General features: G+C 41.1%; 3 protein-coding genes and 3 pseudogenes across 3 annotated transcripts; 4 read left to right on the top strand and 2 right to left on the bottom strand.

Moving 5' to 3' along the window:
* The first annotated feature begins 9,688 nt into the window (after positions 1-9,688).
* LOC122486381 lies at positions 9,689-10,764 on the top strand (annotated as a pseudogene).
* An 8,617-nt stretch (positions 10,765-19,381) lies between these two features.
* LOC122487014 (olfactory receptor-like protein OLF4) lies at positions 19,382-20,363 on the bottom strand. The gene has a single exon (XM_043586861.1). The coding sequence runs from the start codon at positions 20,333-20,335 to the stop codon at positions 19,382-19,384; it is 954 nt and encodes a 317-aa protein (XP_043442796.1). The 5' UTR covers positions 20,336-20,363.
* Positions 20,364-30,546: 10,183 nt separating this feature from the next.
* On the top strand, positions 30,547-30,825 carry LOC122486380 (annotated as a pseudogene).
* Positions 30,826-32,132: 1,307 nt separating this feature from the next.
* LOC122486580 lies at positions 32,133-32,995 on the bottom strand (annotated as a pseudogene).
* A 15,116-nt stretch (positions 32,996-48,111) lies between these two features.
* Positions 48,112-49,044, top strand: LOC122487012 (olfactory receptor 7A17-like). The gene has a single exon (XM_043586860.1). It carries the CDS (start codon positions 48,112-48,114, stop codon positions 49,042-49,044), a length of 933 nt encoding a protein of 310 aa, XP_043442795.1.
* A 19,394-nt stretch (positions 49,045-68,438) lies between these two features.
* Positions 68,439-69,434, top strand: LOC122487011 (olfactory receptor-like protein OLF4). Its single transcript, XM_043586859.1, has one exon. It carries the CDS (start codon positions 68,439-68,441, stop codon positions 69,432-69,434), a length of 996 nt encoding a protein of 331 aa, XP_043442794.1.
* Positions 69,435-72,089: the final 2,655 nt, after the last annotated feature.

Genomic DNA, 72,089 nt, shown 5'->3' with positions numbered 1-72,089 from the left:
CAACTGAGGGGGCTTATTCATTGAGGTGCAGGATTGCTTAATGTCTTCTATGTTTTATCACTGAATTCTCTTCCTATTCCTACTTGAGAACTTCCAATGTTACCTGCTAATGTGACTCTTTATGGTGTTACATGAAATAACTTCTTTTCTTAATATTTGTCATAAATGCTAAGGGATCCAAATGAACACCATCAACATCATCCATTTCGTACCTCCATCTTGCCCTGAAATCTCTCCCACCTGCATGACCAGAGGATGCTTCACATGAGAGCTGGATGTCCTGCTGGCGTGTGGCTCAGGGTCCCCAGTTCTTCTGCACAAACGTGCGTGTCCTTCAAACTCTCCCAGTAACCCTGAGAGGAGCCCACATGTAGTCACTTGTTCATAAAGTCATGGGAAGTAAACTTGCATCTCAGGATGATCATGACTGCTCTCCTTGATTGTCAAATCATATGTCACAAATAAAAAGCAGCACATGTTCTGATCGCCTCAGTCTGTTCACTTGGATTATTGTGTCAGTCAGCTATTGCTGTATAACAGGCTGTCCTCGTCAAACAGGATATCATGATGATGCCAGGTCACCCAGCACAATGGTGAAAAAAGAATTCTTGAGACATTTTATGGTGCACAATTATGCTTTTATTATGACTTACGGACAGAATCTGTGGGCAGAAAGAGCTACACTTGGATTGTGAAGAGTGACTGATGATATACTTTTAAGTTTGTGGAGAGGGGGAGTAGAGATAAGGAAGTTTCTAAGGAATTTCTGTAAGCTGAAAGTGAGGTTGACAGGACCTTGGTGGTCTGGCTCTTTTCAAGATAAGGTTGCTATCAATCTCTAATAAAACATAAACATGAAGGCAGCCATGAGTTCCTGTAGAAGTGTCACACTTTACATGTCTTATGGATTTATCAGTGGGCTGCAAGTTGACATTGACTTTTAGCTACACTTCTCTTGCTTTTGTTCTTCTCATCAATAATAGCTTTGCAGTCAAACGGCATTATATTCTTGGAAGCATTTCTGAACTCTGCTGGGCTCCTTATAAGTCTAGAGTCGGGTGTGAATCTCTCTGTTGTGTTTCTAAGGCTCATCCATGATGCTATGTGTGGTTGTAGTGCTCTTCTGTCTTCAACCAATTTATAATCTTATTACTAATTTTTTTTTTATTTTTATTTTTTTAAATGTGAAATTTATTGTCAAATTGGTTTCCATACAACACCCAGTGCTCATCCCAAAAGGTGCCCTTCTCAATGCCCACCCCCACCCACCCTCCCTCCTACCCCCCATCAACCCTCAGTTTATTCTCAGTTTTTAAGAGTCTCTTATGGTTTGCCTCCCTCCTGCTCTAACTTTTTTTCCCCTTCCCCTCTCCCATAGTCTTCTGTTAAGTTTCTCAGGATCCACATAAGAGTGAAAACATATGGTATCTGTCTTTCTCTGTATGACTTATTTCACTTAGCATCACACTCTCCAGTTCCATCCATGTTGCTACAAAAGACCATATTTCATTCTTTCTCATTGCCATGTAGTATTCCATTGTGTGTATAAATTTACTACATTTTTATATGTAAGCTATTCTTCTATTTATAAATTAAGTGAAATTATCATGTGTATTCTTTTTTTTAATTTTATTTTTAATTTTTTAAAAATTTACATCCAAATTAGTTAGCATATAGTGCAAAAATGATTTCAGGAGTAGATTCCTTAGTGCCCCTTACCCATTTAGTCCATCCCCCCTCCCATGACTCCTCCATTAACCCTCAGATTGTTCTCCACATTTATGAGTCTCTTCTGTTTTGTCCCCCTCCCTGTTTTTATATTATTTTTGTTTCCCTTCCCTTATGTTCACCTGTTTTGTCCCTTAAAGTCCTCATATGAGTGAAGTCATATGATTTTTGTCTTTCTCTGACTAATTTCACTTAGCATAATACCCTTCAGTTCCATCCACGTAGTTGCAAATGGCAAGATTTTGTTCTTTTTGATTGCCAAGTAATACTCCATTGTATATATATATACACCACATCTTCTTTATCCATTTATCCATCAATGGACATTTGGGCTCTTTCCATACTTTGGCTGTTGTTGATAGTGTTGCTACAAACCTGGGGGTTCATGTGCCCCTTCGAAACAGCACACCTGTATCCCTTGGATAAATGCCTGGTAGTGCAATTGCTGGGTTGTAGGGTAGTTCTATTTGGTTTTTTGAGGAGCCTCCAGACTGTTTTCCAGAGTGGCTGCACCAGCTTGCATTCCCAATCATGTGTATTCTTTGAATTTAATTCCACTGCCTTAACACTTGTTTTCCTTCCCTGTTAGAAGCTATCTCCCAAACCTGTAATGGACAGCTTCTGTGCTCTCAATCCTACCCATAGCCCTGCACCATAGAGATTTTCCCTATTAATTAAATTATTAGCATATAATGATGCTCAATAATCTGTATTAAAGTATATAGCTAAACATAACTTCCTATGAATCTTGTAAGGCAAGAATGAAATGCATGGAAATTAATTTTTTACTCCAAAGAAAACATCCAAGTGTAGTGGTTGTGTCTTATGTGTTTGTGTGCATATACTTTTTTTTTCAAGTAAGCTCAATCAGATGTGTACACCCACATATGATTTATAATTTTATCTTTGAAGTTGAAAGAAGACTTGAGAGAAAGTTAGAGAGGATAGAGAAAAGAATGGATGCTTGAATAAACATAAGATAAAAGGATGCAGAAATAAAGGCAAAAGTTTCCATTGCAATGGGCGACCTCAATTTTTGTTTTTAAATGTGTTTAATTCAAGCTAGTTAACATGCAGTGTAGTCTTGGTTTCAGGAGTAGAACCCAGTGATTCATCACTTATATATAACACCCAGTGCTCATCCCCAAAAGTGCCCTCCTTGATACATATCACCCATCTAACCCACCCCCCATCCACCTCCCCTCTAGCAACTTCCAGTTTGTTCTCTGTCTTTAAGTCTCTTATGGTTTGCCTCCTTCCCTATTTTTATGCTATTTTTCCTTCCCTTCCCCTATGATCATATTTTTTAAAATAATTTATTGTCAAATTGGTTTCCATACAACACCCAGTGCTCATCCCAACAGGTGCCCTCCTCAATGCCCATCACCCACTTTCCCCTCTCCCCACCCCCCATCGGCCTTCAGTTTGTTCTCAGTATTTAAGAGTCTCTTAGAGTTTTCCTCCCCCCAGATGGCTATCCAGGGGAATTCTACCAAACATTAAAAAAGGGTTAACACCTATTCTTTTGAAGCTGTTCCAAAAAATAGAAATGGAAGGAAAACTTCCAAACTCATTCTATGAGGCCAGCATTACCTTGGTTCCAAAACCAGATGAAGAACCCACTAAAAAGGAGATTTACATACCAATCTCCCTGATGAACATGGATACAAAAATTCCCGATAAAATACTAACAAACCAAATCCAACAACACATTAAAAGAATTATTCATCAGTATCAAGTGGGATTTATCCCGGGAGGCAGGGCTGGTTCAATATCCACAAATCAATCAGTGTAATGCATCACCTTAATAAAAGAAAGGATAAGAACCACAGGATCCTCTCAATAGATGCCAAAACAGCATTTGACAAAATAACTCATCCTTTTTCCTACGGATGGGTAATTCCCCAACCAAGGCCATTACCCCTTTGGAATGCATTATGGTTCATTTTCTTTTGCACAAAGGCTTGGCCCCAATACAAATTGGAAGAGGGAACCTGGCCACCAGAGGGAAATATCAATGACAATACTATCCTACCAGTGGACATGTTTTGCAAATGTGAAGGGAAATGGGGAGAATTCCCCTATGTTCATTGTTCCTGGGCCTAAAGGAAAAATGAGATATATGTAAGCAACGTAAGGTGGATCATCATTTAATGGCAATCCTTTCTCGAGCCCAGCAATCAGGAGGGGACACAATTAAGGGCCCCTCACCTGTACCCAAAACAGACCTAGAGAAGGAAGAAGGGAACTCTCCCTCCTCCTCCTCCTCCTTGGGTCCTCAATCTACATTTAAAAAAAATGCAATTCTGTTCCCTGCTCCCCACCTTATCCAGGCCCTCCCCGTAAAGGGCATGTTTCCCTTACAAGAAGCTAGAATGCCAGAAGAAAAAACCTTTACATTACAAGGTTTAAGACAGATAAAAGGAGATCTAGGTACATTTTCTGACTGAATAAGTATATAAAGGCTTTTCAGAATATTATGTATGTTTTTGAGTTGACCTGGAAAGACATAATGCTTTTGTTAAACCAGACTCTTAGTGAGACAGATGCTTTATTAAAAAAAAAAAAAAAACAACTAAGGAAATCTAAGATTTGGCCCTTAAATTATGCTAAATTAGCCACTATTTTACAAACAAAAAATGAGAGCCGGAGGGCCTTCCTGGAAAGGTTGAGGGAGGCTCTCATTAAATACATGGCTATCTCCCCTGACACCCCTAAGGCTGAGATGATTAAAAGGACAAATTTGTCACTCACTGAGCCCTAGTATTCAGAGAAAATGCAAAAGTTGGCTGTTGGCCTTGAAGGGACTCTGGAGGAGCTCTTATGAGCTGCCAATTGGGTATATTACAACCAAGATCAAGAGGAGAATAAAAAAAAAAAACACAACAGAAAGGGAGGCTTAAAAAAATCTGAGGCCTTAGTTGTGGCCTTAGGTACTATGTGAGATCGGGCTTCCCGAGGTCCTGACACCAAGTACCATTTATCTGGCCGCTGAGAGCACTAAAATAAGAATGTCCTCAGAGGGGACAACCAAAATGAAAATCCCAAAAGCCATGCCCCTTATGTGGAGACAATCACTGGAGATCTGAATACCCTGGGGGACCTCTGTCTGTGAGGGCTCAGATAACAATGTCCCTGGAAGCGATTAACCAGGGCCTGGGGCTCTTCACGGTGGCCCCCCCTAACCCAACTGTCTATCAGAAACCCAGAACCTCGAGTAACTCTAAATATAGAAGGGAAGGAAAACTAGTTGATTTCCTTCTCGACACCAGAGTGACCTTTTCTGTCCTCCTTTCCATTCCAGGCCAACTATCCAAATGCAGCAGGACGATTAGAGGCATCTTCGGGAAACTTCTAACTAAAATTTTCTCTTAGCCCTTGGGATATATATGAAAAAATGTAATTTTTTCTCATTCTTTCCTTATAATGCCAGAGAGCCTTACTCCCTTGCTAGAAGGGGACATTAGAAGTAAATTAGAGACTATGGTGCTACCAACTCCAGGACCGATAAACAATTATGTGAGTTTTTGAAAATTACTGGATATTGTAGGCTGTAGATACCAGGGTTCAGGAAAATAGTTTGCCTGCTATATCAATTATTAAAGGAGACTCAAGCCGACCTACTGTCCCCCCAAAAATAATAAACTGGGGTCTAACTCCTAGACACTGTCTCCAGCTGTTGGAATGGTTACAAACAGAGCAGGACAATTACTCTTACGAAGCTCTCAGAGCTAAAAGAGCATTAAAACACAGCATCAAGCCTTTCATTTAGGGAGGGACAAAACATCTCAAATGGCCCAAAGGATGTTTACCCTAATGATGTCTCCTCCCCAAAATTTGTCAAGGACGGTTCTGCAAGCAGGATCATCCTGTGAAGTATGTCTTAGAAACACTCCTGTCAACCACAAACTTGTTATTCCAGGCAATCAAGAAACTGGAGGCTGTCCAGGAAAGACTGACAACTAAGTTTCACTCATATGCCAAGGTCAAAAAAAAATTCCAACATCTGTTGGTATGAGTTAATACTTTTACTAATAGGGCAAAGGCTTTCCCCTATGAGACAGAAAAGGCACAAAAAGTAATAAAACTTCTGCTTTATCAAATGATGCCTAGGTTTGACTTACCTAAATATTTACAAATTAATAATGGTCAATGGCTGCCTTGACTCTTTCTCTGGTAGCACTCCTGGCTCTTGGAAAAGTTTTACATCTCAAAATAAAGCAGACTGTCTGTTTACACTCAGAAAAACTCTAAATAACACCTCACAAGCATTAGATGCTTTAAAAATTGTTTTTAAATTAAGTTAAGGCCAAACTCTTGGAAATAGAGCCACCGTTGATTACTTACCGCTCCTGCTTCTCCATCACCTGCGTCATGAGAGATTCCCTGACATGTGTTGTTTACAAAGTCAGGGTCCCCCCCAGGTTGTTTGACAGGTTTGGACACCGTAGACATGATCTTAAGATGCCATCTTGTTGGTCGGTATAACTTTTACTTTGTGTTTTTCTCTGTGTCTGCTAATGCCTGCCAGCCTTCCTGCAGAACCATACTATGGGCCACTCGACCCACCCCTTGGGTAGACTCCAACTGCTGTCCCCCCACACCGTCCCTTATCAGCCTGAAGAAGCCAGAACAGTCGTTGTCCCTGTTCCCTAACAGCGGTTCCAGGCCCTGTTCCAGCGGAGAAATAAATAGGGAAAGGGTTAACATTAGGCAGGGAGAGAGAAGGGACCTTCAGGGGGGCAGACGGCAGCTGCAGGTGGGAGGCTGAAGAAGCGCATGGGGTTCTCCCCTTATGAAATCCTTTATGGGCGCCCCTCCCCCATTATCAAGGGCATAGGGGGAGGGATCTAAATGAGATAGACCATCTAACCCTGAGACAACAGATGCGAGCCCTTGGCTCTACCCTAACCACCTTACACCCCTGGGTCAGGGAGCGATTATCTGAATCTGACCACAGACGCTCATCCCTTTAAACCAGGAGATGCAATATGGATAAAGGAGTGAAATGTCCAACCGCTAAAACCCCTCGGGAGGGGCCCGTTCACTGTCATTTTGTCCACCCTACCGCAGTAAAGGTGGCCAACGTGGGTCCCTGGATTCACTACAGCAGAGTGAAGCCGGCATCTCAAAACTGGGAGTGCATTCGTGACCCATCAACGCTGTGCAAACTGACCATACAGAAGATTCTGGACTCCGGAGTCTCCAGAAGACTGCAGCCCTGCTTTAGTCACTCCAGAAGCTGACTGATCTACACATGGCAGAAGCTTGAGGAATCGGCAGTCTGGAGAAACAAAAGACCGTCGTTATTTTCTGTATGTTTCCTTGCTGTGATGCACTGGCACGCCTCGTTTCTCACTATTATCATGATTCTTGCTCTACTCTTTGCCATAGGATTGGCCGAGGCCACCCCGGCCAGCTGGAAATGTGGTGAGAGGTTTCTGTGAACACTCACCCTCCCTTTGTGGATCGGATACTTCGCTGGTACCAACACGGGGAAACAATGGCCATGAGAGACTAGAAAATTAGATCCCCACAAACCTTATAGTACAACAAAATACCCCAGTCCTACTACCAGGGTTTGGCTTCTCAGAAGCTCAATTATTGGGAAAAATTTTCTTGCCTGTTGGGGAAAAAGTTCATTTTCGTCTCTGTTAAAAACTTAACATGCATAAGCCAAAGGGTTTATAACTCAACTGCCCGGAAAACCCAATGGTGGGGGACCCCAGATCACCTTGATCCAGATCCCCACCCCTTGTCTAACTTCTCTCATCTCCAAGAGGCCTGGGACAAGGTCAACATAGCCGTCAAATGGCGGGTCCCAGGTGGACTAGCCTGGATATGTGGAAGGACAGCCTATATAGTACTTCCCTCAGTCTGGTCAGGGTCATACACGCTGGGAACTCTTCATCCATCTTTCTTCATGCTCCCACTTGCCAGAAGGAAACATTTGGGAGTCCGGGTGTATGGGGACAGGGAGATTCAAAGAAAGCGGTATGCTTTACAAACTGGCAACTAAAAAGATGATGAATGGCCTCCTGAGCATATAATCCAATATTATGGCCCTGCCACCTGGACAGAGGACGGGTCCTGGGGCCATCGTGCTCCCATTTACATGCTAAACCGCATAATCAGACTACAAGCAGTTATTCAAAGTTATAACCAATGAAACTTCCAGAGCTCTTAACTTACTAGCTAAGCAACAAACCAAAATGCACAATGCCCTTATCAAAATCACATGGCCTTAGATTACCTGCTTGCTTCTGAGAGATATGTTTGTGGAAGATTTAACCTTAGCAACTGCTGCCTACAGATAGATGAGGGAAAAGTCGTAGAGGAGATCACAGATCAAACAAAAACGTTGCTAATGTCCCTGTCCAGACCCCGGAAAAGTTGGGACCCCAGGGAGTTATTTGGAGGATGTTTTTCAACTCTCAGGGTATTCAAAACCCTCATGGGAATTATCCTCCTAATTTTGGGAGAATGCTTAATCTTACCCCTGGTTGTACGATGCTTATCCTTGGATGCTTAGCTCCCCTGGTTGTACGGTCTGCCTCCAGTCTCATTGAGGCCATGATTTAGAAAGGACGGCCACTCATGTAATACTGTTATAAAAATATTAACCTCTAAACCAAGATGATGCTCTTTGTCCCAAAATAGGGGGGGGTCTGAGCATCAAAGGTGGGGATGTGGTAGGGTCCCCTCCCTAAGGAGAGAAGAAAAAAGAGAGAAAGGGAAAAAAGATAGCCTGGCCATGTGCCTACGTGACAATATCCCTCATGACCTTGTGAACTGAGACTACTTAATCAGACTACATGTTTTTGTATGTTACCATATACAGGAGACAAAGAAATAAAAATATATTAAAAAAAAACTATGCCACGGGACATTGGGGGCTCAGTTCTTTGGGTACAAACCCAACTGAGCAGTGCCGGCTGGAATCGAGTTGCCTCCTGGAAAGAAAAGCCTCGGAGTTACGACTCTCTGTGCGAGAATCCTGCTACGTTATTTCACTCAGTATAGCACCCTATACTCTCCATCCATGTTGTTGCAAATGGCAAGGTCTCATTCCTTTTTAAGGATGAGTAATATTCAATTTTTTGTATATAAATATATAAATATGTTTGCCAATCTACTTTACACATTTATCTGTCACTGGACGCTTCTAAAGAGTGGCTACTGTAAACAGTGGTGTAATAAACATGGGGTGCGTATATATTTTCGAATTAGTGTTTTTGTTGTCTTTGGGTAAATATCCAGCAACAGAATTACCTGATCATGTAATTGCTTTGAGGAGCCTCCATACTGTTTTCCACAGTGGCCGCACCAGTTAGCATTCCCACCAACGTGGATGAGTGTTCCCTCTTCTCCACATCCTCACCAACATTTGTGTCTTGTCTTGTTATACTAGCCATTCTGACTGGTGTGAGGCGATAGTCTTCTTCTTTGGGGTGTCACATAAAGGGAATTGCTTTATTTCCTTTTCAGATCATTCATTCTTTGTATGTAAATATGCAATTGATTTTTTGAGGGTTGGCTGTGTACCCAGTTTCTTGGCTGAATTAATTTATTGGAGGTACTAGTTTTTTGGTGTTATCTTCAGGATTTTCTACATACAAGATCACATCATCTACACGCATAACTTTATTTCTTTCTAACCATTTTGGATACCTTTTCTTTCCTTTTCTTTCTTTAATTGCTCTGGCTAGAACTTCCAGTGTTGAGTAGAAGTTGTGAACGTGGGCATCCTTTCCTTGCTTCTGATCATACAGGAAAATGCTCACTATATCACCCTTGAGCACGTGTTTGCTGTGGGGTTTTCATACAGGGCTTTATGTTGAGATAGTTTCCTTCTATTCCTAGATTTTAGTGTTTTTAACATGCTCTATTTACAAATGTAAAAATTAATTTCCTGACTGCAAAATATAAACAATGATGTATCTGCCAGATTAGTAATGCATGATCGTGTCGTGCTTTTTTCCTCTTATTTTGATAGTCACATCGACTACATGGAACTAGGCAATGATACACGAAGTTCAAAATTTCTTCTTCTGGGATCTTTGGAGGAACCAGAATTGCAACCCTTCCTCTTTGGGCTGTTCCTGTCCATGTACCTGGTCACCATACTTGGGAATCTGCTCATCATCCTGGCTGTAAAGTCTGACTCCCACCTCCACATGCCCACGTACTTCTTCCTTGACCACCTGTCCTTCGTAAACATCTATGTCGCCTTCACCACGGTCCCCCAGATGGGAATGTACAAACACAGAAAAGTCGTAAAAGTCATAACTTATGAAAGCTGTGTCATGCAGATGTACTTTTTCATACTCTTTGTAGGTTTAGACAACTTCCTCCTGACTGACGACTTATGACAGCTTTGTGGTCATCTGTCACCCACTACACTACCCAGTCACCATGAACCCCTGGCTCTGTGGACTGCTGGTTCTGGTGTCCTGGATGATGAACATCCTGCATTCCTTGATACAAACCTTAATGGTGTTGCAGCTGTCCTTCTGGACAGGCATGCAAATCCCTCGCTTTTTCTGTGAGCTCAATCAGATGATCCAACTTGCCTGCTCTGACACCTTTCTTCATGACACGGTGATATATCTTGCAGCTGTGCTGTTGGGTGGTGCTCCCCTGGCTGGGGTCCTGTACTCTTATTCTAAGATAGTTTCCTCCATACGTGGGATCTCATCAGCTCTGGACAAGTATAAGGCATTTTCCACCTGTGCATCTCACCTCTTGGTTGTCTCCTTATTTTATTGTATGGGCTTGGGAGTGTACCTCAGCTCTGCTGCTACCCAGAGCTCCCACTCAAGTGCAATATCCTAAGTGATGTACATAGTGGTCACGCCCATGCTGAACCCCTTCATCTACAGCCTGAGGAACAGAGACAGAAAGGAGGCTCTAAATGTATTTTTCAGAGGGAAGCCATAAAAGGGCCATTTTCCCAGAAGTACCTGTGATTGCTGGCTCAAAGTTTAACAGCCAGAGATTGTGATCCTTTAATCGGATCATGGAAGAACTTAATCCCTCTATTCATATCCTGGAATTTCAATTTTTCCAAAGTTCGACTGCTTTATTAAATTTAAATAAGTCCCTTTGTTTAACTTTATGCTCCTTCTGGTACCCAACAGTTTTTCCTTTTTTTTTTTGTTTTCTTGCTTTCCAAAGTTAGTCCAACCTTGAATCAGAAACAGTTTGGAGAGTCCCGTTTGCCTCACATAGTGATGAACTGTACCAGTTTTATGGAATAAACTATATTTGGCAACTGAGGCCATTTATATAATTTTACTGTAGAGGAAATTCTGTGACTGCCCATTCCTTTCTACATGACTACCTTGAATGCTTTTCCTGATAATGTAGACTTTAACATTTTGGTTTGTTTTGTAGTTAGTCATGGGGTTTTAGGATCCTCATTAGGATCCTGTTCTCTCTCTTATCAGCTCAGCATCCACAGTATCCCTGGCACAGAATAGTAAGGCAAAAATTCCTTATGAAAAACATGCTCTGCTCCAAGTGTAAAGTACAGAAAGACAAATTTGCATAAACCAAGTGATTAATATGGGGTTACTATCTGAGAAGACCTGAAAAAATGATGACATAAAATTTTCAATCATGCCGTATTTTATTGCAGAAAATATGTTTTTCATGATGCATATCTACTTATTGAGGTGTGAGATATTTGGTGTCCATGTTTAAAGGGTTTTATTAATTGGAGTGAAGAATTTAGTGGCAGATTTTATATTATTTAATTGGATGATTTTGTTGTTTCTACTTGAAAATTTCCAGTGTTGCCTACAAGTATTGTTTCCTCCATTGTCCTAAACTTAATATCTCATCTTTAAAAATGCTGTCATAAAAATTACAGTGTGAGTGAGTGAACCATATGTGTATTCTCTCTGGGATTAGTTTCTTTACCTTTTTATGCTCTAAACTCTCTTCAATCCTCATGATCAGAGGATGACGTGGACAGGAGCTTGAATTCCTGCCCAGTAATGCTCTGGGTATGGAGTCTTGTGACCAAGAGTCCCACAAATTATCCACACAAAAAACATAATAGGTCTTTCCAATCTCTACCAGTTACCTAGAAGAGAACCTGAATGGTAGTCACTTTTTAGTACATTGATCTGAAATAAATGTGGATAACCAGGTCATTATAATGCCGTCTTCAAATATCAGAACAAATGCCAAAAATAAAAAGCAGTAGATTATTCTTAATTGTCTCAGATTTTTTCATATTGGTTATTGTATCAGTAAGCTATTGGTGCGTAAAAAGCCTTGCCAAAGGTAAATGATTTAAGATAATGCTTTCTAAATTTTTAAAATTTATATTTTAATTAGTTAATATGTAGTGTGCTATTGGTTTTAGAAGAAGAATTTAGTGATTCATCACTTACACACAACACCCAGTGCTCATCACAACAAGTGTACTCCTTAGTACCCATCACCCATCTAGCCCATCACCCACCTACCTCCCTCCATCAACCTACACTTTCTTCTCTATCATTAGAAGCATCTTGTGGCTTTTTTCCCACTCTTCTCTCCCCCTATATGTTCATCTATTTGGATTTTTACATTCCACGTATGAGTGAACTCATATGATATTTCTCTCTCTCTGATCGACTCATTTCGGTTAGCATAACACATTCTATCTCCAACGATCACATGAGAATCTATGTTTGGGAAGTCTTCCCCTCTCTGTTGGTCTCCTCATGAGGTTGTGGTCAGCTGTGGGTCTGCTGGAAGTGCTCTGTTAATCCTGGCTGCATTCTCACATCTGGGAACTTGCTGGTGATAGGCTAGGCTAGGTTGACCATCCTTAGAGCAACTGGGCTCTGCTCCACATGGTTTCTCCTCCTACAGTAGGCTTGCTTGGACTTGTTTCAATGGCAGAGGCAGGGTTCCAAGAGAGCAGCAGAAACACGCCAAAGACCCTTGAGGCACGTTGTCATTTTTACCAGATAGTATTAGCCAAGGCAAATAAAACACTAAATTCAACCCAGATTCAAAGGTGGAGAAATGGGAGGAGCTTCCCAGTCACATTGCAAAGTACATGGATACAGGGATAAGTGGTATTTGGGGCCATGTCTGCAAAAGGTGTACCACATGTGTAATTTTCAATTCAATAAAGTTGTATTGGTGCAGGGCAGAAAATCAACACACAGAACAATGTAGTTCAGTACAACATAGTGATTCAACAATTCTACATGTTACTTGGTGCTCATCATGGTGAGTGTGTTCTTAAGGGTTGAATCTAAAGGGTTTTCTTTTTTTTTTTTTAATTTTTTTTTTCAACGTTTATTTATTTTTTGGGACAGAGAGAGACAGAGCATGAACGGGGGAGGGGCATAGAGAGAGGGAGACACAGAATCGGAAACAGGCTCCAGGCTCTGAGCCATCATCAGCCCAGAGCCCGACGCGGGGCCCGGACCACGAGATCGTGACCTGGCTGAAGTCGGACGCTTAACTGACTGCGCCACCCAGGCGCCCCGTAAAGGGTTTTCTATATTCAGTTCATATCATCTATAAATCAAGAGAATTTTACTTCTTTCTTTCCGATTTAGAATCCAATGAAGAAATGAGCAGAAGACATGAATAGACACTTTTCTAAGGAAAACATCAGGATGCATTTTTTTTTTTATCTTGCCTGAATGCTTTAGCTAGGTGGACACTGTTGTGTTGCTGATGATCTCGGAAGAGAAGTTTTTTAACCTTTCCATGATTGAGTACAGTGTTATTGTGGGTTTGTCATATACAGCCTTTTTCTTTCATGTTGAGGTATGTTCCCCCTATACCCAGTTTGTTGAAGATTTTTTTTTTATAATCATGAAAGGATGTTGTATTTTGTCAAAAGCTTTTTGCATGTATTGAGATGATATGATCGTTATATTTCATTCTATCAATGCGGCGTATCACCTTTATTGATTTGCTTGTGCTGAACCATCCTTGTATGCCAGGGATAAATCCCACTTGATCATGGTGTGTAATTCCTTTAATGTGTTGTTTGATTCAGTTTCCTGATATTTTTGAAAAATTTTGTGTGTGTGTTCAGCAGGGATACTGGTCTATATTTTTCTTTTTTTGTACTGACCTTTCTACCTTTGGTATAGGGTAATGCCAGCCTTGGGAAATGAGTTTGAAAATGTGTCTTCCTCTCTAAGTTTCTGGAAGAGTTTGAGAAGACTTATCATTAATTCTTCTTTATATGATTAGTAGAACTCACCTGTGACACTCTCTGATTCTGGGATTTTTTTTGCTGGAAGATTTTTGATTACCAATTTAATATCCCTACTTATTATTGGTCTCTTCACATTTACTATTTATTCCTGATTCTGTTGTTACATTGTACATTTCTAGGGATTTATCTATTTCTTGTAGGTTGCCCAATTTGTTGCTGTGAGATAGTTCATAGTGGTCTTCCATGATTCTTTCTATTTCTGTGGTTTTGGTTGTAAAGCATCACCGTTTGCTATTGATTTTATTTATTTGGGTCTTCTCCCTGCCCCCCCCCCCTTTTTGGTCAAACTAAAGGCTTGTCAATTTTGCCTAGCTTTTCAAAAAATTGGCTCCTCATTTTATTAATGTTTTCTACTGGTTTTCTGGTCTATATATCATCTATGTCTGCTCTGGTATCTATTATTTCTTTTCCTCTGCTGCTTTGGACTTAGTTGGTGCTTCTTTTCCTGGGTCTTTCAAAGATAAAGTTAGGTTATTTTCTTAAGGTCGTTTTTTTCTTAACGTAGGCACTTATTACTATAAACTTCCCTCTGAGAACTGCTTTTGTAACATCCCATAAGTTGTGATATGCTATGTTAACATTTTCATTTGATTTAAGATTTTAAATTTGCTTTTTGATTTTTTTTCTTTCACACATCAGTCATTCACGAGTGCATGGTTTAATTCCCACGTATTTGTCAGCATCTCAGATATCTGTACTCTCACATCCACTGCAGCATGATTCACAATAGCCAAGACATGGAAACATCCCAGCATCCATTGACAGATGAATTAATAATGATGACATCTATACAGTGGAATTCACCAATTCAAAAGGAAGACATGCTTTCCTTTGCTCAAAGATGGATGCACCCTGGGGGCATTACGCTAAGTAAAAGTATCAGGCAGAGAAAGACAAATACTTTATGATCTCATTTATATGTGAGATATAAAAATCTGAACCATAGAAACAGAGAGTAGGTTGATGTTTGCCAGTGGCTAGTGTTTGGGGAAATGAGAAGGTGCTAGTGGAAGCCTAAAAACTGTCTGTTATAAGATGAATAAGTTCTGGGAACTTAATGTACGACGTGGTCATTATACTTAACTATATTGTGTTGTATATTTGAATGTTGCTGACAGAGTACATAGTAAATGTTCTTCCAACAAAAAGAAATGGTAACTATGTGAAGTGATGGATGTATTCACTAACCTATTGTGATGATTATTTCACAACATATAAATATGTGAAATCACCAAGTTGTATGCTTAAACTTCCATAATTTTATTTGTCAGTGAAATTTCAATAGAGCTGGATAAACGAAGAAAATATGTTCCAATGTCTCTGTCTTTTATTTGCATTTCCAATGTAACCTCCTCCCAATGGAACCCTCCCAATAAACAAACAAACAAACAAACAAACAGTACCAGGATGAAAACTTTTATGAGTATGTCAATGGGAAGGTCAATCAATAGAAAAACAGTATCTACAGAAGGATGCCATAAAAATAGCATCAGTGATACAATAGTTGCTAACTCCATTAATCAATGAGTTAGATACAGGGTCCCCAGTCTGTCTGAGGCAACTGGAAAGAAAATCTTAGTTTCTTTGTCCTTTTCTTTTACTAAGAATGTTGATCTATAGGCAAGTGGTGAAGAGGAAACTTACATTTGGAGGAAACCTTGACCATCTGGAGTAGAATTTCCATAACTGATCATTAGACACCTAATTAATTCTCACTCTCTTGTCAGATCATTGCATTGCTGAAGGTGGAAGTGGAAATGAAACCTACTGAATTGAAATTAACAGCCATGGTAGAATGTTTGCAGAGATGGCCCCAAATGCCGGTCTTTCTTGGTAGCCATATCTTTGGCAATGTGCACAGTACCTTACATCAGGAGGTGGAGACTATTCTTCCACCTTTGATTCTGGATGAATTAGGATTTTTCATTTACTGCAGCCAGCATAATATGATAGAAGTGACAGTGGAACTTAAAGGCCTTGTGCATTTCTGCTTCTCTCTCTTGGAACTATGGCTCTGCAAAGTGAATAAAATGAGATGGCCTGCAGAGGAATTGGGGACATATGGAGCACAGCCCAGTTGTCCAAGTCAAGGCCATCCTGGATCAGCCACAGATAGCTAGCCTAGCCCCAATTATATTAGAATGCCCTGGAAAGATCAGCAGAGCCTCCCCAGCTGACACACAGCTGACTCAAGACCCTTGAGGAGATCAACAGAGATTAGAACAACTCAGCACCATACGATTCCACTGAATTCTAAAGACATTCTACCAAGCCGTTTGCTTTCAGGATGGTTTGCTATGCAGCAACATTCATGATCATTCTGTTATTCAAGTTTATTTTGGATAATTATTAAAAAAATGATTCCTTTTCAGTTATCAGTAGAGGTTGGAAGGATTTGTATTTGTGTGGAAAAAATATGGTGTCCTGGAATCACATAACTGAGCAGGAATTCAATCTCTCTTGTGCCCTGCAAAGACATCTTGGTTTTAGCCCAATGAGACTCACTTTTGGCATTGACCTCCAGACCTGAAAGAGTGGAAATTTGTTTCTTTTAAACCTTTAATGTGATAGTTGTATAAAGCAGCAGTTGGAAATGACAAAGACATTCATCCAATACAATTTTCTTTGAAGAAATAGAACCCAAGACTCTCAACTCATTTACGTAGCTTCCTTGAGTAAGGGCGTTTTGTGTTGAAACCCTACTTGAGTAGAAGAAACAAAACCTGAAGTCAATTTGGAGATACTCAGCCTTATGAGCCAGTACACAGGATTTCTCCTTGCACAAATGCAAATATGATACTGTTTCTGAGACCTCTGGGCATTAAGATAAGGAACATGATTCATTGTTAAAAATAAGGCCACCTGTCCTACTCTAATTTTTTTTGTCTAAATTTCTACATTCCTAGAACTCCAAGTTAAGGCAAACCTTCATTCTCTTCCTTTCTTTACCCTCAAGTTTCTCTCAAGCTTTCTTTCAACACAACATGTAAGTTATAATGTGTTACAATAAGGGTCATGAATTTCATGCATGTACATCTATGTATGTGAGTGAATTTGTTTGAAAGAAAAATATACAAGTTAGAGATGGAGGGAGGCAAACCATAAGAGACTCTTAAAAACTGAGAATAAACTGAGGGTTGATGGGGGGTGGGAGGGAGGGGAAAGTGGGTGATGGGCATTGAGGAGGGCACCTGTTGGGATGAGCACTGGGTGTTGTATGGAAACCAATTTGACAATAAAGTTCAGATTTTTAAAAAGAAAAATATACATAAATACACATACATTTGCATGTACATTTGCATACACAACCCTTATTCTTGAATAGTCTTTGGACTGAACAGTATTTCTACACGTCATCTTTCCTCACCACATCTCTTGAAGTTATGTTTATCTTCCACGTTGCCTTCAGAAGAAAGCAATGGGTAGAGGGATCATAGCCTAAAAATTGCATAACAAAGCAGTTAAAACTTACTGTGAGCCTTCTTGAGTTCTAGATAAATGGAATCATGCAGTATGTACCCATGATTTTTCAATGACTCTTTCAATTTAAAGTTGTATACTTTAAATATGTGCAGTTTGTCGCATGTAATAATGCTCCAATAAGTTAATTAGAAATTAAAAATTCTACTGGTGCATGACTCAGGGTCAGATCTGGAGCACAGTGAGCTGAGTCACACCTAACGGGGTGGGAGATCTCTCTGCGAGCTGTGAAAAAGCAAAGGTTCACATGTAAATATTAAAATAGTGGAACTAAATTAAGACAAATCACATTCAATAAACTCACGTTTTGTAGACTAGAAGATTAGCCCACATATAGAAAAGGAGTAAACTGACATAAGTCAGTTCAAGCAGAAGGACACTAGAACCACACACCTCATGGACGAGCCTTCGAAACACAATGTAGAGATTCACACCTGACTATGGACTCATGAGGAGCCCAGCAGAGATCCGAACAACTTCCTACCCTACAATCCCATTCAATAATAAATATATGTAGTAAGCTATTTTATTTGAGGATGCTTTGGACACAGCAATAGCTACCTGATATAATAATCAAATTGGGCAGAAATGAGGCCATTTGTCATAATCTGATTCTTTTTATTCTAGGCGTTTGTAGGTAGCATAATTGAAGCATCAGGATTACTCCATTCTTCAAGTTTATTTCAGATAAACGTATTAAAAAATGACTCCACTGAGCCCCTCTCAGGTAACACGGAAATTTTGGAAGGTCATGTATGTTTGCACAAAGCTTGTGACTCCGATTCACATACCTGGACAGGAATCCACACTTGCTGGGGAGTCATCCAGCGATTAAGAAGGAGGAAGATGTAAAACAGACAATACAGATATTATTCATTTGCTGCCTCCTCAGTGGTTTTGGCAAAATTTCGAATAGTGGGAGATATTTCATTTAGAGAAATGGAAGGGCTCACATTTATAAGTAGCACTGGATATTTTCAGAAACCAGAAAATAATTTAATAAAACCCAAAACATGCCACCAGCCTTTCATCTTAACGAATACACTTTACACACGAACCCTGATATTCCGTAATTCAATGAGCAGATAAAGTGCCTGAGAAGGAAATGTTTTGCATAGTGATAAATGCATGACTTAATATTTTGCGCCATCATACTTAAAGTCAAGTTTGACTTAAAAGGCCATATTATATCAATCTATTTTTTCCATGTTTCTCTTTCTTTGTAGATTCCACTTGGAGACATGCATTTTATTATCATTTTTTTTTTGCCAGTGACTATGGTAAGCATGATGGACACAAGCTGTGTGACAGAGCAGGTACCTAATGTGTAGGAAAAACACCCCATGATCAGCGATAACAACCAGTACATAAAAGTCTGCCTTATCAGGAAGAGCAGTCAATGTAGTGATATAGAAAAGAATGATGTTCACAAGAGTGAAGTCTGGTGGTCTCAGATCTTTCTCTGTTTTAAACTTATATCAATAGCTGTGATAGCCAAGACTAGACTTTCCATAGGACTAGTATAAGTCATGAATGGTTGTTTTGTTGTTGTTATTGTCATTGTTTTTGTTGTTGTTTTTGGTCAAACAAAATAAAAAGTACTCCCTATGATACATTTCACATGAGAAGAAATTATTCTTAATATATCCATGTTGTCCTTTGAAAAATATGTAAGAATTTCCAAATATTTTAATCCAAAGTAAGGAATAACCTTGGGAGAGGAAGAAAATAACAATGGGAAAATCTCTTGGATGTAAGAGCTATCAGAAAGCTTAATAAAGTGAGTTAAATAAATTGTGCAGAGAGGGTGAAAGAAAAAAAATAGAAATTCCAGGAAAAAAGAGAAGAGGCTTCTTTCACCTCCACAATCTAATGAAACAATCTCAACCTTTGGCTCAGACTTTGGGCCCTGCAATCACAGGAACTTCTTCAGCCCAGGACAATTGTCCCTTTTGTAGCTACCATCCCAGAGAATCTCATCAGAGCCTCCTTTATGTCTCTGTTCCTCAAGCTGTAGATGAAGGGGTTCAGCATGGGTGTGACCGCCACATACATCACTGAGGATATTGCACTTGAGTGGGAGCTCTGGGTGACAGCAGAGCTGAGGTACACTCCTAGGCTTGTGCAATAAAATAAGGAGACAACCAAGAGGTGAGACGCACAGGTGGAAAATGCTTTGTATTTGCCTTGAGCTGATGAGATTCCACAGATGGAGGAAACTATTTTAGAGTAAGAGTAAAGTATTCCAATGAAGGGACCACCAGCCAGCAACATAGCTCCAAAATACAACACCATGTTATTGAGAAAGGTGTCAGAACAGGCAAGTTGGATCATCTGATTGAGTTCACAAAAAAAGTGGGGGATTTCCACCTCTGTACAGAAGGACAGCCGAAACGCCATTAAGGTTTGTAACAAGGAATACAGAATACTCATGATCCAGGACACCAGAACCAGGAGTCCACAGAGCCGGGGGTTCATGATGACTGTGTACTGTAGGGGGTGGCAGATGGCCACAAACCTGTCATAGGCCATCACACTCAGGAGAAAGTCGTCCATCCCTGCAAAGGTTATGAAAAAGTATATCTGTGTGATGCAGCCTGCATAGGTTATGACTTTGGTCTGGGTCTGGATGTTCCAGAGCATCTTCGGGACAGTGGTGGAGGTGAAGCAGATGTCTACAAAGGACAGGTTGGCCAGGAAGAAGTACATGGGGGTGTGGAGGTGGGAGTCAGAGCTGACAGCCAGGATGATGAGCAGGTTGCCAAACACAGTGATCAGGTACATGGAGAGGAAAAGCCCAAATATGAGGGGCTGCAGTTCTGGTTCCTCTGAAAATCCCATAAGAAGAAATTCTGAAATTCCTGTATCATTTCCTGGGTCCATGTTGTGGAGGTGACTACCAGCAAAGGGGAAAATAACATGACTAATTCTCACATAAATCGCTTGGCTCACATGGTTCAAATGCTACAATTTATATTCCCCAGTCAAGAAAGTAATTTCAATATTTTGTGAATGGATCTGAGTCCTTTGAGGGGATCCCTATTTCCTCTCTTACTAGGAATTTTCATCCCAACGTCAGATGTTTTCCAATAGGGTAGGTTTTGTACATTTAAGTTTTTTTTTCAGTTTATTTATTTACTTTTAAGAGAGAGAGACAATGTGCGCATGTTAAGAAGGGGCAGAGAGAAGGAGAGACGGAACTCCAAGCAGCCTCCATGCTGTCAGCGCAGAGCCAGACGTGAGGCCACAACCCACAAACCGCGAGCTCATGATCTGAGCCGAGATCAAGAGTCAGAGGCCTAACTGACTGAGCCACCCAGGCGCCCTTGTACATTTTTAATAAGAAATTATTTAATGCATTTGAGGAGTATATAGGGCGTCAATCGTGTTTTCAGCATTTCCAAGTCATAAAGTAGAGGGTGCTAAACAGAAAAATTACCTAATATTCAGTGATGTGCATAAGATATATGCATACATAAAAATTAAATAATCTTGGGATGGAAATAGAGGTCATGAGGAAAATGAAGCAGGTACAGGAAGAGAGTGGTTGGGGTGTGATGTTGGGTGTTTAGTCAAGATTGGTTAAGAAGGTGACATTTGAACAGAGACCTGAAAGACTAGAGAAAACTGCCTGGAAACTGCCAGAGCATCGGCTAAGGCAAAGGCCTTGAGGAAGCGCTTTTTTCCCCCCAGAAAATCAAGGCTCAGAAGGAAGCCAGTGTGTTAAGGACTAAAGGCAATGGCTGTGAATTTTGTAGAACCATGTTGCCTCACAGCTGCCTAAGTTCAAGACACAGGGAGCTCCTCGTCCATACTATGTACCTCTTTCACTTTATTCATCTGGTTACTGTAGTGTCCTGTCCGTGGAACATCTCTTCTCAGTATCATCTATTGATTGAGTCTGGTCTGTGTATTATAGGGTCACCTTGGAATAGAGGAGCCCATGTACCCCTGCTTGGAGACCTGCTTTCACTGCACACACACACACACACACACACACACACACACTTTCACATACACACAACACAATGCATCATATCCTCCTGGTGTGTGTTACTTCTCTGTCCTTCTCACGTCCCCCTGCCTGCCTCAACACACTGTTTAGGATATGAACGCAAACACATCGCAATACCTTTCCCAGAAAGAAGGTAGAAATCATACCCCGAAAGTCCTATTCATAGCTTCCCAAGGACAAATAATCCCAGGGCTCCATTTTGGAATGGTCACTTTCTGGACTGTATGTAATGAAACATAAAAAATTATGTGCAATGAGTAGAGAGAGAGAAAATGATGCTGGTGGCACCCAATCCTGGTCGTATCCCATTTGTCTCCAGCAAAAATGATGAAAGGACAAAAATAGGTTTGTCCAAAGGACAGAAGTAATGCTATCTTTATGGTGTGAAACATCTTACATATTGAACATCACAAGAGAATAGAACACTTCTCACAGTTTGGGCATTTTTATGCCCAGAATGCAGAGAGAAGAAGACTTGATTTTCCTGTGTCTATTATATCTTCATGTGACTGATCAGTTTTTATATGGCCCAATAGAGGATGAGGCAAGCCTGTTTAGCATTTTTCTTATGTGACATCTTGTTTCGTGTATTTGTTATTCTTACACTTTGGGTTTAATCACTTTCTTCACAAGTCTGATGACCACAACTAGGGATGGTTTTGTTCCTTGTCCAACATCCCAACAAACAAACAACATTTGTTCCTTGTCCAAGACATCCCCAGACTCTATAAAACCCTACACACCCCATGACAATCTCTTCTCTTACTCTGAATAATCTGCATGTGACTTATCTGAGGACACTATTTTGCACTCACATTTATTGGACTGCACTCTTGTCTGTCATTGTGATGTAATTATCAAAGGAGCAGGAACTTCTCTTCATCTTCTTCTTTACAAAAGTATGTGCATGTATATGCACTTACATGGAAACAAAGTCAAGAACATGAGACATTATGAAATACAAAGAGTGATAGAGGAAATAAAACCAGGTTAAAGAGAGCGGTTTCAGTACAACTGTATTAAACAAAATTCAATGGAGTTTTGAGAACTAACTGAAACATGATCTACAGGACCAGTAAGTCAACAAAATCAACCCAGATGAATCATAAAATTCCCCAAGACCTGGAAATAAAAGAGCATAACATATAAAGTTCTGAGACATTTCTGGTACTAGCAGATGCACTTTTCGTATTGGTTGAATGAATCAGGAATTAGGTCTTATTATATATGCACTTTTAACGTGACAAAGCTGAATTTAAATGTGGTTAAAAGACCGGACTGTTGAGTGAAAGCTGGCACAAATGGCTTTCTACGTGGAAGGAAGTGTGGTGCTTCCTTATTTCACACATCTCACAAAAAAATCCAAAAGAGTAAACCCTCAGTGTAAGAGTAACCACTGCATTTTAGATGCACATCTAGGAAACTACATGTAAAAAAAATCTACAGGTGGAAAAACCATCATAATTAAGGCAAAAAAACAAACAAACTCAGAAACAAGAAGATAAATACATTTCAATAAATAAAATTTAAAACTATTTTATGGCCCAAAATACCTAACTAAAAATCAATAGAGAAGTGTGATTTACAACAGGTATTTGAAAAGCTGATAATTATAGATAAATAGGCATATAATATGTGGACATATAATAATGACAGACAAATGAACATAGTGATCAAATATATGAATCTTTACTGGAGCTCACTAATAGTTTAAAAAATCAACAAGAAATCTCTTTCACACCCATTTCCCTGAGAAATCACTCAAAGTGTTGTCACATTGAGTGGGGTTGGAAATTTTAACCAATTAACAAAGGGGCACTTTCTAATTTTGCTGTCATAATTGTGAAGCGTTATAACATTTTCAGAGGCTGTGAAGACAATTACAAATATTAAAAATACAGATCCTCTTGGGGCGCACGGATGGCTCAGTTGGTAGAGCACACAACTCTTGAGCTTGGGGTTTGAAGTTCAAGTCCCATGTTGGGTGTAGAGATTTTGAAAAAAAAAATGTTTAAACAAAAATACAGATATTTTTTAACTCAGGATTTCTCAGTCTCTACTGTATGGACATTCCCAGCCAGATCCTTCCCTGTGGGGTGTGTCCTATATATTGTAGGATTAGAACATCCCTGGCCTCCACGCACCCCTCTCCAGTGTGACAGCCAAAAATGTCTCTGAACATTGCTTAATATCCTCTGGGGGACAAAATCACTTTTGGGTGAGAAACATAGTATTAAGTATTTAAAAATATTTTGAAGCATTGGTATAATAGTAATTTAATGAGAAAAATATGAAAGACTATGAAAGGTGTAAATGGCACAGCCACACCATGATGAAATAATAAATCAGGGGCACCTGGCTGGCTCAGTAGGTAGAGAGTGAGACTCTTGATCTTGAAGTTGTGAGTTCACGCCCCATATTGGGTGTAGATATTGCTTAAAAATAAAATCTTTAAAAGAAAAAGAACTAATGAATCAGCATTATACTACTTGACTAGAGGGACATAGGTAAGGTACTACTGAGTTAGAAGGATGGGCAGAGAAAAGCTAGAAAGAACGATGGTGTCAGAACATAAAGAGTGCTTCCAATATGCATTGCTGTCTTTCTATACATTTGAATTGAAAGTGTGTGAATATGTATGTGTGCATAACAGAAAAATTTTAAAAGCAATGAAGACTTTTAAGAAAGAGAAACAGCGAAAATGCACTTGGGTTAGGCAGAGTGGATCAAAAACCCCCACATGAAACAAAATTGAAGGAAGAACCAAAGCAACTTCTGAATAAAAAGATTTAAAAGAATAATAATTTAATGATAGTTTCATGGGTCCAAATCTAATTTAGATTGCTAGGGATTCCGGAATAAAAGAATATGAAAAAGTCTTTTCATGTGGAGAGAAAGTGATATCTAAGGTTTTAATTTCACGTCACATAAAGATAGATGGACCAGCTATGCTTAGGGAAGATAACGGTTGATTCTTTTTTTTTTTTTTTAATTTTTTTTAACATTTATTTATTTATTTTTGAGAGACAGAGAGACAGAGCACAAGCCAGGGATGGGCAGAGAGGAAAGGAGACACACAATCTGAAGCAGGCTCCAGGCTCTGAGCCATCAGCACAGAGCCCAACATGGGGCTCGAACTCACAAACAGCGAGATCATAACCTGAGCCAAAGTCGGAAGCTTAACCGACTGAGCCCCCCAGGCACCCCAAAGATAAAGGTGATTCTTAGGGAAACATAAAAAAGAATGCCTTACAAGTGTTGGAATTCTGATTGTAGAAATAGATCCAATAATAAAAGGCCAAAAGGAAAAACGAGGAATACAGAGAAGTGAAAATTAGTTGGAAATATGTAGAAAGGGTGATTTATGAGCACTAAGTAGCAGAAGGACATTGAATTTAATTTTGTGGACAGTAGGGTCTTCACGAGGGAAGAATATTAAGGTGACAGATCAATTCTTTCAGATCAATTCTTTCAGGAAAATATAAATAAATAAAAATAGAAAAAGCTGTGGAGGGAGTATGACTATGTCATAGACTACCACACAAAATTTACACACTCTCATACATTGTGCACAAATACACCTATACGTGCATTAAAAAATAAACAAAATGGCAAGTAGTTCACGAAATAAATGCCAATTCTTTTTCTGAAAAAAAAAAAGGAGTAAAAAAACCAGAAATAAAACCATTCCAACCCCATTATGCAAACACCAAGGACTCCCACAGACAACTTTCAATAGAGAAAGTGGGTGGCTAGCTAACCCAGAATACATTCAGACTCACAGGTTGTGAGCTGATTGTGAAGGGAGCTCATTAGCATACCCCATTTCACATAGTACACTTAAAATTTTTATTTTTTTTAATGTTTATTTATTTATTTTGACAGAGAGAGAGCATGAGCGGGAGCGGGGCAGACAGAGAATGAGAGAATCCGCAGCAGGCCCCGTGCTGTCAGAGCAGAGCCCAAAGTCGGGCTCAATCTCATGACCCCTGATATGAATGGAGCTGAAATCAAGATTCGGACCCTCAACTGGCTGATTCAGCTGGGTGCCCCTAAAAAATTTCATTTGAATACTCAAGGAGTGAAGGTGCTGTGAAATGTATGTTTCAAGTACTGCTCTTGCAAGGATGCACTTGCAAGCAATCTTTCATCCGGGTTTTTCTCATCAGTATGGAATTGTAGTGTAATATGTACCATCTTAAAAATGAAAAGACATGTCCTCACTTCAATGCACATCCCTCAACAGCCAGTACTAGACTTTTCTACTCTGGTTAATTGCAAAGATCCTCGGTCTCAGGTTCTACTTTTGTGCTTCCCATCCCCCCTCTAAACGAGTTTCCATTATTATCACTTAGTTGTTAATGTTGACCCTTGCATTTCTAACTTCAATATTTACTTCTATTTATAGCATCATAAATACATTAATCAATCAATCAATGAATCAATCAACTTGCTAATCAAGCCAGCAAACAACTACAGCAAACTCTCAGCTCTGGCTAGGCTAGACTGGCTCTCAGGTGACCTCAGGTAAATGTTCTTGACTTTCATTCTCTTGACCTTCTCTGGTAGTACTTACTGCGATGTAAAACTCATCTAGATGGGGTCTCTGGGAGGAAGGTCTCTACATGCAAATCAAAATACCCATCTCGTTGGTAGATGGTGGAGGATGAAGCTCTGTCCCAGACACGACAGCCGGGATGGGTCAAACTTCAGTGTCCCATCCAGACTTAGGACTGCAAAAGAAACGACCATGTCTTGTCCAGCCCGAGGTTGTACACACTGTGGGGCTGCAACAGAGGAGGTATTTGCAGCCTCTTAATTCTGCTCATTAGGCACACTTCCCTCTTGTCTCTCCCACCTTTAGGCACGTGATTGCCCTACGGGACACCAGGGTGGACAGAAAGGAAATTTTCCCTGTTGAATTTCTGTTGCTAGGAGACCAGGTGATAAGGCAACTGAAGTCCGTTTTTCTTACTCTTTTTCTATTACTTCTGTCTTTCAGAGATCTAAACTCCCAGCATGTTATCCCAATCCTGAATGAGCATTTTCTCCTGTTTAAGACTGAGAAATCAGTTTTGACTAGGTCCCTTGGACTCTTCAAAGCATTGACTTGGGTTAAAGACATAGCCCCTAATATCTTTGGAAAGTAACTTTTCTCTTTTTCAACAAAGATGTGAGGTTTGCTCCTTTGATATAAAACCTGGGGGACTACACTCGTGGGCTTCATGATAGTTTTGCCAAAACAATTAGGGATTTCATATTTACATCACAAGTTTAGAGGCATTACTTAAAATGCCATTATAAAATGTTAATTGTCAGAGATATATTTACATCTTTTTATGCACTATAACCTGAGTTCAGCAGCTCTAGGAATAGCCTGATTTTTATAAAAGTATATTCTGTAAGAAAGTACCAGTGTGAGCTCTGTTCCCCATGGAGAAATGGGGCTTGAAGAAGTTAGTGATCTTCTCAAAGTTATCATTGCGGAAATAGATGGGTGTTCATTGGATCCTGTCAAGATGTTCCCAGTTTTCGAACTCTGTGCCCGTGGTTCCCTCCCAGAGATGAGTCTTTCCCCCTGGGGGTATTTGACAATGTCTGAGGGATGCTGCTAAACACCTGTGGTGAGCAGGACAGCTCCCAACACAAATAATCATCCTGCCTCAAAGGCCAAATTGAAAATGAGAGAAAACCTACTCTACCCCAGCACATCTTCAACTTCAAGGTGCATACGAATCACCTAGAATTCTAGTTTAAATGCAAATTATGACATTGCATGTGCTGGTGGGCCAGGAGTTTGGTGTGTCTAACGAGCCCCTGAATGATGTTGATACTGTAGGTCCTGGTCCATGGACCACTCTTTGAGTAGCAAGGTTGTGGTCCTGGGATAGAGCAAGGTGCAGGTGGTCGTAGGTCTTCTTCACAAAATAAATTGTGTTTGCATAAATTTTGGAATGCCAAGCGTATCCAGTCACTCTAGGGGCTGTGATAAATTCTGTGTTTGTTTCTTTTACATAAGGGCCTTTGAGTGACATGAAATAAAATACTGTTGGTAAAGGGCTTTCCAGTAGGCAGAATAAGAGCCTTCTGATGTCATCCACATTCTAAACCCTAGAAACTTTCAATGTGTTTATTTTTATATTAAGGGGGGGGAGATTAAAGTAGCAAGTGGAACAAGGCTGGTAATGAGCTGACCTTAAACTAAGGTTGGCCAAGATTGTGCAGGTGGCACTAATGTAATCACCATGGTCCTCCAAATGTAGGAGAGGAAGGCAGAGTAGTTGGATCAGAGAGAGATGTGAGGACACCACATTGCTGGCTTTCAAGATGCAGAAAGGGCAATGAGCCAAAGGATGCTTGTTGTCCCTAGAAACCACAATAGGAAAGAAGACGGTCTCTCCTGGAGCATCCATGAAAGAACCAGGCCCTGCAGACATCTTGATTTTAGCCTATGGAGACTTTCTTCAGGCTTCTGACCTCTAAATAGTAATAGCATAAATGTGTTTCTTTTGAGCTTCTAGTGTGGTAATCTGTTAATCAGAAATAGCAATGTAATATAGAAATTCATCCAACAAAATGGTTTTGGAGGAAAAGGCATTTTAGTCTCTCAGTTAATTCATTTCTCTTCTCTTGGTAAGGGCATTCCATGTTGAAATCCAACCTCAACTGGAAGAAAAAAAATAAAGTCATTTTGGAGCTTCTGCTCCATTTCTTAAAAGGAATGGAAAAAGTGAACTCCCCATTGATAAAATATAAATGTGACTCTATCTATCTATCTATCTATCTATTATCTATCTATTTTATATAAATACGCCTAACATAGGGATTGAACTCATGACCCTGAGATCAAGTGTCACATGCGTGCAGCTCTTGGTTCGCTAGGTCCATGGAGGGTGGGAATCTTGATCTCAGGTTTGTGGGTTTAAGCCCAATGTTGGGTGCAGAGATTACCTAAAAATAATATCTTTCCCCCAAAAAATTTGCATGCTGTACCAACTGAGCCAACCAGGCACTCTGTGACTTTAGATTTAAACATAAGTTCTGGTTTTGAGGCCTTTATGCATTGATATAAAAAGAGTAATCTGGGGTGCTTCAGTACCTCAGTCGGTTAAACAACTGGTTCTTGATTTTGGCTAATATCATGATCTCATGGTTGTGGGATCAGCCCCACATCGGGCTCTGGTCTGACAGTGTGAAGCCTGCTTGGGATTCTCTCTCCCTCTCTCTCTCCCCCATTCCCCATCCACCTTCTCTTTCTCTCCCTCTCTCTGTGTCTCAAAGTAAATAAATAAACATTGAAAAGAAGAGCAAAAACGTCATTTATTACGAAAATTAAGTTCACCCATTATACTTTAAGTATTTGAGTCTAAATTCCTACACTTTTAAAACTCCATATTAATTCAAACATTCATTGGTTTGATTTCTATCCTCTCCAAATATCCTTTCAACATCAAAGATGGGATTCTCGTGTCTGTGTCATACATACATCAATAAGAGCGTATTTGTATGAAACAATATACAAATGCGTGGATATGTGCACGTACATACACTCCCTACTTATGAAAGACTTCTTGGACTCACCCAGTATTTCCAAACACTGTACTTATTCCTAAACACATCTGCCTGAATTAGACGTATTAACCCACATCACCATCAGAACTAAGGAAACAGAGGTTTCGGGTGGATCACAATGTTTATGATGATGTAACAAAGCTTTAAAGCTTTTGTGCACTTTCTTGAATTACGTTTAAATGGATTTAGGCAGTATGAACTCGGTTTTTGTATGATTCCTTTAATTCAGCATATTTTGCATTTTACTATTTTTTAAAATTAATTAATAATTAATTTATTGAGTGCAAGAGCAGGGGAAGGGCAGAGAGAGAGAAATAGAGAGGATCCGAAGCATGTTCCATGCTGTCAGTGTAGAGCTCAGTGTGGGGCATGACCCCACAACTGTGAGATCGTGATGCGAGCCGAAATCAAGAGTCAGTCGCATAACCGACTATGTGGCATTTTAAATATGTTTAGCTTATTGTGTGCCATGTACTTCAATGGATTATTTAAAAGAAAAAAATCCCTTATAACTGAAAAATGAATTCAGCAGGCTATAAAGTCAATATACAAAAATTGGCTGCATTTCTGCACACTAATCACAAACTATCAGAAAGAAAAATGAAGAAAACGATCTCATTTACAACTGCATAAACAAGAATAAAATACCTGAGAACAAGGTTAATCAAGGCAGTGAAACACTTGTATCCTGAAAACTATAAGACAATTGCTGAAAGAAATGAAGAAGTCACAAACAAATGAAAAAATAGGCCACACTCATTGACTGGAAGAATGAATACTGTTGAAACGTCCATATACCCAAAGCAATCAGTGGATTCAGAGCACTCCCTGTCAAAATTCCAATGGCACTTTTTTTTTAATAGAAACAGAACAAGCACTTCTACGATATGTCTGGAACCACAAAAGAACCGAATAGCGAAGCAATCGAGAAAGAAGAGAAAAGCTGGAGGCATCAAACTATGTTACAAAGCTATGGTAACCAACACGGCATGTTATTGGCATAAAAAACACACAGATCAATGCAACAGAATCGACAGCCCAGGAACAAATCCACTGTATATATGGTTAATTAGTTTATGACAAAGGAGGCAAACATATACTGTAAGGTAAGAACAGTCTCTTCAGCAAATGGTGTTGGGTAAACTGGAGAGCCACACGCCAAAGAATAAAACTGTACCACTGTCTTACACCACAGGCAAAAATAACTCAAAGTGGATTAAAGACTTGAACATAAAACCTGAAGCCATAAAACTCCTGGGGAAAAAAATTTTGATTTTGGCAATGATTTTGGGATCTGACATCAAAAACAAGGGGACAAAAGCAAGAATAAGCAGGGTCTACATCAAAGTAAATCTTCTGCATGGCAAGGAAACCATCAACAAAATGAAAAGGCAACCTCTCGAGTGGCAGAGAATATTTGCAAATCATACATATCATAAGAGGTAAATATCCCAAAGTATATAAAAAACTCAATAGCAAAGACAGAAAAGGACCCCAGCCCAGGAAGATGGCTCTGACTTCATTGTTGCAACCCTTCTTGAAGCTTCTGGATCTGGCCAGACTCCCAACTGGTCTTCAATGCCATCAAGGTCCTACATTCAGGAGCTGCCACGTGACAGACCTGACTGGATGAAGGTTGGACTGACCTTGGGCACCTCCAGCTTCTTGTGGATCTATCTGATCAAATAGCGTAATGAAGATGTTTTAGAGTATAAAAGAAGAAATGGGTTGGAATAAACGATTGAAACACTAATACAATATACTCCATACAGTAATGGTACCAGCTCCTTTGGATTCAGCAGTGTGTTGAGCTGTAGACATGAGAGAAAAGGTTCTATGCGAATGTATGTCAAATCAGCTTTCATGAATGAAAAATAATGAAATGAAAAAAAATAAAAAGAAAAGCAAGCAATATGATTAATACATGGGCAGAGGATCTGAATAAGCATTTTTCCACCAAAGACATACAGATGGCTAACAGATACATGAAAAAATGTTTGCCATCACTAACCCCCAGGGAAATACAAATTAACACTGCAATGAGATATCTCTTCATGCCTATTAAAATGGTTACTTTCAAAAAGACAAAAACAACATGTGTTGGTGAGGATGTGGTGAAAAGGGAACCCTCGCATATACAGCATATACATTAAGGTATATGTACTGTTGGTGGGAATGTAAACTGGTTCAATCACTGTGGGAACCTGTGTGAAGGTTCCTTGAAAAATTAAAAATTGAACTACCATATGATTGAGCAATGAAACTTCTGAGAATTTATCTGAAGAAAACAGAAACACAGATTCGAAAAGATATACACACCCCCATTTCATTGCAACATGATTTACAATAGCCAAGACATGGAAACAACCTACATGTTCAAGTGGATGAATGAATAAATAAAGTGTTACTAATGTAACACTGTAGGTTAATGATACTGGAATTAAAACAAATTAAAATTAAATTAAAAAAGAAGTTGTTATATATGTATGATATATGTCATATATACATGTGATATATATCATTTGAGAAGAAACATTTCTAAGACATCATTAAAGCTGTCCTATAAAAGATATGGAAATTTTCTTTTTTTAAGGTTTACTTATATTTTTTTGAGAGAGAGAGAAAGCAGGTGAGGGGGAGATACAGAGAGAGAGAGTGGAACAGAGGATCTGAAGTGGTCTCTGTGCTGACAGCAGTGAGCCTGCTGTAGGGCTCAAACTCATGAACCACGAGACCATGACTTGAGCTGAAATTGGACACTCAACTGACTGAGCCACCCAGGTGCCACAAAAAGATGTGGAAATTTTCAAATATGTCTGACCCAAGGCCAGAAAGAATTGTGGGAACACATGAAAACGGACAAAGGGAAAAACTTGTGTATATATCGGACAGAGCAGAAAGCTTAGTAAACTGAGTTTTCTGAAATTGTATAGAGAAGCTGATGTCTAAGAAATGGAAATTTCAGGAAATACATAACAGCAAATTCTATTTCACGATGTTCAAAGAATCGTGGCTTTGAGCCCTGCAATCAAGGGCACTTCTTCACTAGCAGGTCAATGGTCCCTTTTACACTTGCCATCCCAAAGGATCTCATCAATCCTTTATGTCTTTGTTCCTCATGCTGTAGATGATGGGGTTCAGCATAGGCATGATCATTGAGGCTGTTGCACTTGAGCATGAACTCTGGGTTGCAGCAGAGCTAAAGTATACTCCCAGGACCGTACAATAAAGTAAGGAGACAACCAAGAGGTGAGATGCACAGGTGGAAAATGCTTTATACTTACCCTGAGCTGATGGGATTCTATGTATGGAGGAAATAATCTTAGAATAAGAGTAAAGGATCTCAGCAAGGGGACCACCAGCCACCAACATGGTTAAAAAATACATCACTGTGTCATTAAGAAAGGTGTCAGAGCAGGCAAGTTGGATCATCTGATTAAATTACAGAAAAAGTGAGTGTGTGCAGAAGTACAGCTGCAGCACCATTAAACTTTGTGATAAGGAATGCAGGACACTCATGATCCAGGACACCAGAGCCAGCAGCCCACAGAGCCGGGGGTTCATGATGCCCGTGTAGTGCAGAGGGGGTGACAGATGGCCAAAAATCGGTCATAGGCCATCACGGTCAGGATGTAGTTGTCCAGTCCCGTGAAGAGTAGGAAAAAATACATCTGGGTGATGAAGTCCTCATAGGTTATGACGTTACTCTGGGTCTGGATGTTCCAGAGCATCTTCGGGATGGTGGTGCAGGTGAAGCAGATGTCTACAAAGGACAGGTTGGCCAGGAAGAAGTACATGGGGGTGTGGAGGCAGGAGTCAGAGCTGACTGCCAGGAGGATGAGCAGGTTGCCAAACACAGTGATCAGGTACATGGAGAGGAAAGGCCCAAATATGAGGGGCTGCAGTTCTGGTTCCTCTGAAAATCCCCAAAGAAAAAAATGAAATGTGTGTATCATTGCTGAGTCCCATGTGGTGGAGTTGAATACTAGGAGAGAAAGTAATAACATGAGTATTTTTCAAGCAAATGAGCTTTACTCGTGTATTACCATTTATTTATTTTTCATTTTTTAAAGTTTTGATTTAAATTCCAGTTAGTTAACATGCAGTGTAGTATTGGTTTCAGGTGCACAGTATAGTGATTCAACATTTCCATAAAACAGCTGGTGCTCATCACAACAGGTGCACTCCTTAATCCCCATCACCTATTTTACCCATCCCCCCATAACCATCAGAGTGTTCTCTATAGTTAAGAGTGTGCTTCTTGATTTGTCTTATTTTTCTCCCTTTTCTTGGTTGTGTTGTTTCTTAAATTCCACATATGAGTGAAATTTTATGGTTTTTGTCTTTCTCTGACTTATTTTGCTGAGCATACTACTCTCTAGCTCCATCCACATCATTGCAAATGGCAAGATTTCATTCTTTTTGATGGCCGTGTGTGTGTGTGTGTGTGTGTGTGTGTGTGTGTGTGTGTAAACTCTTCTTCATCCGTTCACCGATCGATTGACACTTGGGCTATTTCCCTAGGTTGGCTATTTGAGATAATACTGCTATAACATCCTTGTGCATGTACCCCTCTGAATTAGTATTTTTTTATCCTTTGGGCAAATATCTAGTAGTGCAACCTATGGAATGGGAGAAGATATTAGCAGAAGACCTATCTGATAAAGAGTTAGTATCCAAAATCTGTAAAGAACTTATCAAACTCAACACCCCCCAAAATAATCCAGTTAATAAATGGACAGAAACTTCAAGACACAGGGAGTCCTTCCTTCCCATGGTTCTTTGCATTTTATTAATTTTTTCCCAAGATATTCTGTGAATAGAGATATTCCCTTTCTTATTTCCATCTGTTGGTTGACATCCTGGCATTTAAGGGTCACATATTGGAGTATATGAACTCAGTTACAATTCATTGCCCTGAGGACAACTCATACCCTACAACACACACATGCACACACATGCACACACACACACACACACACACACACACACACACACTGAGTGCATTATGGCATCCTGGCACTGATTGCTATCCGGCTTTTCCCACCCTCAACCACCACACTTTTGAAAGAAATGGTACAAGGCAAGCTGTCAACATCAGATTACCTTTATCCTAGAAAATGTGTAAATAGTACTTAAATTTTGTTGAGTATGCCTCCAATGGACATGTAAACATGGGAGCCCTTTTAATATGATCATCTTGTGTCCTGTATTTTCTTTAAAGTGTACTTATTTAAGGGACAGAGAGAGAGAGAGGGAGGGAGAGAGAGAATCCTTTGTGCTGGCAGCACAGAGCCCGACACGGGACTTGAACCCCCAAACCGGGAAATCATGACCTGAGTTGAAACCAAGCACTGAGCGCTTAACAGACTGAGCAACTCAGGTGCCCCTTGTGTCCTGTATTCAAAGAAACATAAAAAAGCAGTTCCAAAAACACAGACAGGAAAGAAATGGAACAGGGGAAAAAAAAAGATCTAATAAGCTCCAACTGTCCCTGAGAGACTGTGATGAAAGGAAAGCTTCCCTGGTTCTGGCAGCATTCCAGCCCCAGATACATCCATTTGATGCCCAGAATAATTAAGATAGCTGGGAAAAAATGTACCTAAACAAGAAAGGAGGGGTATTTTTTATGATGTCAGGATCTTTTACTGATCACATGTCTCTCTAGAAAATGTGCTAAGGGAATAAACCTGCAATTCACAACAGAAAATATACACTGTACAACAACAGAAGGAGATTTTTCAAGATGCAATAATAAAAGGTTTTTCTGAATGATTTTAAATGCAAAGCATTTGGAATCAGAAAACCAGGCTTCGAAGGTCAGATCTATCCTATTAAGCTATTTGAACTTGGGAAAGACAATGAATCCATTCCAAATGTGAATATCCTTACTCAAAGAGTGGGGAGAGCAGTGTCCATCCTCCTAGGGTGGTAGACAGCGTTAGTGAGTGTATGTAAAAGGCTTACAATGGTTCCTTCTCATTAGTAAGTGGATGATTATCACTGGTGAAGAGATTGGCTGAAGTTTTTCTTCTATGTTGAACAAATATGTTCCTAGTTTCTATACAACTTGGTAATGAAGTATTATGCAGTAAAGCTAGTTAGCATACACTCTTTTGCAAATTAAACACACATTTGTATGTGAATACTCACCGTGAAAGATGATGCCAAGAAGTGTGTGTCTCAAGAAGTGCTGTTGCAAGGAAACAGCTACCTCTATGGCTCTGGGTCTTTCTATAAATACAGAGCGTGCTCAAAACCACCATTCCTTAAAAAGCTCAGGGCACATGCCTCCAAGCCTAACACTCTGTTTTCCTACTCTCCTTGGCTGCAAAACTCCTTACACATGTTCTAATTTCACTGGAACCACTTTATGCCCCTCTATTCCTTCCTCAGTCTCATCCAACTGGACTTCCGTTTCCACCGCTCATTGTCAACAATGATCCCTGTATTGCTGAGTCCAATGGATGCTTCTCTTTTGAACATACTATGTAAATTAATTATAAATGCGTCTACCTAGTCTCAGGTAACCTCAGGTGAAAGCTCTCAGGTTCCAATCTCTCAGAACCTTGCTTGAAATACCTACTGAGCTCTCAGACTCATCTGGATGGGGTCTAGAAGATGAAAGTCTCCATGTGGAGGTCTGACTTCCTCCCTGTATGATTGATCACGGAGACTGAAACTCTGTTCCCAGACAGGACAGCAGGAAGGAGTGAAACATTGGTCCCTCCTCCCCCAGACTTGGGACCACCAAAGCAACAACCATGTCCTGGCCATTCCAAGGTTTCATATGCTATGGTTTTGCAGTGAAGGAGACATTTCCAGCTCCTTACGTCTGCTCATTAGACACTGTTGCCATTGTTACTCCCACCTTGGAGCACATCATTTCTCCATGGACCACTGGAGTGGACAGAAAGGAAAAGTTTCCTGCTGACACTCTGTTCCTGGGAGTTTAGATTAGAAGTCAGGTGAGTCCAGTTTTGTATTACTCACGCTCATGAACTTGCCTGCCTTCCAGAGGTCTAACCAGCTTGCACTTCACCTTCGCCTTGAGTTGATAGTGAATTCATTGAATTGAGGGTTTACTTTACCATTTATAGTTTTGAAGTAATTTTAATAAACGAGGCACATGATCCTCTTCATGTATGGTTTTGAAAGAAAAGTCTAAGGACTCACCCTAGAGTCTGAAATAAACTCTGTGTTTGATTCTTTAATCTGAGGGACCCTGAGCTGACCCCAAATATACCCCTGAAAAAGACTTTTAGTAGGCAGAATAATGTCCCCCAAATATGTCCACATCTTAATCTCCAGACCTTTTGAATATATCTTGTGTCATGGCAAGGGAGAATTAGGGTGACAAATGGTATTAACATTGTTAGTCAGCTGACCTGAAGATAAACTTGTTCTGATTATCCAGGTGGGCTCAATAGATCACAAGGTACCTCCAGATATGGAAGACAGAGGCAGAAGAGTAGGAATCACAGAGAAATTTTGAGATGCTATGTTGCTGGCTTTGCAGATAAAGGGAGGGACCATGAACTGGGGAATAAAGGTGGTTTTCATTCCCCAGACCTCCAGAATGAACTCTTCTCTGCAGAGTGATTTTAGCCTAGGGAGACCTACTTCAGACTTCTGATTTCCAGAACTATCAGAACATAAATGTATTTGTTCTAAGCCTGCAACATGGAATTTGTCACAACCACAATAAATATCTATTCCTGATAGTTATCCAATAACACTCTCTTCAAGGGAAATGAAATTCAGCCTTGGATATTATTCATTCATATTCTCTCAGATAAGGACATTTGGTGTCAAAATATCAGTTTATGTAGATTAAGAAATCTAAAGTCACTTTGGAGTTGCTCAACCCCAACAGCTGGTAGAGAAAATCTCCCAAGCTATGAGCCATACTGACGTGCAGGCACTGAGGGACAAAACATGAAATATTAAGGTCACTTGTTCTATCTTAAATTTTTATGTCCAAATCTTTATATACTTTTACTTTCATGTTAATCCAAGTTTTCATTCTTATCATTTTTATCCTCTCCCACTTTCTCTCCAGTTTATTTTTGACATGAAATCTTGCCTAGTAATGAGTCTGTGTGTATGCACGTATGTTTACTTGAAAGAAAAATGTGTATAAACACACACGCACACACACACACACACACCATACCCCTTGAACATTTTCTTAGGAATTGAAATAATACTACCACACATTTGTTTATTCCCCACAATGTTTACTTGAAAGAAAATGTGTATAAACACACACACACACACACACACACACACACACACACCATACTCCTTGAACATTTTCTTAGGAATCAAAATATTACCACACATTTGTTCATTCCCCACAATATCCCTCTGAAATTAGTTTTGTTACCCTGCATTACCTTCAGAAATAAGAAAACTGAGACTCAAGAAAATTAAATTTTAATAAGTTACAGAACAGGGGCACCTGGGTGGCTCAGTCTGTTAAGCGTCCGACTTCAGCTCAGGTCACGATTTCACACTTCATGGGTTTGAGCCCCGCATTGGGCTCTGTGCTGACAGCTCAGAGGCTGGAGCCTGTTTCAGATTCTGTGTCTCCCTCTCTCTCTGCCCCTCCCCCCACTCGCACTCTGTCTCCCTCTGTCTCAAAAATAAATAAATATTAAAAATTTTAATAAGTTACAGAACAAAGTAGTTAGAGCTTATTGTGCACTTTCTGGAATTACATATAAATGGAATCATTCACAATATGCTTCTAAATATTTATGACTCCTTTAATGGAGCAAACTGTACAATTTATTTTAAAAAAATTTATTGAAGTGTCATTGATAGTTTCAAGTGTACAACATAGTGATTTGACAGACGACTCTTTATGTTGGGCTCACCACAAGGGTCCAACTGTAAACTTTAAATGGGTGCAGTTTATTGTATACAATTACACCTCAGTGATAGGGTTAAAAGGAAAAAAGTCTAGTGGAGCATGGCTGATGGGAGGATCTAGAACATTAGTAGCTGATTCACATCGAACCAGGATGGAAGGTCTGTCCTCTAACTAGAAAGAACTAGAAAGAAAACAAAGTGTCTGTATGGATACAGGACCAATGAAATGAAGTTAAGGCCATTCATGTTTGATATGCCTGCTCTAAATTACTATCAGGTACTATTTTGTATTCAAAATATTCTTTCCTGAAGACTAAACAAAGTCAAATGTGAGCAAAAGAAAGGAAATAATAAAGATCAGGGCAGAAATAAATGACACAGAGACTAAAAAATGCAATGGAAAAATACCAGTGAAACCAAGAGCTGTTCCTTTGAAACGATAAACAAAATTGACAAACCCTGAGCCACATTCATCAAGAAAAAAGAGAAAGGACCCAATTAGTAAAATCAGAAACAAAAGAACAGAAGTAACAATTGACACTACAGAAATGCAGAGAACGGTAAGAGAATATTATGAAAAATTATATGCCAACAAAGTGGACAACCTAGAAGAAATGGATAAAGTCCTAGAAACATACAATCTTCCAACATGGAACTGGGAAGAAATAGAAAATCTGAACAGACCAATTGTCAATAAAAAATGGAAATGGAAATAAAACATTAAAAAAAATTTTTAAAAAGGGGAGCCTGGGTGGCTCAGTCGGTTAAGCGTCCGAATTCGGCTCAGGTCATGATCTCACGGTCCGTGATTTTCGAGCCCCATGTCGGGCTCTGTGCTGACAGCTCAGAGCCTGGAGCCTGTTGCAGATTCTGTGTCTCCCTCTCTTTCTGACCCTCCCCCGTTCATGCTCTGTCTCTCTCTGTCTCATAAATAAATAAAACATTAAAAAAATTTTTTTAATGGAATTGGTAATCAGAAAACTACTCAAAACTAAAAGTTCGGGACCAGATGGATGATTTACAGGTGTATTCTACCAGACATTTAAAGAGTTAATATCTATTCTCCTCCAACTCTTCCAAAGTATAGAAGAAGAGGGAAGTCTTCCAAATCCATTCTATAAGGCCAGCATTACCCTGCTACCAGAACCAGAGACCCCACAAAAAAAGAAAACTATAGGCCACTATCCCTGATGAAGATTGATGCAAAAATCCTCACGAAAATACTAGCAAACCACATACAACAATATATTATAATAATCATTCACCTTGATCAGGTGGCATTTATTTCAGGGATGCAAGGATGTTTCAATATTTTAAAATCAATGTCATATACTACATAAACAAAATGAAGGATAAAAAACATATGATCATATCAATAGATGCAGAAAAAGCATTTGACAAAATTCAGCATTCATTCATGACAAAAACTCTCAATAAAGAGGGAACATACCTGAACATAATAAATGCCATAAGTGAAAAATTCACAGCCAGCATCATACTCAATGGGGAAAAACTGAGATCTTTCCCCTAATGTCAGGAAGAAGACAAAGATGTGCACTCTCAGTTTTATTCAACATAGTATTGGAAGTCCTAGCCTCAGCAATCAGACAAGAAAGAGAAATAAGGGGTATCCATATTGGTAAGAAGTAAGTTAAGCAGCCACTATTTTCAGATGACAGGACACTATACATAGAAATTCCAGAAAATTCTATCGACAAATTACTAGAAGTATGGATAAAGAAGATGTGGTATATAACATACGGTAGAATATTACACAGCAATCAAAATGAGTGAAATCTTGCCTTTTGAAACAAAGTGGATGAAACTATAGTGTATTATGCTAAGAGAAATAAGTCAGTCAGAGAAAGATAAATGTGATGATTTCACTCATATGTGGAATTTAAGAAACAAAACAGATGAATATAGGGAAAGGGAAGGAAAAGTTCAATAAAAACAGAGAGGGAGAAAACCATAAGAGACTCTTGAATACAGAAAACAGGCTGGGGGTTGTTGGAGGGAAGGTGGGTGGGGGGATGGGCTAAATGGGTGATGGGTATTAAGGAGGGCACTTGTTGGGATGAACACTAGGTATTATATGTAAGTGATGAATCCCTGGGTTCTACTCCTGCAACCAATACTACACTGTATGTTAACTAACTTGAATTTCAATCAATCAATCAATCAATCAATCAGTCAATAAAATTACTAGAAGTAATAAATTAATTCAGTAAAGTACAAGATAAAAAATCAATACCCAGTAATAAGCAACATTCCTATACACTAACAGTGAAGTAGCTGAAAGAACAAAAAATGTTTTTAAACACCATTTACAATTGCACCGAGAAGAATAAAATCTTTAGGAATAACTTTAACCAAAGAAGTGAAAGACCTATACTCCAAAAACTATAAAACACTGATGAAGGAAATAGAAGATAAATAATTGGAAAGATATTCCATGCTCATGGACTGGAAGAATCAATATTGTGAAAACGTCCGTACTGCCCAAAGCCATCTACAGATTCAATGCAATCGCTATTGAAATACCACCAGTAGTTTTCACAAAACTAGAACAAATAATGCTAAAATTTGTATGGAACTATAGAAGACCCTGCATAGCCAAAGCAATCCTGAGAAAGAAGACCAGACCTACCAAATTTCAAGATATACTACAAAGCTGTTGTAAATAAGACAGTATGGTATTGGTACAAAAGTAGACACATAGGTCAGTGAAACAGAATAGAGACTCCATGACCATGATTATATGGTCAATTAATCTGTGACAAAAGAGGTGACAATATTGGGCAAAGACAGTCTTCTCAATAAATGGTGCTGGGAAAACTGGACAGCTACATGTAGAACAATGAAACAGAACCACTTTCTTATGCCACACACAAAGACAAACTAAAAATGGATTAAAGACCTAAATGTGAGACCTGAAACCATAAAAATCCTAGAAAAGAACACAGGCAGTAATTTCTCCGACATCAGCTATAGCAACATTTTTCTAGATAGGTCTCCCAGGCTAGGGAAACAGAAGTAAACATAAACTATTGGGACTGGATCAAAATTAAAGGCTTTTACACAGCAAAGGAAACAATAAAACAAAAAAACCCCTAGTAAATGGAAGAAGATAATTGCAAGTGACATATGTGATAAAGGGTTAATATCTAAAATACATAAAGAACTCATACAACTCAACACCAAAAAAACCCGCACAATCAAATTAAAAAATGGGCACAGGATCTGAATAGACATTTCTCTAAAGAAGACATCTAGATGACTACAGACACATAAAAGATGCTCTGCATCACTCATCATCAGGGAAATGCAAATCAAAACCACAATTGGATACCACCTCACACCTGGCAGAATAGCTAAAATCAAATACACAAGAAAAAACAAATGTTGGTGAGGGTGTAGAGAAAAAGGAACCCTCATGCACTGTTGGTGGGAATGCAGCCACTGCGGATAACAGTATGGAGGTTCCTCAAAACTTAAAAATAGAACTATTCTATGATCCAATAATTCCACTACTGTTTTCAAAGAAAACAAAAATGCTACATTGAAAAGATATATGCACCCCTATGTTTATTGCAGCATTACTTATTATAAACAAAATGTGGAAGCAACATAAGTGTCTATCAATAGACAGATGGATAAGGAAAATGGGGTACACACACACACACACGTACACATACGCATACACACAATGGAATATGTATCCCATATGTTAGTTGAAAATATCTTCTGCATTCCTGAGGCAGCCTTTTAGTTTTCCTGGTTGTTTATTTCACTGTGCAGAAGTTTCTCACATTGATAAAATCCCAACAGTTCATGTTTTTTTGGTTGTCATTGTTATTTCCCTTGCCTCCAGGCAACATGTCTAATAAGAAGTTGCTATGGCCAAGGTCAAAGACATATTTCGCTGTGTTCTCCTCTAGGTATTTTGGTTACTTCCTGTCTCACATTTAGGCCTTTCATCCATTTGGAATTTATTTTTGTGTATGGTGTAAGAGAGTGGTCCATTTTCATTCTGCATGTTGCTGACCAATTTCCAACGCTATTTGTTGAACAGACTGCGTTTTTTCCATTGGATATTCTTACCTCCTTTGTCAAAGATTTGACCATATCATTGTGGGTCCATTTCTGGGTTCTCTACTGTGTTTCATTGATCTGTGTGTCTGTTTTTGTGCCAGTACCATACTGTCTTGATGACTACAGCTTTGTAATATAGCTTGAATAACCAAACGTCTAATAAATGTCAACTTAAAAATACATAACTCCTACTTGACTTGTCAAAAGAATTATGAATCTAAGGATTGTTGTACCCATGATTTCATAGCAAAGGAACCTACCTTTGCTTGTTGAAGAAGGAATAGAAATTTTCTAGAGCTAGTAGGAGTTGTGTTCTCACCACAACTCAATGTTTTGGAGACCCAGGTTCCCGAGTCTTATATTTGGAAAAAATTTTCATTCCAGGCTGTGAAAAGTTTCAATGTTAGAGCTCTGGAAACCAGGAAAGTTCAAGGAGGAGTAATAAAAATTGGATACACCTGAATTGTTTTTTTTTTTAATTTTTAACATTTTACTTATTTTTGAGAGACAGAGATAGAGCATGAGTCGGGGGAGGGACAGAGAGAGAGGGAGACTTAAAATTTGAAGCAGGCTCCAGGCTCTGAGCTGTCGGCACAGAGCCCAGTGAGGGGTTTGAACCCACCAACCATGACATCATGACCTGAGCCAAAGCCGGACACTTAACTCCCTGAGCCACTCAGGCACCCTGGATACACCTGGATTCTAACCTGATCTCCTGGGAACAGAGAACCTATAGGAAAAATTTCCATTCTGTCCAGATAAGTTCCCATGGGGAGATGTGCTCAGAGGTTGGAGTAATAATGGGAAATGTGTCTAATGAGCAGTTATAGAGAACAGATACAGCAAACATAAGAGACTATAAATATCTCCTCTGCCGCAGACCCTGAACATGTTCTACCTGAAGCTGGAGGAGACATGGTTTTTGCATTTGGGGTCCTAGCACTCCTTCCTGCTGTCTGGAAATAGAGCTTGCTCTCTATCATCAACCAACAGGGAGGAATTCTGACCTCCACTTGGAGACCTTCCTCTCAGAGACCCCAAGCAGGTGAGTCTCAGAGCGCAGCAAGTATTTCAGGAAAGGTTCAGGGAGAATGGATGAAGTCACCTGAGAGCCCAACCATCCTGTCCCAGATCTGAGAGATCGTTGTGTTTGTTGGTGTGGCGAACTCATTCATTCATAATCAATATATTTAAAATGTTTTTTTAAAAAAGGAATGTCTGTTGAAATTGCTAATGCAAGGATTATTGTTGACAACTAAGTGGTGGGAATCAAAGTCCAGTTGGGTGAGATTAACGAAGGAGTGGGAGGTACTGTCTTCCTGGAAACTTTGAACACTTCCAAGGAGTTTTGCAGTAAAAGGGAATAGGAAAATATACTATTAGGTATGGAGGGGGGTGCAGTGCAGTGAGGGAATTTAAAAAATATTTTTAAGATGGGGTATTTTGGAGCATATTCTGTATCCGTTAGAAAGATCCAGACCAATGGAGGGAGCCATGATCTTGCAACCACAGTTCTGGAGACATACATTTCACAGAATCTTCTCTCCATTAGATATTCACTTAAACAGTTTATTTAAAACACAACAGGAATATGCTACAGGGCTTTACTTGACAATTTGTTCATTACCTAGAGACGGAATACAGTTTTGGGGTGTTAGCCATTTACTTTCTTTGCAGCAAATTATCTGCAAAAATTCTTTGCCTGGTTTCCTAGGTTCGGAGCATTCTTATTCTTGTTTTTGTTTGTCATTCTTGCTGAATCATTTTCTTTCTTCTTTTTCATTGCATTCTTTCAAACGCGTGATTTGACTCCTGAAACCAGTATCACACTAAGTTAACCAACTAGAATTTAAACAAAAATGTGAAACAAAAACCACAATTGCAAAATGTTAAGCCAAGTTTGCTATTTGCTGTTTAGTTCTTGTATGTATGTACAGATGTATTTGTTGAGAGTTTCTAAATTGAGAGTGGCCAAACCTGTCAACTAGTCATATTTTGTCCCTCACCCATTGTTTTCTATGGGTCTTGTAGTAATAAACCGCCTTTTGTATGTATTGCCACCTACCTCCCATCTGTGCTTCCTCACTGCTACCTTTTGTTTTGTGATTGGATCTATTTTCTAAACTAGCAATCGTCCTTGTGCCGTCCTGCGGAAACATGAATTCCTCTCGCATTCAACTTATATCTTTCTCACAAGGATGCGTGATTCCACCTATGTTTATTAAATAGGATGAAATTATAATTTTAGATACTGCTCTCTGCGCTCTTTTAAAAATCAGTGATAATTATAAATGATATTTTCCTATTCTTTTTTATTAGCTTTTTTCCCCATTCCATTTTGATTTAGACACCTGTGGTAATGTCATGAACTTATTGTCATTGACTATCTTTTGTGGCAGAAGACAGTCTTTTTAAAATTGGATTTGATTAACAAGGTTGTTTGGAATCCACTGTGTGTATTCTGCTTGTCCTCTCCCTGCTATTCTTTTTATTTTATAAATTCCATTTTCTAAAGATGTGTTTCTGCCTGAACGCACACCTTTATGAACTGTATGAAGCGAACGGATGTTCGCTGAAGTGATGCCAGCACCCGCCCTGGCTGCCCACTGTCTCTGCAACCTGGCTTCTAGAATAGGCTCCTTATTCATATTGCTTTCCCCTCCTTAGCAGGAACTACCCTTCTTTTGAAACTGTTCTTGCATGTACTGCCACGGATAAGAGAACTTTGACTTTACCCCGGAGCAAAACATGCCATTTACATGTGACCCAGCACGTTGCAGGGGCAAACACAGAAACACATTTGTACACACGCACGTGCCCACGCCTACGGCTCTACAAGGAGAACCACGAAATGGCTGGGTTTGCAGCCTGACCACGTCTGATGCGCTCTGATATTTTCTACTGTGCCTTATTTTTCCTACTCTAGTTTATTCTTGCAGACCAAGCTTGACCCCACAAATGCTCCCATTCTAAGAACATGGACAACATTCTTTTCTCGCGTCCTCTGTTCCTGTGCTAGTAGCTCCCTGATTCTATTCTCTCTCTCATCACTGGCAACTTCTGTGAGCGCAGAGCCTCTCATTCCTTCATGCAATATGTATTTATTCCTGGTGATCCCAACTAAACTATGTCTGGGGGGTAAAGGGTGGGGGTATGCATAATAGCCCCAGGGCGCCCAAGTCCAGCAGGGAAACGAATGGCATTAAATAAAAGTTACACATTGATAACCCTGACATCTAAATTATCATAAGAGAAACCCTTTTTTTTTCTGTGAGACTATTAAATAGGCTATTTAATATTCTGTGAGACTATTAAAAGGAACTACACCCACGAAGATTCATGAGGGAGAGGACTCCTTGCTTCTGAAAGAGGAGATGGGATTTTCTGGATAGAGAAGAGGTGAAAAACTCCAAACGGACCAGGGGGTGACTCCAAGCAGAGGGAAGCAGGGGTGTAGAGGCTCCGAGACCTGAGCCGGGCCTTCCAGGGAGGCTACAACTCAGGCTCAGTGTGTGTGGGATCGAAGGGGTGAGGCCGTGTGAATGTGAATGAAGGCAGTGGGTCGGTCAGGGGAGGCAAGCCAAGTGTTGGAAGGTACGGAATTGGGGGTTCATTCTCCAGGGGGGAGTCACTGGGAAGGGGTTAAGGTGGACAGTCATGTAATTGCAATATTAGAAAGATCTCTTGGGTAATTGTGACTATTGGCTAGAGAGGTGCCAGCCCATGATAGGTGGAGACAGGACAAGGAACTGAAATAAGGCGGTGGATTTGGGACCCCAGAAGTGGGGAAGTGATGGGGACTTTGAGAGAAGAAAAAAAATCAGCCAAATCTCCTCACCAGTGAGAAGCACTCATTGTCAATTGAGGGAACTCTGCTAAGTTCTTTACAGTGTATTCACTAAATCTGCCAACCACCTGAGCAGGATAGATACCTCTAGCCCTACCATTTGGGGAAGGATATTAGCATTTACAATAGTTTGGCTGGGAAGGTGGGGGAAGAGAAGAGAGGGAAACAAACCACAGGAGATTCATAGGGGTAGAGAGCAAACTCAAGGTTGATGGAGCAGGTGGGTGGGGATGGGCTAAATGGGAGGTGGGGATTAAGGAGGGCAATTGCTGCCATGAGCACTGGGTGTGGTAAGTGATGAATCACTGAATTCTGCTCCTGAGACCAATATTACACTGTATGTTACCTGACTAGAATTTACAGGGGGCAGAAAAAGAATAGTTTGGTTGGTTCTCCAAGTCCAAATAGCAAACGTGTGGAGATCCACAATTCAAAACCGGTTTATGGTTGTAAAAGTTAGCATTTTATATCATTTAGAAAAGTTGTTCTTTAGCAAATAATTTTCTAAAACCCCCCACTTTTCTTGTACCCTGTGTATTTCCTTTTGTGAATTGTGGGTGTCTTCCCTTGTTATTCTGGTGGGATGTCTTGATAACATGAAGACATTCCTACGTTTTCTTTTGGATAAATTGCTTTTTGCCGCTTTGTTATTCTGGGCATCAAGAGATGTACCTGGGGTTGGGGTGTCGCCAGAACCAGGGAAACTTTCTCGTCATCCTCACCAGGGGCCACCTTAGCTCATTAGATCTTTCTCCCCACTTTTCTTGCTCTCAGTTTTTGAATTTGATTTTTATGTTTCTGTAAATACTGGACACAAAATGATCACCTTAAATTCGAGACCCAGGTCTACATGCTCATGGGAGACTTAACTACTAGAATTTGGATATTTTTGCAACTTGTAGGAAAGACGATCTGATATTGCACAGCTTGCCTTGTATCATTGTTTGCCTAATTATTGTGACTGGAGGTGAGAATAGTCTGGTTGTGACATGGTCCAAGGAGGCTATAGAGCCTGTGTGTGTGTGTGTGTGTGTGTGTGTGTGTGTGTGTGTGTGTGATGAGCAGGTCTCAAGACAGAGGTCCTGGAACCCATACCTCCAATACATGACCCTTAAAATACAGGTGCCAGGTTAGTACCGACAATGAATATAAGAAGGGTGCCCATTCCTGTTCAAAGATTCCTTGGAACCGAAATTAATAAAGTGCAAGGAACACCATGTGAAGGAGGGGTTCCTTGTGCCGGGAAGTTTCATCGGTGTCCGGGAGGCCACCTCATTCCTCAACATTCCCTGCCACCACCTCTCATCACTCTTCCTCTCGCTCCTTCCCCTGGACACACTGGCTTTCTTTTGAGCTTGGGTCTTTAACACAATATGCAAACAACAAAAGGCAGGATGGTGAAGGGGAGTGGGAGACACTGGCTTCCGGTTAAGGAATTCCTTCCATGTTCAGGAAGAGAGACTCAGGGGAGGGAAAGGCCCAGCGGAGGGAACACTGTCAGTGATGCTGTCACAGGCTGTGTGGTGACAGATGGCAGCTCCATGCCTGGTGAGCAGGGCGTGATGTTGACACTTGTTGAATCACTGTGTGGCGCCCCCCAAACTAACGTGACCTGGTGTGTCGACCACCCTCCTGCTTTAAAAACTTAATGTAGAAAAACCCACGTCTTTCCTCAGAGCCGTCGCACTCACAGTTCCCTCCGCCGGGCTCGCTCTTCCCCAGAGGACCTCGTGTCTCCTGTCTCCTCGAGGGCTCTGTTTACATGTGTGCCGGTGTGCCCGAACAACCCGGAAGAGCCATCCCTCCATCCACGCTTCCCTTTACACAGGCTTTGTTTTTCTTCAGGGCACCTGTCACCTCCTGATATTTTATCTGGTCTCATTTGCTTATCCCCTTTCTCCATCACTGAACCCTCCAGGCTTTTGTTTCTAGACACTTATACTCTTTACCTGGAGGTTAGTGAGTGTTCAAAGTTATTCCTCAAACGCATGACAGATTTCAGAATTCCTCATTAAAAATATATAATAGATGAGTAGATGGGGAAAAAGCTAACTGGAGGATGTGAAGTCTTAGAGCTGGCATGTGGAGGGGAGGAGATTTTTCCCTGAGAGGGGAAAAATTCTGTAAAAAACCTATGGAAATTGATATTTTGAATTCAATATAAAATTGTAGAATTTCAATGATATTTGCAATGTTCATTTTGAGAAAATTAGTCATGTTATTTCTTTGTTCCCCGGTAGTCATCTCCAGCATATGGAAACAGGAAATGATACACAAATTTCAGAATTTTTTCTTCTGGGATTTTCAGAGGAACCAGCATTACAGCCCCTCATATTTGGACTTTTCCTCTCCATGTACCTAATTGCTGTGTTTGGGAACCTGCTCATCATCCTGGCTGTCAGCTCTGACTCCCACCTCCACACGCCCATGTACTTCTTCCTGGCCAACCTGTCCTTTTCGGACATCTGCTTCATCTCCACCACTGTCCCGAAGATGCTGTGGAACATCCAGACTCAGAGCAAAGTCATAACCTATGCAGGCTGCATCACACAGATGTATTTTTTCATACACTTTGCAGGATTAGAATTCTTTCTTCTGACCGTGATGGCCTATGACCGCTTCGTGGCCATCTGTCACCCCCTACACTACACAGTCATCATGAACCCCCGGTTCTGTGGGCTGCTGGTTCTGGTGTCCTGGATCATGTGTGTCCTGAATTCCTTGTTACAAAGTTTAATGATGTTGTGGCTGTCCTTCTGTACACATTTGCATGTCCCCCACTTTTTTTGTGAACTCAATGAGATGCTCCAGCTTGCCTGTTCTGACACCTTTCTTAATGACATGGTGATATATCTTGCAGCTGTGATGCTGGGTGGTGCTTCCCTGGCTGGGATCCTTTACTCTTATTCTAAGATAGTTTCCTCCATACGTAGGATCTCATCAGCTCAGGGCAAGTATAAAGCATTTTCCACCTGTGCATCTCACCTCTCGGTTGTCTCCTTATTTTTTTGTACGAGCCTAGGAGTGTACCTCAGCTCTGCTGCTACCCAGAGTTCCCACTCAAGTACAACAGCCTCGGTGATGTACACGGTGGTCACGCCCATGCTGAACCCCTTCATCTACAGCCTGAGGAACAGAGACATAAAGAGGGCTCTGAAGAAAATCATTGGGGTTCCAGCAATGTAAGGGCCAATAGTCCTGGGGCTGGAGACATACCCATGATTGCAAGGCTCAGAGCCTCAGAGCTATTCCTTGATCAGACTGTGGAAGTAGAATCTGTTCCTTCTATTTATTTCCTGGAATTTCCATTTGTTTGAATCCAACTTCTCCATATATTTAAGAAACTCCCTTTATCAAGCTTCTGCTCTGTCTGATACACTATTTCACTTTTGTTCATTTTCATGTGTTCCCAATGTTTTCCCCAACCTTAGATCACGAATGCCTGGAAATTTCTGTATCTTACGATGGGCAAGTTGGTCTCCTTGAAAATAATTTCATTTCAAATGATTTATACCATGCCATATAAATTTTCCCTAATTTTCCCCAAAGAATAATCACAAGGTGGGTTATTCATGTGGAAAAACACTACACTTGACCCCTAGGCCCTCGACATAATTTTATTGTAGATGGAAATACAAAATCACTGCTTTCACCTGGAATCTGTCAATCTCTTTTAAGTCCCTTCCTTAAGAACTCTTTGATGATGTGGACTCTAGCAGGGGTCCATTTAAGCCTCAGGCTATTGACACCAATGCTTAGGTAGGAAACCCCAGGCATTTGCTTATGCCCTTGTGCTTGTGGACATTCCCACAAGTGTTTCCCTGACCAGAGCCTATGCTGTGACTGCCCTGGCCTTTGGGTTCTTATTTTGGTCACAAGACACACCTCAGCAACACCCACCGGAGGACTCTAAAAACACAAGGTTTATTTCTCATGTGTGTTGGAGGGCACACGGGATGCCCAGAGGCCATTTGGGGAGGTTTCAGAGAGGGAGAGGGACTTTGACAGGGAGGGAGAGAGAACACTGTTGAAGGATCTGACTTTTATGGGGGGGTCCATGGGTGCAGTGGCTATGGGTTTCTGGGCTTAGTTTTTATGGTTAATTTAAAACATGAGTGGAGTTTGAGGATGGGGCACATGGGGGAAAGAGAGGAGGAACAGAGTTATGGAATGATCAGTAATGAGAATGGAAGACACAGTGTATGGAATATAGTCATCGATGATGTACTAGCGGTAATGGGACAGGTGTCAGTACACCTGTGTGAGCCCCACATAATGTACAGAGAAGTTGAATCACTGTATTGCAGACCTGAAACTAAGGTAACATCGTGTGTCAACTACGCTCATGTAAACAGTTAAAGAAAAAGAATAATAAAATATTATCCCCCAGTACTCAAAAATAACAACAGCAAAAACCAGACAAAAAGCCCAGTAATGGAATGTGGGCACCGAACGGGAAAAGCGGGTCACTCACAGTTGTTACGTAGATTACCAGGGCTTTCTAATGGGGCGATTTGTGGGAGGGGGGGCCTGCATGTTTGTATAGTAACTGAATCATATGCCTGGCAATGTGTTAATATGAATGGTGGTCTTTGAAATGGATGCCTCAGAAATCAAAAGCCTAATGTCAGGCAATTACCGTACAAACAGGCTTCTGTGTCTCATAACTGGACTCTGTTGTTGTTGTTGTTGTTTTTTCTGTTATTCAGCCCGGCATCCAGAGGCCTATCATAGCCACTGGCAAAAACTGATGAGCAAATATGTACCTCCCCGTGGAGTCAACATGGAAAGACAAATTGGAATAAACAGATTGATCTAATATGTTCTTGGTGTCAGAGGAGACCATAAACCCGAGGAAGCAAAACACCCATTGTGTTCCTATGCAAAATATTTCTTTTTCATGCGCTGCCTCTATTTATTGAAGCATGGAGGCTTTTGTCCACAGCTGAGGTGGTTTGTTCACTGAGGTAAGGCGTTGCTTAGTGTCTTCTGTTTTATCTCCGAATTCGCTTCCCGTTTCTTCTGAAAGCTTTGCAACGCTACCTCCTATCATGAGTCTTCCTACCGTCGCATGAAATAGGTTCCTTTTCCCAGTATTTGTCACAAATGATGGCAAATGAACAGTATCAGCCCCATCCATTTCGTGCCTCCGTCCCCCTCTGAAATCTCTCCCACCTGCACTACCAGAGGATGCTTCACACGAGAGCTGGATGTCCTGCTGGCATGTGGCTCAGGGTCCCCAGTTGTTCTGCACAAACGTGCATGTCCTTCAAACTCTCCCAGTTACCCAAAAGGGAACCCACTTGTTCGTAACGTCGTGGGAAATAAACTTGAATCACAGAACGATCATGAGTGCTCTCCTCAACGGCAGATCATTTGCCACAAATAAAAATCAGCACATCTTCTAATTGTCTAAGGTCCGTTCACTTGGTTTATTGTTTCAGTCAGCAGCTGCTGCATAACAGGCGGTCCTTGTCAAATAACATATCATAATACTTTTACAATCAAATGGAATCATATGCGGGGGAGCGTTTCTGGTCTCTGCTGGGCTCCTCGTGGGTCTGGGGTCAGGTGTGAATCTCTACATTGTGTTTGTCAGGCTCATGCGTGGTGTTGGGCTTGGCTGTAGTGCTCTTCTGTCTTCAACCAATTTATGGTCAGATACGGTTCCCATATGGAGGTTAATCTTCTTCTATTACAGAAACAAGTTTCTTTCTCATGTGGTTTACTTAAATTTAATTCCATTGTTTGTACATCCATACTAATGATTTCCTCCCCGTTAGAAGTGGTATCTCCTAATCCTCTTAAGTGAGTATCTGCTACCTGTGCTCTGGATCCTACCCTTACCCATGCACCATCAGATTTTTTTTCCACCGAATTAAATCATCGGAGTGTAATTACACACTATAACCTGCATATGTAAAGTGTATACTTTGGTGAATTAAAGGAGCCACATGCAAATGAACAGTAGATATTTCAAGTTTCTTGTTGTGTATAATTTAAGACTGTCACATAACCTTGAAGTGCTTTACTGGGTAATTTCTTGTTTTAAAATTTATTTATTTTGAGAGAGAGAGAAAGAGAGAAGGAGAGGGAGAGAGAAAGTGCAGGGGAGGGACAGAGAGGAGAGACAGAGAATCTCAAGCAGGTTCCATGCTGTCAGCCCTGACGTGGGACTTGATCCCAAGATGTTAGGTACTTTCTAAAACTGAAGCATCCTGAGCCTCAGTCTCCTTATTTCTGAAGGCAGAATGGCATACTGAACCGTGTGGAGGTCGTGAGGATGAATAACATGTGTGGAACTTCCTTTGTAACTGAGAGAAATCATTTGAGGGTGAAAGGTTTGTCGTGTGTGTGTGTGTGTGTGTGTGTGTGTGTGTGTGTGTGTTGTGTGTGTGTGTGTGTTTATATCCAATTTTCTTTCAAATAAGCACACTCACCACACATGTACACACACAGATGACTTGTGATTTCATCTTTTATGTTGAAAGGAGATGTGAGACACCCTTGGAGAGGATAGCACTGAACAGATGAATGGTTGAATTAACATGAAATAAAAGGATGCAGAAATACAGACACAAAATCTTAAATTACACAGGGTGACCTTAATTTTGATCATGGGTTCCTTTTCCGGACTTGCAGCCTCAAAGGCCTTGTAGTCAGACGACACTCACATTTCTACCCCAAGGAAATCACTGTACCAGCTGATGGGGTAGAATATATCCAAATCAATTTCATTTTTTTCCTACTTACTGTGGGTTCCTCACATGTCAAATAATCTTTTCCCGGGGAAGATGATGAGTGAATTCAGAGTCTTAAACTCAGTTTCCTCAAATAATTGTATTGACTATGTCAGTATGAGAGTTCTACCACTGCTGTAAAATATCTCCACACTAGCTGCTTAAAACATACACACACTTACAGTTCTGGAGTCAGAGCTCAGAAGGAGTCTCATCGGGCTAATAGCAAGAAGTCTGCAGAGTTGAGATCCTTCTGGAGGCTCAGGGGAGAATCTGTTTCCTTTCCATTTCCAGTCTCTGTCGCCGGTCACCTGCATTCTTTGGTCATGGCTCTCCCTCCACCTTCAGAGCCAACAGGGTAGCAGTTTCAAAGTCTCTCTGACACCAACTCTTTTGACTCCCTCGTCAACATTTGGAGGACTGTTGTGACTACCTTAGTGCCACCTGGACAATCACAGCTAATCGTTGTATCTGAATGGCAGCTGATTGGCAGCTCTGTTCAATCTCCTACCTTGATTCCCTGAGCTCTAGAAAATACCATGTTCGTAAGCACTGATTAGGATGTGGACCTGCTTGGGAGGCTCCTCCTCTGTCTTCTAAAAAGTCTTTTTCGGGGCGCCTGGGTGGCGCAGTCGGTTAAGCGTCCGACTTCAGCCAGGTCACGATCTTGCGGTCCGTGAGTTCTAGCCCTGCGTCGGGCTCTGGGCTGATGGCTCAGAGCCTGGAGCCTGCTTCCGATTCTGTGTCTCCCTCTCTCTCTGCCCCTCTCCCGTTCATACTCTGTCTCTCTCTGTCCCAAAAATAAATAAAAAACGTTGAAAAAAAAGGTCTTTTTCAAAAGTGTATTGTTTTCAGGTGATTTGACTAGTTTATACATTATGCTCTGCTCACCATAAGAGCAGCTACTGTCTGTCCCCGGGCTGCACCATGACAATAAATTGACTGCATTCCTTATGCTGGGCCTTTTATTCCCATGGCTTATTCGTCCCATAACTGGAAGCCCGCACCTCCCACTGTTGTAACCTTGTGTGTCAACTGTACTAAAACTATTACAAAGTAATAGATACATGAAAAAAACAAAACCTGGGTGTATTATTTTGTGCCACACTAGTGCCTGCCTATAAAAGAAACAAACACAGAATTGACACAGCCTCCAGAAGGAGGGATACACTATTCCCTCCAAATTACATGCAATGATGATTTTTGTATAGGAGATCTCTAAAACTACCTACATCTGTCTCTAACACAGGATCACACCCTTGCTAACCAAACACGGACTGGAACTTGCACATAAATAACAAGTGAGAGCTTGTCAAAAATGCAGAAGCTCTGGGCCACCCGGGAACTATCACTCAGATGCTGCATTTGCAGCAGGATCCGTGTGGATTCATAAACATTTGTAGACCGTGTGAGGTTGGAGAAGGGCTGGTCTAGAATAGGTTTTCTCACTTGTTACACCAGACCTTTGGGACAGCTTAAGTCTATTTTTGGAGGCTGCTTTCTTGTGGACGAGGTGTTTAGCAGCATCCCTTCAGACGTCACCAGACATCCCCAGGGGAAAATTCATTTCTGGTCGAGAACCACTGCCCTCAAGCTTGAGAACCAGAAGCATCCCGACAGAATCCCACTCAAGGCCCACATCCTCGAGCATTGACTTCGGGCAGATCACTAGATGCCGCCAAGCACATTCCCGTCTGGAGAATGGAGTTTAGAAATGGAGTTTCTCAGGGACGACACGTTCACAGAACATTGAATTAAACATTCCCTGTAAATGCTCGATACAGGTGATAGCATGTGCAAAGACCTAAGTATACCTCTTATAATTAACAAGGCCTTTATAAGTGGGACTAAGTGACAGCTTTTAGCTTGAGATAAAGTAAGAAAGTCCTAATAGTAATGGCAAATGTATCTTGAAACCAATGTGAGTAGTGCCCAAGGTTTATTTTCAGAAGAACTGAGTTCTCCACCTCATTTAAGAGAAGAGTAAACATGTCTGGAGATAGCTGGGTCCCCACCACAAGTCAATGCTTTGAAGATAAAGAGACCTAGTCCAGGCAGGATCCCTCAGTCTCAGACCTGGAGCAAACTGTAACTGGGAGCTGAGATAAAGTGCTGGGAGATTTACTCACCAGGAGGGAGGCAAGTTCAAGGAAAAGAGTAAAGAAAACCCAACTGGATTCACTACTTCTAAACTGGTCTCTTGGGAACATGATTCATTAGAGAAATTTCCTTTGTGTGCAAAAGTGTTCCTCTTGGGAACTGTGCTGGAGTAAGAAGAAGGAATATACCTAATGAGCACACACACGGACCTTTAAATACCTCCTGGTCTCCTGTCTGTCAGCCTGTGCAACCTTGCACAGGAAGGGGCATGCTTTTCTGTTTGTTCTGAATCCTAGTTCTGGCTGAGGACTGATGCTTCACTGCCTCCTGCTGTCTCGGGTGAGGGCAGAGCTTTAGTCCCTATCATCTGCTATCCAGGGAAGAATTCAGGCTTCCACAAGGAGACCTTCCCGTCAGACACCCCAGCCAGGTGAGTCCAACAGCGCAGTGGACCGTGGGTGAGAGGGTCAGAGAGAATGGAAGCCAAGATCATTAACTGTCACCACTTGAGAGCCAATCCAACTTAGCCCAGAGCAAATGGTCACTGTGTTTGTTTGCTTAATTAAGTAATTCATGTATTTATTCAGTGGCTGTGTCAGTTTCAGAGTGCCATTCACACTCTTGAAGAGCTTTCTTATTCTTTTTCATTCAATTGCTATTATGGCCATGCTAGAAAAACTATGTTGAGATTGTTAAATTCAATGTGTGGTTCTAATCAGGTGTAATTTTGTCCCCCGGGAGACATTGATCAATGTCTGGAGACACTTTGTCTGTCACGCTGGAGAGGGGTGCACAGAGGTCAGGGTTGCTCTGAACATCTTAACAGGGCACAGGACGCTCCCCACCACAGGGCAGGCTCTGGGCAGGATGGGTGCAGAGACTGGGAAACTCCTGGTGAAAGAATGTCAGTATCTGTAATACAGCTGCTTTCAGGTTCTGCCTTCAACCTTGTAACACTCTTACGCCAACAAATTCAGAATAACCCTTTGGCTCCTATTTGAAAGTTTCAACCACAAACAATGTAACAGCCCTGTAAGTTTTTTTCCAGGCTGCTGGGTGAAGGAGACAGTTCTTGTTATTTTCCTAAATCTTGTTATTTTCCTAAACTATCCCTCAGTTTCAGCCGAGGTCGTATGTTTGATGACCATTCTGATTGCTTTTATTATTATTATATGCCCATAGGTTTCTCTCTCTCTCTCTCTCTTTTATTTTTAAAACACTATCAGCATTTGAAATGATTTCCTGAGATCATTGTTTCTCAATTGGTTTTTGCAACATATTTTGATCATAAAAATTTTAAATTTTATTTAAATAAATCTATCTTCTTACTTCTGAGATTATGGCTTTATTTAGTGGGTTGGCTCACCTGTGAATGTTGTATGTAGTTTCCTTGATGTTCTGCTATATTGTATGGTTACACTTACACTGGGGTCATAATCCCTCTGAATTTTTGTGAAGTGTCTGAGGAGGGGACCAGTTGCATATTCTTCCAGATAGAGATCCATTGCTGCCAGCACTGGTTTAGATATTCATTTATTCTAGCTGTTATATAGCAATTCAACCTTTTCCAACTAAACGGAAATTAAACCTTGTGAACAAAGAAGGTGAAATCCCTTCACTAGCGTATGTTCCTGTGTAGCACCAAGGACAGAGAACAATAATATAAATATACAGATGGCATCATGCGGTCAAGCATAATCATATGAAACAAGTTTTTTGGTATAAAACTGGACTGTCGTGATGTCGGGAGCATTTACAGAGCATGGTCTGGGGAAGCCTCTGTCCACTGGCTGACATACAGAATGAGGATTTGAGGTGCCCCTTGGGTTTGTGAAAAAGAGACCAATACCCAGAGTCCAAGAGTATCAACGAGAGGACATCACATAGGGATGGGAGATGAGCGCCTGGGTGGCTCAGTGGGTTAAGAGACCTCTTCTTGGTTTCGGCTCAGCTCAGATCTCACCGTTCGTGAGATCCAGCCCCTTGTTGGGCTCTGTGCTGACAGCATGGAGCCTGCTTGGGACTCTCTCTGTCCCTCCCCTGCTTTGTGCTCTTTCTCTCTCACCTTCCCTCCCCTGCTTGTGCTCTCTCTCTGTCAAAGAAATAAACATTAAAAAGAGAAAGGGATAACAGGGCTGCCCTCACCTGCTGTCAGCCCCCATGAAGACGAATTGCCCAAGTAATGATGCGAGAGGCACGTGAAAGCGAAGTCTTCCGTGGTTGACCTTGTAACTGCGCACCTTGCAGCCAATCGTGTGTGCTTCCTTTTGTGAAGTGTTGGCTTATCCCTTCGCTCATTTTTTCCCTAGGGCCCGCCATATGTAAGGTGTTTGACGTTAGGAAGATATCGGCACTTTCGTCTTTGGGGGGAGCTAAATGTGTTCTCACATGGTTTTTGCTGGGCATCGGGGGAGGTGGTCGGGTGCAAAGCTTCCAGAAGCGAGGAGGTTACTGTTCGTCACAGTCCCTCGGGGACCCCTTGAGCTTACTGGATCCTTGCTCTGCTGTCCAGACTCTGGGTCTTGTCTAGCAAGGGACGATTATAACGCGAGTGAGGCTAATGTCAGGGAGGAGACCAGAGCCCCAAGTAAGGGTCCTTGTTCTGCTTTAATTAGGATCAGGAGGCTCACAGGCTTGATGGGTGTGCACAGGGACAATGGAACCGTCCATATTAACTCATGGGCGTGGGGGAAGTGGGGCTTTGAAGACTTGTGGTGTTAGGGGTTTGGGTCAATGCAAAACAAATCCTGGGGCTGGGCAGAAGGTTGTTTACAGCAGACAAGAGGTGCCACTTCTGTTTACCTAAACTGGCCTAGGGGCAAGCCAGACAAAGCAGGCTACCTAGGGGTCATCAAGACACCTTTCTTTTGCTAATTAGCTCCCCTCGGGGCAACTTCCCCTTGCTGAGGTCTACAGCCCTGTTTACCCATTTACCTAATTTTAGTCCTTCCTTCCTGGGAAAGCAGCTTTCTGCTATTGTATTCAGTTGGGGGGCATTTCAGTCCTGAATACCTAATCTTTTCCCCTCATTTTGGATGCTTGTATGCAGAGATTTCCCATTCCTATATATTTGTCTTATGGTGGGGGCCTTTGCCCTCTTTACCTAATCTTGGATGCCTTCATCCTGTGTCTCTTTATGCCTTGTTAACGCATCTGTGCAAGCTGAGGGAATTCCTAAGCTTATTCCCCACAGTTCCCCCCTTTTGTTTTTCTTGGTTCTTCTAGTTTCGTGTTCCAGGACCGTCATGATGAGCTCCTGGTCCTTCGTTTGCTGTCGGAAGGCTTGGAGGGTGATTCCGCAAAGACACAAAAAGAGACACAGTGGAAGCATCCGCTTCCCAGAGTTATCCAGAATTTGAGATGAGTGTTGGCTGTAAGTGAGAAAGGATTTAGGTCGCGCCACATTGCCCAGGAATCAGCCCGTTCGTTTTTAAGCTGATCTTCTGCATATTGTAGCTGTGGGCACACTGTCACATCTAGATTTTCTGTATTGTTAGAGTTGTAGGGAGAGAAGACACTGCAAAAGTATGTCTGGACAGCATCCCAAGCTTGGGAGTGATTATAAGGAATGTCAGCCATGCAAATATGCTGGTAGTTAGGGTCGCAGGACAGTTTAGAGTGGAGGGGCAAGGCCTCCTGTCTTTTTCCAATAAATTCCACTGACGCCTGAAGAGCTTCGAGGCGGGCCAGAACTTGCTTATCAATGGAAGTCTGGCTTATAAATTCTTTCGTAGTGTTGACCATAAATTTATTAAGGACAAGGGCTGTCTGGATAGTATGATGCAGGCTGAGTCCAGCTACAGTGGCAGAAGCGATAATGTCTGCTGCTGCTAGGATGCCCGTGATTAACAGGCCACAAATCATTTCTGCCTTGCAGCTGAGTGCCAGTGTTGAACAGGCTTGGAAAGAGCTCCTAGTACCCCCCGATGGATGCGTATAGGGCTCAGAGCTATTAACAGGAAGCCAGGCCAAGATGCGCTTAAGTGCTAATAAAGAGGAGATGTTTAATTGGGTGATATTATCATTATTTACGCAGGACACAAGCCAGCCCTGGGAGGTAGAGATATTATAATTATTTTCTAGTTGTTTGATCTGTAAAGTGGAGGTAGCAAAGAGAAGGTAGGAAGAAGGGATACAAATAGTGGTCCCTGAAAATTGATGGTTGTGCGGGGAGGCCCAAGTTATATTAATATGTCAATTTACATAAATTTCACCTTGGCTAACAGTACGAATAAAGAAGGGAAGGCCTAGCTTCCAAAGATTAACAAGCCCAGGTCCTCTTAACTTCCTTTTATGTGCAGAAATTATAGGGCCAGACAAACCTCTGTCTTTCAAAACAATATTCTCCCTACTAGGCTGGCCAAAAGGTACGGTCTTATTACAGTATTTTGTTTCACGATGTCTTCTAGGACCGCTGTCAATAATAGTTCAATTGCCCCAGCGAAGATTATGCTGTTTCTCCATAACAGGTTGTCCAGGGAGAATGTTCCAGGGATATTTGAGAGTAGAGCACGCTAGAACATTAAGAGTGTGAGATTTGTTTGTTTGTTTGTTTTTTTGAGGTATATGAAGCTTGTGGCTGAGAAGGAGGTAAAATTGTCTGGCCTTGTAGACGTTTTGGGCTGTACATATAAAAGCCAGCTGATTTTTAGTTGGAGACAAGCAGATAAATTGCTAAGTTTAGTAACACACACAGGAGGTGCTGGAGGAAGCCACCATTGAGGTCTTGGCATAGAAAGCCAGTGGTCTTGTTCCGTTTGGAAGGGCGGGTTAAGATTGGCTCCTCCCAGGAACTCAGTGTCATAATGGCCAATAGGAATATCCCAGTCCAGGAGTGTTAGGCTGTGAAATATAGGTGGGTTAAGGAGATGAGCCCAATAGGAATACTGAGGTTGGCTTGGACAAATGAGAGCAAGGAGGGGAATCAGGGTTACACATATCAAATTCCTGTTAGTGATGGAAATCATGGCCATCAGATGTGAATCAGGGTATATGCAATGTAATTTTCTTGTAAGAGGATGCCGGTAGACAGACGTTTAAGGCTTCCCCATGTTCTATCAGGGGCAGGGATTTGTGTTTGTGGAGTGGCTTCAGGATGGGGAGTCCACCAAGAGGCTTCTTCCATCTTGAAGAAGGGGGGCAGGGGCTGCTCATTCAGAATCATTCTCCGGATGCCCTGGCTCATGGGAAGATATCCCGGGTGTCTCCATCATGCCATGGTAAGCCTTCACCAACCGAGAGGGAATCCACAGAAGTCCAGAATCTGAAAGTACGCAAACATATCCTTGACCGCAGGTGAGAAGTCGAGGGGGCCCAGTCCGTGTGGGCCCCCGTTTGGGGGGTTTGCTAGCACCATAGGGTGAGAGGGTTTATCTGGTTTGAAGAATGTCACTCAGCTGTAGTTAGTCCTTGAGGATCAAGATTTAAAAAGTGAAGAGTAATCATAGCATGATCAAGAAGGAGCTGAGGTTGTCATGCAGACTGATGAGGTTTTTTGGGGTGCTAGTGGGGTTCATGGGGTCTGGAGCCGACGACCAAGAAGGAATTCTCGAAGACGTCTTTTGTGCCAAGAGGTGATTTATTGAGGCATGGGGACGGGACCTGCGGGCAGGAAGAGCTGCCCAGGGACCCTGAGGAGAGACTGGTTTTGCACTATGGAGCTGGGGGAGGTAAGGTCCAGGGGAAGTTTCCAGTGAGATTTTCATATGCTAAAGACAACTCCCAGGTTACTGGGGGCCTAGCTAGTGTCAAGTGAGGGTAGTTCCTCCCTCTAGCAAAGCAGTAAGACAGCAAGGAGTTCCTGGAGAAACGTTTTACTCTGCCAGCCTCACGTATTTGTCAGTGGGCTGCAGGGTGTAAGGAAATGGAGTTCCGTTAGCCATTTCCTTCTGCCTCTGTTTCCCCCATCACTGTGGAGAGGTGATGGAGACTCAGGTCCTGCTGGACTGTGATCTCCATCAGTTAACCCCCTCTGTTTGCCCCTTTCCTTTGTTCTTGGGCAGCGGGAGTGCCCAAGGAATATCACACACATCCCACCTGGTTGGGAGGGGATGTTTGCGGCCGGTCAGCTTGCCTTAGGCTCCCTCATCACAGACAGCCAGGGGCCTCCCCCCCTTTTTTGGTTTGTGCAACATGCTTTTCGGGTGTATGATGTGCCCATTTTACAATTGCTTGGCCTTGTGGAGTATAAGGAATGGCTAATTCCAACCAAGGCTTCGGTAAAACAACTTAAAAGGGCACGTTGTCCTTTTTTCCCCCCTTTTAGTTAAAATTTTATTTATTTATTTATTTATTTATTTGGATCCTGAGAAACTTCACAGAAGACCATGGGGGAGGGGAAGGGGGGAAAAAACCTTACAGAGAGGGAGGGAGGCAAACCATAAGAGACTCTTAAATACTGAGAACAAACTGAGGGTTGATGGGGGGTGCGGGAGAGGGGAAAGTGGGTGACGGGCATTGAGGAGGGTACCTTTTGGGATGAGCACTGGGTGTTGTATGGAAACCAATTATAATCATAATAAAATAAACTTGTTTATTTAATCTGCAATAAATATGCAAATTATTTCTTTAATTTATAAGACAATAAGTTATATTTAATAAAAATTATTTATTTATTTATAAAATATAAATATATATTTATTTATAAATAAACATGTTTATGTATTTGTTTATTACCTTTAAGAAACACGTATTTTCATTTTTTAATCTTTCTTACATATCTCTTACTTTTTTATATACGAAGTTACTTATTTCCATCAGCCTTAATAACATTTAGCAGAATTTTAACTCTTAGAAAGCTTTCGTCTCCATTGAAAATTAAATAGTAACCAACTGTGAATTGTCTGTTACATCAGAAAGTTTTTAGGTGGCCGACTTATGAATCCATTAAGCATAATGCATGTTTTTTAATGGATTTACCTGTTCTTCGTTTTTTTTTTCTTTGCCATAAGAAGTCGGAAGCATAAACCGTGTTTAGTAAGCAATGTTTCAGCGTTCTGTTTGATGTGGAAGAGGCCTAAATGTCCGATGAACTTAATTTAATTTATCCTTTGAGCAAAACGCTAAAGTTTTAGGTTGCCAAAGACCCTGAAAGCTATTTTAACAATTACCCATGAAAACTGTGAGACAAAGTTAACTATTACTGTAAGTCGTCCTTTTGCTAACAAATTGGAACAGAGATCACAGGAGCTTATTTGGCCTTCAGTAAGCCTCAGTAGAATAAAGTTTTAATATTTAATTTTAATAATTTAAAAGACATGTCTATCTTAATTACATTTTATCTGTGTGTCCCCCCAGTCCTCCCCCCCCCCCCCCCCCCCCGCCCCAGGACACCGGAATAGCAGTGTCAAAGTTCTGCATAGCGGCCACGCAAGCAGCATGAAACTCTTGGGCACAGACAGCATACTGGGCTGGGGTCAAAATGATGCTCATAAGACAGCCCCAGTCCCAGGCACCCATGGAATAAGTACCCCAAGTATTTTCCAAAATGTCGATTGTAATAGGGCTGTGATGGACATACAGCTGAACTGATTTTTGCAATTCTTTTGCTACTGGAAAGAGCAGGCCTCCATGGACCTATTGCCCACTTTGCCTGACAGCGGGAAACCGCTGGAACTTACCCGCCTTACGGGCTTCCTTAAAGTACTTTCACATTGGGGTGAGGACTTTATCAGAACCGGTCGGTGAGGTTTTTAGAGGCTCCATATCTTCCCACCCTTTTGGGAGAGGAGGAGTATCTTTTGGCTGCAAAGGCACCGAAGGCACAGGTTGACTATGAAAAGTTCAGGTTTTTCCTCTATTTGGGGTAATTTTACATCTTTAATCTTTCTTTTAAATTATTTTTTTAATGTTTATTTGTTTTGAAGGAGAGAGAGAGAGACAGAGCATGAGCAGGGGAGGGACAGAGAGAGAGGGAGACACAGAATCCAAAGCAGGCCCCAGGGTCTGAGCTGTCAGCACAGAGTCTGACATGGGGCTTGAACTCATGAGCCGTGAGATCATGAACTGAACTGAAGTCAGACCCTTCACTGACTGAGCCACCCAGGAGCCCCTGGGTAAGTTTACATCTTTATCTACATCCTCTGAACTCAAGGGCAGTATGGACAATGGGCTAAATGAGGATTACCTTTGGGGGACATTAACCCCCTCAGAATGCCCAGCTTTAAATGTTTTCCCTACTTGTTCCCAAATATCAAGTCCTTGGGACTTAACAAGTACCTTGTTTTGGGAACCAAGGGCAGTGTTGCTGGGTAATCATTAGTTATTTAAGGAGTGCTTTCTGATTGAGGATAGTGTCGGCCACCTTTCCAAATGATTATAAAATACGAATGTATTGTTCCTGTTTTGGGGAGAGGGAGTTTCCTATAATAGATCTCCCAAAAGTTCCGCAGCAGCAAATCTTGTCAGGAAGAGACTGTAACCCCGTGCTCTTCAGTCGTTCCGCGGGTCCTGCAGTCCTTGAGTTGCACCGCCTCCTGGCCACCCTGGGTTCTAGCCACATCAGCCTATAGTCCTCTTGACTCTGATCATGTCGGGGTCACCATCTGTCAGAGACTCTGGGTCTGGAGTTCTCTCTTGTCCAGCAAGAGAGTGGATGCAGGGTTAAAATCTAAGAGAGGCTAATGTCTGGGAGGAGACAAGAGCCCCGAGTAAAGGTCCTTGCTCCATTTTTATTAGGATCAGAAGGTTTACAAGCATGACAGATGTGCAATAAACCATCAACATTAACTCAGGTGTGTCAGGGAAAGGGGGCTTTGAAGATATCCTGGCACTGGGCAAGTGGTTGTTTACAGCAGACATGAGGCACCACCTCTGTTTACCTAAACTTGCCTAGGGCACAAGACAGAGCATGCTACCTTGGGGTCAATAAGGCACCTTTCTTTTGCTAATTAGCTTCCCTTGGGGCAACTTCCCCTTGCTGAGGTCCATAGCCCTGCTTACCTGTTGACCTATTTGGGTCCTTCCTTCCTGGGAAAGCAGATTTCTGCTATTGTACTAAATGGGGGAGCATTACCGCCCTGAATATCTAATCTTTTCCCCTCATTTTGGATGCTTCCATGCTGAGATTTCCTATTCCTATACTTTTGTCCTATACTGGGGACCTTTGCCCTGTTTACCTAATGTTGGATGCCTTCATCCTGTGGCTTCTCTTTCTTTATGCCTTGTTAACTCATCGGTGCAAGCTCAGGGAATTCCTAAGCTTATTCTCCACACTCTGCCTCATCCATTTCATTCACCATCCCTATGTCTTTCCACTTATTAAACAAATGTATGTATGCATATATGTGTATATATATATATATGTGTAAATATACATACATACATTTGTTTAATATGTTTAATACATATGTTTAATATGTATATATATATTTATCTTCAATCTAGTTTATTTTTTTAAATTTTTTTCAATTTAATTTTTTATTTTTTTAAATTTACATCCAAATTAGTTAGCATATAGTGCAACAATGATTTCAGGAGTAGATTCCTTAATGCCCCTTACCCATTTAGCCCATCCCCCCTCCCACAACCCCTGCAATAACCCTCAGTTTGTTCTCCATATTTATGAGTCCCTTCTGTTTTGCCCCCTCCCTGTTTTTATATTATTTTTGTTTCTATTCCCTATATTCATCTGTTTTGTCTCTTAAAGTCCTCATATGAGTGAAGTCATATGATTTTTGTCTTTGTCTGACTGACTAATTTCATTTAGCATAATACCCTCCAGTTCCATCCACGTAGTTGCAAATGGCAAGATTTCATTCTTTTTGATTGCCGAGTAATACTCCATTGTATATCTACATACCGCATCTTCTTTATCCATTCATCCATCGATGGCCATTTGGGCTCTTTCCATACTTTGGCTATTGTTGATAGTGCTGCCATAAACATGGGGGGTGCATGTGTCCCTTCGAAACAGCACACCTGTATCCCTAGTAGATAAATGCCTAGTAGTGCAATTGCTGGGTTGTAGGGTAGTTCTAATTTTAGTTTTTTGAGTAACCTCCATACTGTTTTCCAGAGTGGCTGCACCAGCTTGCATTGCCACCAACAAAGCAAAAGAGATCCTCTCTCTCTGCATCCTTGCCAACATCTGTTGTTGCCTGAGTTGTTAATGTTAGCCATTCTGACAGGTGTAAGGTGGTATCTCATTGTGGCTTTGATTTGTATTTCCCTGATGATGAGTGATGTGGAGCATTTTTTCATGTGTCGGTTGGCCATCTGGATGTCTTCCTTGGAGAAGTGTCTATTCGTGTCTTTTGCCCATTTCTTCAATGGATTATTTGTTTCTTGGGTGTTGAGTTTGATAAGTTCTTTATAGAATTTGGATACTAACCCTTTCTCTGATATGTCATTTGCAAATATCTTCTCCCATTCTGTCGGTTGCCTTTTAGTTTTGCTGATCGTTTCCTTCACTGTGCAGAAGCTTTTTGTTTTGATGAGGTCCCAGTTCATTTTTGCTTTTGTTTCCCTTGCCTCCAGAGTCATGTTCAGTAAGAAGTTGCTGTGGCCAAGATCAAAGAGGTTTTTGCCTGCTTTCTCCTCAAGGATTTTGAAGGCTTCCCGTCTTCTATTTAGGTCTTTCATCCATGTTAAGTTTATTTTTGTGTCTGTTGTAAGAAAGTGGTCCAGGTTCATTCTTCTGCAAGTTGCTGTCCAGTTTTCCCAGCACCACTTGCTGAAGACACTGTCTTTATTCCATTGGATATTCTTTCCTGCTTTGTCAAAGATTAGTTGGCCATAGGTTTGTGGGTCCATTTCTGGGTTCTTTATTCTGTTCCATTGATCTGAGTGTCTGTTCTTGTGCCAGTACCATACTGTCTTGATGATTACAGCTTTGTAGTATAGCTTGAAGTCTGGGATTGTGATGCCTCCTGCTTTGGTTTTCTTTTTCAAGATAGCCTTGGTAATTCAGGGTCTTTTCTGGTTCCATATAAATTTTAGGATTATTTGTCCTAGCTCTGTGAAGAATGCTGGTGTTACTTTGATAGGGATTGCATTGAATATGTAGAGTGCTTTGGGTAGTATTGACATTTTAACAATATTTGTTCTTCCTATCCAGGAGCATGGAATCTTTGTCCATTTTTTTTGTGCCTTCTTCAATTTCTTTCATAAGCTTTCTATAGTTTTCAGAGTATAGATTTTTCACCTCTTTGTTTAGTTTTATTCCTAGGTAGTTTATGGTTTTTTGTGCAACTGTAAATGGGATCAATTCCTTGATTTCTCTTTCTGTTGCTTCATTGTTGGTGTATAGGAATACAATCGATTTCTGCGCATTGATTTTATATCCTGCAGCTTTGCCAAATTCATGAATCAGTTCTAGCAGTTTTTGGTGGAATCTTTCGGGTTTTCCACATAGAGTATCATGTCATCTGCGAAGAGTGAAAGTTTGATCTCCTCCTGGCCGATTTGGATGCCTTTTATTTCTTTGTGTTGTCTGGTCGCAGAGGCTAAGACTTCCAATACTATGTTGAATAACAGTGGCGAGAGTGGGCATCCCTGTGTTGTTCCTGACCTTAGGGGGAAAGCTCTCAGTTTTTCCCCATTGAGGATGACATTAGCGTTGGGTGGTTCATATATGGCTTTTATGATCTTGAGGTATGCTCCTTCTATCCCTACTTTCTTGAGGGTTTTTATCAAGAAAGGATGCTGTATTTTGTCAAATGCTTTCCCTGCATCTATTGAGAGAATCATATGGTTCTTGTCCTTTCTTTTTTGATGTGATGAATCACGTTAATTGTTTTGTAGATACTGAACCAGCCCTGCACCCCAGGTATAAATCCCGCTTGGTCGTGGTGAATAATTTTTTTAATGTATTGTTGGATCTGGTTGGCTAATATCTTGTTGAGGATTTTTGCATCCATGTTCATCAGGAAAATTGGTCTCTAGTTCTCCTTTTCAGTGGGGTCTCTGTCAGGTTTTGGAATCAAGGTAATGTTGGCTTCATAGAAAGAGTTTGGAAGTTTTCCTTCCATTTCTATTTTTTTTTTTTTTTGGAACAGTTTCAAGAGAATAGGTGTTAACTCTTCCTTAAATATTTGGTAGAATTTTCCTGGAAAGCCATCTGACCCTGGACTCTTGTTTTTTGGCAGATTTTTTATTACTAATTCAATTTCCTTACTGGTTATGGTTCTGTTCAGATTTTCTATTTCTTCCTGTTTCAGTTTTGGTAGTGTATATGTTTCTAGGAATTTGTCCATTTCTTCCACATTACCTATTTTATTGGCATATAATTGCTCATAATATTCTCTTATTATTGTTTTTATTTCTGTTGTGTTGGTTGTGATGTCTCCTCTTTCATTCTTGATTTTATTTATTTGGGTCCTTTCCTTTTTCTTGATCAAACTGGCTAGAGGTTTATCAGTTTTGTTAATTATTTCACAGAACCAGCTTCTGATTTCATTGATCTGTTCTACTGTTTTTTTTGGTTTCGATAGCATTAATTTCTGTTGTAATCTTTATTATTTCCTGTCTTCTGCTGGTTTTGAGTTTTATTTGCTGTTCTTTTTCCAGCTCCTTAAAGCATAAGGATAGTTTGTGTATCTGAGATCTTTCTTCCTTCTTTAGGAAGGCCTGGATTGCTATATATTTTCCTCTTATGACAGCCTTTGCTGTATCCCAGACATAGCATATGTATATATTTAACTTTGTGAAATACACAACAGGAGATGGCCATCCCAGCATGGAGCTTCAACTTCATTTGTTTATGGGAGGCTTAGGAATTAAAATTTCCAGGAGCCATTTCTACATTTTTCAGGGGAAATTTCGCTGATCTGGTCTATTTGGGTTGTATCCATTCCCAGCATAACCTGGATGGCATGGGCGGTAAAGACGGGGATTACACAACCCAGAAGACCACGGTGTCCTGTGTGTTTGTGTGACTCGTAGAGGGTGAGCAGTCCTCACAACAGGGGCCAGGACTCCTAATCTCAAGGTGACACAATACAAGGGCCAGAACTCAGTCAAGAGCAGGCACCAAGATGGAGATCTGTGTCAGTTCATGGGATGCCTTTGCAGCATGATGAATACAGAGGGAGAGGTAGTGTGGACAAGAACGGCCCTGTGCCCTGAGGTCACAGTTGTAGCAGAGAGACTACTTCCGTCATCACATGTGTGACAGCATCTGTCCTCAGTGTCCCCCAGGCTCATTCCCCTTGCAGCACTGGCTTTGCTTTTTGACTTGAACATTTGAAACAAGTACCTTCTTCAGGGCCTCTGCACCGACCTGCATTCTGTCTGCTGGGCACGCATTTCCCCCATAATCCCACATCTACCTCTCTTTTCTATCAGGGTCTGTGTTCCAATATCACCTTGTTGCAGAATATGGCCAAATACCCACAAAAATAGAGTGCCCTATTTGCTCTGTTTTATGCCTGTTTTTCTTTTCTTCATGTGCTATGCACACATGCACCCCTCACCATCTAAAAAGTTATACAATTCTTTTATATGCTTATATTTTTTCTCTATCATTGTAGGACATTTTTTCTTTAACACATTATGCTCATTCCTCAGATAGTGCCTGACACATGGTCAGCACTCAATGTATATTCCTGAAATTCTTGAAGAACTTCTTAGTAAAACTGTAAAGTATATGATCCCTTAGGAAAGAAGCTGATTGAAAAAAACACACAGAACGTATCAGATATGTCTGAGTGCATTCCTGAAGGGGACCATATCCACATACAACATATTAAAATGAATTTCTGCACTCCAAACTATAAAAGTAGTATTTCAATTCTGTGAGTAATGAAAGTTTGTGTGAAATGTACTCACGTTATTTCCTTCTTTCCAAGAAGCCACCTCCACCACATGGAACTGAGCAACAAAACACGAATTTCAGAATTTCTTCTTCTGGGATTTTCAGAGAGACCAGAACTGCAGCCCCTCATATTTGGGCTTTTCCTCTCCATGTACCTGATCACTGTGTTTGGCAACCTGCTCATAATTTTGGCCATCAGCACAGACCCCAACCTCCACACTCCCATGTACTTCTTCCTCGCCAACCTGTCCTTCGTAGATATTTGCTTCACCTCCACCACAATTCCAAAGATGCTGGTGAACATCCAGACTCAGAGCAAAGTCATAACTTATGAGGACTGCATCACACAGATTTATTTTCTCATTCTCTTTGCTGTACTGGACGTCTTCCTCCTGAGTGTGATGGCCTATGACCGGTTTGTGGCCATCTGTCACCCCCTGCACTACAGGGTCATCATGAACCCCCGGCTCTGTGGGCTGCTGGTTCTGGTGTCCTGGATCATGTGTGTCCTGAATTCCCTGTTACAAAGTTTAATGATGTTGCGGCTGTCCTTCTGTACACACTTGCAAATCCCCCACTTTTTTTGTGAACTCAATGAGATGCTCCAGCTTGCCTGTTCTGACACCTTTCTTAATAACGTGGTGATGTATCTTGCAGCTGTCCTGCTGGGTGGTGGTCCTTTTGCTGGGATCCTTTACTCTTATTCCAAGATAGTGTCCTCTATACGTGGGATTGCATCAGCTAAGGGCAAGTATAAAACGTTTTCCACCTGTGCGTCTCACCTGTCGGTCGTGTGTTTATTTTACTGTACGATGCTTGGCGTGTACCTGAGCTCTGCTGCTACCCAGAGCTCACAGTCAAGTGCCACAGCCTCGGTGATGTACACGGTGGTCACGCCCATGCTGAACCCCTTCATCTACAGCCTGAGGAACAAAGACATAAAGAGTGCTCTGAAAAGAATTTTTTGCGTTCAAGTGATGTAATGGCCAACTGTCTTGGGGTTGGAGACGTGTGCATGATTGCAGGGCAGAGCCTCAGAACGAAGAACTGCTCTTCCTTGAATAGACTTTGGCAGGAGAATCTGCTCCTTCTGTTTTTCTCCTGGAATTTCCACTTGTTTGCTTTCAACTTCTCTATACATTTAAGGAACTCACTTTATCAAGCTTCTTCTCTGTCTGACATACAGTTTCCCCTTTGTCCATTTTCATACATCCCCAGTGTTTTCCCCAGCCTTAGAACACAAATGCCTGGAAATTTCTGTATCTAATGGGAAAAGTTGGACATCTTAAAAATAATTTTTTTTTCAAATGACTTATCCCACGAGAAGTAAATCTCCCCTAGATTTTCCAAGAACGTAATCATGAGTTATAGTCTTCATATGGAAAAAAGCTACCCTTGGCCCCTAAGCCTGTTGCATCCACACAACTCCTGAAACAGAATGCTACAGGCACCAGTGACAGTCACAACAAAGTTTATTACAATGAGAGGCAAGGCCGACTGATCGGGACCAACACTCTTGATAAGAGTGCGACCTCGAACAGCCTGGGTACAGAGTTTTTAAAGCCGGTCACATCGTTTTATCATTACCTGGGAACAGAACAAAGAAACAGGTTCCAGATGAGTTAGAAACAGTTGCCTAATGAGGTGTTTATTTTAGACTTTCTGCCTCGAAGTCTCAACCAGTGGATCTCCTTGACCTTGCCTTTGATGATGCTCTTTTCTTTGAACTTTTGTTTCCTTCATTGGTAAAGCCTAATTTACAAGAGTAAAAGCAAGGCTGTTATCTTTTGACCTTCAGTGTCAGAACAGAGCTGTTATTTTTCAAGCTAAGTGTTAGTCCTACACTACAATTTAACCCTTACAAGCCCTCTCCATAATTTTATTGCAGATGAACATACAAACCAAAGTTTTCACCTTGTGTCTGTCAATCTTTTTACATCACAACCTAAGCATTCCTACTGATGACGTGGACTCTAACAGTGTTCCCTTTAAACCTCTGGCTATTGACACCACAATGCTCTGGCTAAGAAAGCCCCGGCACTCACCCATGCCCAAGCGCTTGTGGACATTCCCAGACCTTATGCTGTGACTCACTGGCCCTCGGGTTCTTATTGTGATCAGAAGACACACCTCAGCACCACCATCAGAGAACTCTAAAAAAACAATGCCTGTTACTCACAGATCCCGGAGGGCACATGGGATGATCAAAGGCCATTTGGAGAGGTCTGAGAAAGGGAGACAGAGATTGACAGACACTGGGAGCACCGCTGAGGGATCTGGCTTTATTGAGGACCATGGCAAGAGTGGCTAGGGGGTTGCGGGTTCACACCTTACTGGACAGTTTTATAGGAGCAGATTTCAGCAGCTGAAGGGGAAAAGCAAGGTCACTCAAGGGCAGTTATATTAGCTACCCAGGGCTTTCTCAACAGGAACTTCCTGGCTGGGGCGGTCCGAGTGCTAATTTGGTAATTGTGTCATACACCTGACAATATGTTTGTTCAACATGGTTGTTTTCAAATGGATGCCTCAGAAATGCAAAGCTTAATTTCAGGCATTTACATTATAATCAAAAGCTTAATGTCAGGCACTTACTCTAAAAAACATGCTACTGTATTTCCTAATCGGTCTCCTGTTTTTTCTCTGTTATTCAGCCCGGTGTCCAGGAAGCCTACCATAGCCCAAGACAAAACTTGTTCAGCATAATATATCTCCCAGTGAAGTCTATATGGAAAGACAAATAAGTTCATCAACTGGATATATTCTTAGTGTTGAGACGACCATAAATATGAGGAGGCAAAATTTCAAAACACTATCTCTTATTACACAAGTTTCTTTCTTCTTTCTTTCTTTTCTTTTTTCCTCTTTCTTTCTTTCTTTCTTTCTTTCTTTTTCTTTCAACAGTTGATCTTGTGTATCTACTTATTGAAGCATAGAACATTTGTGTCCACAGCTGAAGGGATTTAGTTTTTGAGGCGAAGGATCGCTCAGTGTCTTCTATGCTTTATCATGGAATTTTCTTCCTGTTTCTACTTGAGAACTTCCAGTGCTACCTGTTAATATGACACTTCCTGGTATTATACATAAAATAACTCACTTTTCTTAATTTTTGTCACAAATGCTAAGGCTTGGCAAAGGAACAGTATCAGCCCCATCCATTTCATGCCTCCGCCCTGCTCTGAAATCTCTCCCACCTGCATGACCAGAGGATGCTTCATATGAGAGCTGGATGTCCTGCTGGCATGTGGTTCAGGGTCCCCAGGTCTTCTGCACAAACATGCATGTCCTACAAACTCTCCCCCTTACCCTGAGGGGAGCCTATATATAGTCACTTGTTCATCAAGTCATAGGGAATAGACTTGAACCACAGAAGGATGACAACCACTCTCCTCAATTATCGGACCATATGCCACAAATAAAAAGCAGCACATGTCTGATCACCTCAAGTCTGTTTGCTGGGGTGATTATGTCAGCCAGGTGTTTCTGTATAACAAACAGGCTGTTCTTATCAAATGGGATATCATAATGATGTGGGGTTGCCGAGCACAATGGTGAAGAAATAATTCTTGAGACATTTTATGATCCAAAAAGGTGTGTTTATTAGAGCTTGGAGATAGGACCCATGGGCAGAAAGAGCTACA

Source organism: Prionailurus bengalensis, chromosome A2, assembly GCF_016509475.1.
Source record: "Prionailurus bengalensis isolate Pbe53 chromosome A2, Fcat_Pben_1.1_paternal_pri, whole genome shotgun sequence".
Lineage (NCBI taxonomy): Eukaryota > Metazoa > Chordata > Mammalia > Carnivora > Felidae > Prionailurus > Prionailurus bengalensis.
The sequence above is the reverse complement of the archived record's forward strand: the minus strand, read 5'-3'. Positions and strand labels throughout refer to the sequence as shown.

Excerpts from the sequence above, each read along its gene's own strand:
- LOC122487014 (XM_043586861.1), bottom strand. The coding sequence starts at position 20,335 with ATGGACCCAGGAAATGATACAGGAATTTCAGAATTTCTTCTTATGGGA.
- LOC122487012 (XM_043586860.1), top strand. The coding sequence starts at position 48,112 with ATGGAAACAGGAAATGATACACAAATTTCAGAATTTTTTCTTCTGGGA.
- LOC122487011 (XM_043586859.1), top strand. The coding sequence starts at position 68,439 with ATGAAAGTTTGTGTGAAATGTACTCACGTTATTTCCTTCTTTCCAAGA.